The sequence below is a fragment of the Macaca nemestrina genome, chromosome 4, assembly GCF_043159975.1.
Source record: "Macaca nemestrina isolate mMacNem1 chromosome 4, mMacNem.hap1, whole genome shotgun sequence".
NCBI classification, from domain to species: Eukaryota; Metazoa; Chordata; class Mammalia; order Primates; family Cercopithecidae; genus Macaca; species Macaca nemestrina.
In genome coordinates this window covers 3875790-3945785 of record NC_092128.1, presented here as the reverse complement: position 1 = coordinate 3945785, position 69996 = coordinate 3875790, and the positions used below count along the sequence as shown (strand labels likewise).

Genomic DNA, 69996 nt, shown 5'->3' with positions numbered 1-69996 from the left:
TGTCCAAAGACGCCAGGAGGGAAAGGAGTGGGAAGCCAGGGGCCAGCCGCCCGCGTTCACGTGGGAGACCCGAGCCAGGCTGGAGCTGAGGCCTCCACTCACCACCCAGGGAGTGCTCCGCTCACTGCTGCCCCCTGCAGGGGCTGCGGGGTGTCCCTGCCGTCAAATCTCCCCACTTCATGGGCAAGAGCCTCGCCAGCTGCCAGTCACACACTTGTAAGGTTGCTCCTCCTGTTCTCCGGCTCTGCCTCTGCTCCTGCTTTGCCTGCTGCGTGGAGACCCAGCACATCTCTTGAGCTGTGTGGCTTCTCTAAGGTGGCATCCAAGAGTTCCCGAGTTTTCCAAGGAGAGATAAACAGAACTTTTTCCTCCATGACCAAGATGTCTTTCTCTCCACAACTCCGAATGTTCAATTCTTTTTATGCCAGGGAAGCAGTCTCAGTTTTACAGTTCAATTCTTTTTATGCCAGGGAAGCAGTCTCAGTTTTACACTTCTACTTAACACCTGACAATTTTCCTGTGACTATTAGAGTTCAGTAGTTGTAACTACCACTACTCAAGGAGATGTTCTGGCAACCAGAAAAGGCTGAGGAAGGACAGGTGACAGGTGGGGCCACAAACCTCAAGGCAGGAATGCGGAAGGAAGCACAGCACCTGGGACCCCTGCCTCGGAGATGCCCGTCCTGCCCACTGAGAGCACCGCCCACTTGCCCTAGCACTGAGCACGTTGCTGTCCTCAGGACAGCCTGTCTCCCTTCCCCTCTGACTGGGGTCCCCCTGCGGACCTGGCCTTCCTATGCCTAGAGCTGAACACTGTGCCTGACTGATAGATGCCAGCCAGTCTTGATCATGGTCACAAGTTCACACTCCGGGGCGGTCAGCCGGGCTCCAACTCCAGCTCTGGTGCTTCTAGACAGCTGGTGAACCTCTGTGCGCCTCTGTCTCCTCTCTCACAGAGGTAACAGTGCTCGCCTCGGTCAGGTGTTATGAGGATGAGGGGACAAGGACCAACCCTGTGTGATGCTGGGATGTGGCAGCACCCTGGAGGCAGCCCGAGAAAACTCCCTCCCACCAGCAGCCCAGAGGCCACAGCACTCCCAGGGTGCCCGGGGCCGGGCTCCCCATGTCCCATTGCCCTGCCTGGGGTGTCACCCTCACCTGGGTGATTGAGGGGCGACAGCACCACATCGTGCTCCAGGTGGAGGGAGCGGGAAATGAAAGCGGATGGCAAGCAGCTTCCTCCACGAGAACGAGTCCCGAGGGGAGGGCGTCTCTGCTCACCGCCCTGGCCGCCCCAGCTGCAGCCCCGCTGACACTTGTTGGCCAAGTTCCATTGCTGAAAGGAGTTAGGGGAGTCTGGACACCGAGGGACAGTTAGCAGACTCAGCCCCAGGGTGTAAAACCCAAAGCGGCTGTCATCTTGGAGGCAAGGTTTGCTTTGCGAATGAAGCAGAGATGAAGGCAACATGGAAGCCTCTGTTCGCTTCGTGCACACGATTCTGCACCCACAAGCAGCCACGGTGCTAGGGGTTTCCACATGGTGTCCACTTGATGCCCACAGAACTCCGGGGAGGCTGTGGGGTCACCCCGTTTTCTGGATGCTCCTCACCGTGGGGAGGGATTTGTCACGATCACACAGTCCAAGCATGTAAGAGAAGAGGTGCTTTCAGGACTGGCACCAGGCATCTCTCCTGCCCTCTCTCTCCCTTCGCGGAAGCCCCTCAAGCCCGTCGTGTGCATGTTGACTTTCGCCCTGTGCAGGCTGCTCTAGCTCCCGTTGCTGTGCTGCGTGTACCATGCGTGCCCTTGCAGCAACGAGTCACCGGCTCACCTCGCTTCCTTCCCGTGCAGATGCTTCGGGTAGCAGCCCAGAGCTCTTCACTGGACTGAAGGCACCTCTTCTCTTTAGAGAGATAACATTTTCGATGGTTAAGCCTAAAAATCAGGAAAGATTTTACTTTGTTATTGTTCTTTCTTAAGGCCTAATTTTTAAAAAGCCTGAGTGCTGGCTGCTGATGGCCTTGATGAGAAAGTGGCCGTCAATTAAACAGACATGGGGGAACCGAGGAATCCAGGTCAGCATGATTTCCTGATCTGCGGCAGTGACCGTGACCTGACTGGACTTGAGCTGGAACTTCAAATAACACCATTAGCTCCTAATCATATCAGAGGGGATCGAACATGGCTTCCCGCACCATCCCCTTTCAAAGATGCAAGTCACTGGGCACGTCTGTAAAATGCTGAAGGCTGCACTGTGTGAGCTGCACAAATTCAAAGATTTCTGACTTTGCCAGCCCAGTAACACTGCCAGGTGCCAGCTTGTGGCATTTCTGTCAGAAACCCAACTGGCATGAAAGTGGGTTTTTAATCCAGCCTGGAGTAGCCCCCTGCATTCAGAAATTCTTTGCATGACTACAGAAGTCTAAATCAGGACTCACTTTCCCCCGAGCTAGAGGAGGAGGAACGTGAAGCCTTGGAAAGAGTCGGCACCATTCTGGGAGTCAGATTAGTACACCCCAAGAAAGGGAGAGTGGCTGGGCCAGCTGCAACACAGCCCCCCACCCCTACCCATTCCTCCACTGCCCACCAAGCCCAGAGCAGCCTCCCTCAGCCAGAAGACAGCTCTGAGGATGGAAGACTGTTCAACTTGTGGCTTAAGCACATCATTAAAATCAAAGAGGAAAATTCTTTGAAGAGATGGGGTGGAGCTTAATTTAAGAGAAATAATAAAAACCATGACCAGGTTTTTCCGCATCTGTTTTTCCTCCCTCATTTCTCCAGAAGCCTGGGGAGCATGGATAGAATAATCCCCCAGTCATTTCATCATGGAACCTCCCTTTCATCAACCTTCGACTGGTCCACGTTGCCTGTGGAATAAAGTCCAAATGCCTTTGCTTGATTCTTCCTCACCCAGCAAATGCCTTTTAAAACTAATAACAGTGGCCACCTGTGTAGAGAGCAGAAGGAATGAGGCAGGTGTGGGACAGGAAACGAGGTTGCTCACGTGTCAGTCAGCCACTGCTGTGACAAGGCTGCATAACAAATGGCCCCAACGTGGAAATGGCTTCCTGCAGCAAACGTCTGTTTGTCTTGCTTTAGAGTCTCTGGGCAATGAGGAGCCCTGTGTCAGGCCGTTGGTCAAGTCTGTTCCACATGTTGCTGATTCTGGATCAGTGGGGTCTGGGAACGCTCTCCTGAGTGGATGGCAGAGATGCCAGAGAGCAAACCAGACTGTGGATCACACTTAGTGTCTCTGCTTAGATGTGATATTGTCACTCCTGTTCATGTTCCGTTGGCAGAACTCACCTGGCCAAGGCCAAGTCTCAGGGTAGGAAAGTGTACTCCGTCCACCACAGTGGGCACCCTGCAGAACCCCATGGCACAGGTCAGACAGGCACCAATCTGTAACAGGTGGTGAAGAATTGAGAGCTGTCTCTGGTTTACCACACATGCACTGAGTTTTTGGGGGCTGCCCTAGCAGATCTTAATACCATGGGCGGCTAAAACAAGAGCTTTCCTTCCTCATAGCTCTGGAGGCTGGAAGTCCAAGGCCAAGGTGTCAGCAGGGCTGGTTTCTCTTGACCCCCCCGCCCAACCCCCTGCTCCTCCCTTGGCTTGCAGTCAGCAATCTCTTTGCGTCCTCACAGGGCATCCCTGTGTGTGTGTCTGTGTCCTAATCCCCACTTCATATAAGCATACCAGCTATGTTAGACTAGGGCCCCCCCCATGTGACCTCATTTAACCTTCATGACCTCTATAAAGATCCCAGCTTCACATATAGTCAGGTTCTGAAGTCCTGGGGATCAGGATCCAACATACAAATTCAGGGAATTCAGCCCACAGCACACACCTTCTTATGTGCTTCCCCCAACCTGTAAGATGGCAGGTTATGTGCATAACAGAGGGAAGAGACGGTCCAGGTGCACAGTCTTTCTCTGTTGGGGGCTTATAACCCATGACGCCATCACATAGATGCCCAGAAGACCACTAGGATGTCCCATTGATCTTCATCATGAGAAAGGCAAGAGCAGTGCTGTCTCTGGTGGTGCCCACAGAGACGGGAGTAAATAGTGAGGATTTTGTAGCCATGGGAACAGGAGGTCCTCTCAGAAGAAATGACCTTTGTTCTGGACCTCAGAGGGAGAGCAAGGTTGTGGGGGTGGTAGGAGCAGGGAGAGGAGGATTTTTTTTTTTTTTCTTTTTTTGAGACAGAGTCTCGCTCTGTCGCCCAGGCTGGAGTGCAGTGGCGTGCTGTCGGCTCACTGCAAGCTCCAGAGGGGAGGATATTTTGACTGAAAGTCTTTGTGGTGTTGAGGTGTTGTGCGCCTGGCATGGTGGGTGAGGAGGGAGCCGGGCAGAGGGCCTGGAGGGCCAAGAGCATCCCAGGAGGCCATGTTCTTGAAAGGGATTGGAGGCACAGCAGAGAAATGCAGGATTTCACTAGTCACCACGCTGCAACCCAGGAGCAGATCTGGGAGAGAGAAAAGTAAGCCCAAACGGCCTCGCACAGGGTTAGAGACCAGGACCAGTACAGGACCGTGCAGGATGCTGACAGGGCCTGGCATGCAGGCTGGGGCCACTCTCCAATGAAGCTGCCAGGGTTCAAGTCCAAAGCCTCTCCCAGAGACAGAAGTGACCCAGGAGCCAGGGCAGGAGCCCACAGATGCTGCTGTGTACCTGGCAGGAGCCATGGGTGAGCCCAGCAGGGAGGGCTGGCGGCAGACCCTCACTGGCAACCCCTCGGTCCTCATCGGCTCCAGGAGGAGATGGGTTTTTAAGTCTTCAGATTAGAGGGTTTCACTCCCAGCGGCTGCGGAGGCTAGACAGAGGGGCTAAGTTGTGGGGAAACAGTAGATCTTTGACAAAGTGTCAGCTGGTGCTGCTGGCATGGGAACAAGGATGAGACCCAGGATTCCTGGCCCCACTGCAGCCTCCCACACCTCTCGCCTGGTTTCCCAGGCTCCCCTTGGCCCCAAATCCACCTCACCCACCCACCCTCCTCACACCCGTCAGCTCCAACCCCTTTCCTGAGCTGCCCCATGCCAGGAGCTGGGGCTGAGACTCCCGCTGAGCCTTAGCTATGGGACCAGGACAGGTGGCCAGATTCACAGCCCCCCAATTCTAACAGCCTCTGCGAGTCAGGTGGATTTGATGGAGGGTGGGGGTTGAGCCTGGGAGGAAGCTCAGTCCATGCAGGCAGTCCCCAGCCGCTGCCCACCCACCCCTCAGCGGCCCCCTCTCTTCTGCGGGCATCCCTGGGGGAGCCCCTTCCTAGGGACAGGTGCCCTCCTAAGCCCTGGTCACCAGCACCTCCCCGAAGGAAACAAAGGGGCGGGGAGCGACCCAGGGCTCTGGCCTCGCTGCTGGAGGTGGCCTGGAGGGACAGCCAGCTCCGGGCTCCAGGCAGGGGTCTGGCAGCCAGGGAGTGACAGTGCAGGCCTGCTTACTTGCATGCCACATCCTGCAGAAGACCTGCCACCGCCAACCCAGGAACAGAGAGGAAGGGACCCGCTCTGGTTTGAAGATGTCAGCACACAGCAGATCAAAAGTTTAGCCTGGAGGCTGCTGTCAGCCACTCAGATGCATAACTTTATACGGTTCCAGAGACCTGTGGTGCAGGAACTATGATGGGGAGAGGACAGCAGGAGGAGGGCCGTGGGGTGGGGAAGTTGGAGGTGGGCAGCCCTGCTGGGGCTGGGGATTGGGCTGGTGCAGTCCCAGGCTGGAGGTGGGTGACTCCGCCCTTTGATTTTCTGGGGCCTGTGGGTTCGGGTCCCACAGCTCGGGCAGCAGCATGGCCTCCAAACCATGGGCTCCCCAGCGGGGCCCATCTTCCTGAGAGTGGGGTGCCTGAGGGACTGCACCAGCATCCCCTTCAAAGCCTTCCCTGTCCCTTTTTTGCCCTCTCCCCAGCACAGCTCCCCCAGGGCAACTGCTCTCTTCTCCACTGGGCAGGGGAGGAAGCAGGCCTAGCACTAGCCCAGAGAGGTGCCAGGACCAGAGCCCATCCCAGGAGGTGCTGCCAGCTGGTCCTGTCCCCGCTCATGCTGTGGAGAGGGTTCCTGTGGGTCAGAAGTCAGTTGGCACAGGCCCCCGCCTTCATCCCCAAGTGGTACCCATCATCGTTACATGGCACCTGTGGCCCTACCACGGGGTCGAGGGCTGAGCTCAGGGTCAGCATTCCCGTCTGCCTGTCTCACGCCTGCCCAGGCCTGCTTGTGGTCTTGTGAGGAGGTGGCTCTGCAGGCTGTGGCCCTGGAAGGGGGATTCAAGCCCACCCGACCTGCTGAGGCAGCACAGGTGAGCATCCTGTGCCTGGGGTCACCTGCCCCGCTGCCCCGGCCCCAGCACCACCACCCGGGAGGAATTTGTGCGTGTCAGTTCCCGGCTTCTCTCCTATCAGGAGACAGCTGCATGAATTACTTTTTAAAGGAAAATATGAAGAATCAATTAAAAAGAGAATATCAAACGAGATTTTCTTGTTTAAAACAATGACAAAATCCCGCCAGAGTTAAACTGAGTTCGCGAGAACCGTGCTGGTATTTTCCTGGCTTTTCTGTGCTGCTGGCTTGGAAGCCTGACAGCAATTCTCCCGGTTTCGGAAATCTTTTTTCTCACCGTCCGTGGGGTGGTGTTTGCTAGACGTACAGAAGAGGGTAGAGCTAGATGGGAGGCTCAGCCGGTCCCTGGGAGAGCCACAGGCTGCCCCGAACCCCCACCTGTGTGCTGAGGCGTGGTCCCCTCGGCTCGCCCAGTACCAGCCAACTGGTTCCGGGACCCCAGACTTAGGCCTTGCCTGGTCACCCATGCTCAGAGGTGCCAATAGCTCTGGGCCTCTGTCTGCCTCAAGAGGCCCTTGGCTCAGAAACCCTCGGCAGCTCCCGCCCACAGCCTGTGGGGGCCTGTGCTACCCGGGCGGGGTGGCAACTGCCAGCGGCTCCGGCCTCCCGGCAGCTCCTTCCTCCTGACACATTCCCCGTCGGTTGGACTGTCTCCAGGAGTCCACACTCCAGCTCAGCTGGGCCGTGCGGTCCCCTCACCAGGGTGTTCTTTAAGGACCAGGGCTGCCAAGCAGGTGATGGGCAGAAGGCCCCACCTCCCCACTGTGAACCGTGTGTCTTGTGTGACCTTTCTGAGCCTTCATGTCCTCATCTAGGTGGTGGCATTCGTGAAGCCCACAGGAGGCCCCAGCAGGAAGGGGCTGTGGTTCTTGCCACCCCCACCATGACTGCTGCCTGGCCCCACCTCAACCCTGCCCGCCCCTCCGCTTGTCCGCACACAGTTTGGCTCCTCATTACAGCCCTCTCCACAGGCTTTGTTCCTGAACCATGTGGATCCTTCTTGTCTTCCCAAATCCACTGACCTCTCCGAGGGCAAGGATCAGGCATTCTTCTCAGTGTTTACTTGTGAAAGCACCTAGCAGAACTGGGGGCCTACAGACCTCAGAAATGGTTTGAAAGCAGAAAGTGCTACCACATGCAATTGAAATGGCCAGGCAATTATGCATGTAAAAATTCCTGGTTGTATACATGGAAAAATCAAAGATCAGAAGGAATGAATCAAATGCCTGACTGTACTATGACAGCACTGTTTCCTTTAACTTATTTCACAAACGCAGATAGAGCGCGTACCCCGTACCAAGCATGTTGCTGTGTGATTGATAAATATTAACGAAATTAATTTAATCTTTGAAACCATCCTATGAAGTGGGTGTTATTGTTGTCACCTTGGAAAGATGCAGAAACTGGGGTGTGGAGACATTAAGACGCTCAGTCAAGGCCACACAGCTCACGCTTGGTGGAGCTGGGTTCAAATCCAAGTGGTCTGGGCCCAGTGTTTATGGCTTTCAGGTGTATTTGCTCCAGGGATGGCTCTTCATGTCTTCCGTGTGCTGCGGTTATGAAAAGACCAGCCCCAGACCCAGAGCCAATGCCGCCAGGCGCTTTCTGAGAGGAGCAGCAGCGGTGTGAGTGTGGGGTGTGAGAGTGTAGGGTGTGAGAGTGTGAGGTGTGGGAGTGTGGGGTGTGAGTGTGGGGTGTGGGAGTGTGGGGTGTGAGAGTGTGGGGTGTGAGAGTGTGAGGTGTGGGAGTGTGGGGTGTGAGAGTGTGAGGTGTGGGAGTGTGGGATGTGAGAGTATGGGGTGCGAGTGTGAGGTGTGAGAGTGTGAGGTGTGAGAGTGTGAGGTGTGGGAGTGTGGGATGTGAGAGTGTGGGGTGTGAGTGTGAGGTGTGAGAGTGTGGGGTGTGAGAGTGTGAGGTGTGGGAGTGTGGGATGTGAGAGTGTGGGGTGTGAGTGTGGGGTGTGAGAGTGTGGGGTGTGAGAGTGTGAGGTGTGAGAGTGTGGGGTGTGAGAGTGTGGGGTGTGAGAGTGTGGGATGTGAGAGTGTGGGGTGTGAGTGTGGGGTGTGAGAGTGTGGGGTGTGAGAGTGTGAGGTGTGGGAGTGTGGGGTGTGAGAGTGTGGGGTGTGGGAGTTTGAGGTGTGGGAGTGTGGGGTGTGAGAGTGTGGGGTGTGGGAGTGTGGGGTGTGGGAGTGTGGGGTGTGAGAGTGTGAGGTGTGGGAGTGTGGGGTGTGAGAGTGTGAGGTGTGGGAGTGTGGGATGTGAGAGTATGGGGTGCGAGTGTGAGGTGTGAGAGTGTGAGGTGTGAGAGTGTGAGGTGTGGGAGTGTGGGGTGTGAGAGTGTGAGGTGTGGGAGTGTGGGGTGTGAGTGTGGGATGTGAGAGTGTGGGGTGTGAGTGTGGGGTGTGAGAGTGTGGGGTGTGAGAGTGTGGGGTGTGGGAGTGTGGGATGTGAGAGTGTGGGGTGTGAGTGTGGGGTGTGAGAGTGTGAGGTGTGGGAGTGTGGGATGTGAGAGTGTGGGGTGTGAGTGTGAGGTGTGAGAGTGTGGGGTGTGAGAGTGTGAGGTGTGGGAGTGTGGGATGTGAGAGTGTGGGGTGTGAGTGTGGGGTGTGAGAGTGTGGGGTGTGAGAGTGTGAGGTGTGAGAGTGTGGGGTGTGAGAGTGTGGGGTGTGAGAGTGTGGGATGTGAGAGTGTGGGGTGTGAGTGTGGGGTGTGAGAGTGTGGGGTGTGAGAGTGTGAGGTGTGGGAGTGTGGGGTGTGAGAGTGTGGGGTGTGGGAGTTTGAGGTGTGGGAGTGTGGGGTGTGAGAGTGTGGGGTGTGGGAGTGTGGGGTGTGGGAGTGTGGGGTGTGAGAGTGTGAGGTGTGGGAGTGTGGGGTGTGAGAGTGTGAGGTGTGGGAGTGTGGGATGTGAGAGTATGGGGTGCGAGTGTGAGGTGTGAGAGTGTGAGGTGTGAGAGTGTGAGGTGTGGGAGTGTGGGGTGTGAGAGTGTGAGGTGTGGGAGTGTGGGGTGTGAGTGTGGGATGTGAGAGTGTGGGGTGTGAGTGTGGGGTGTGAGAGTGTGGGGTGTGAGAGTGTGAGGTGTGGGAGTGTGGGATGTGAGAGTGTGGGGTGTGAGTGTGGGGTGTGAGAGTGTGGGGTGTGAGTGTGAGGTGTGAGAGTGTGGGGTGTGAGAGTGTGAGGTGTGGGAGTGTGGGATGTGAGAGTGTGGGGTGTGAGTGTGGGGTGTGAGAGTGTGGGGTGTGAGAGTGTGAGGTGTGAGAGTGTGGAGTGTGAGAGTGTGGGGTGTGAGAGTGTGAGGTGTGGGAGTGTGGGGTGTGAGAGTGTAGGGTGTGAGTGTGGGGTGTGAGAGTGTGGGGTGTGGGAGTGTGGGGTGTGGGAGTGTGGGGTGTGAGAGTGTGGGGTGTGAGAGTGTGGGGTGTGGGAGTTTGAGGTGTGGGGGTGTGGGGTGTGAGAGTGTGGGGTGTGGGAGTGTGGGGTGTGGGAGTGTGGGGTGTGAGAGTGTGGGGTGTGAGAGTGTGGGGTGTGGGAGTGTGAGGTGTGGGAGTGTGAGGTGTGGGAGTGTGGGGTGTGAGAGTGTGAGGTGTGGGAGTGTGGGGTGTGGGAGTGTGAGGTGTGGGAGTGTGGGGTGTGAGAGTGTGAGGTGTGGGAGTGTGGGGTGTGAGAGTGTGGGGTGTGAGAGTGTGGGATGTGAGAGTGTGAGGTGTGGGAGTGTGGGGTGTGAGAGTGTGGGGTGTGAGATGTGCGGTATAAGAGTGTGGGGTGTAAGAGTGTGGGGTGTGAGAGTGTGAGGTGTGGGAGTGTGGGGTGTGAGAGTGTGGGGTGTGAGAGTGTGGGGTGTGAGAGTGTGGGATGTGAGAGTGTGGGGTGTGAGAGTGTGGGGTGTGAGAGTGTGGGATGTGAGAGTGTGGGGTGTGAGAGTGTGGGATGTGAGAGTGTGGGGTGTAAGAGCATGGGGTGTGTGAGTGTGGGATATGAGAGTGTGGGGTGTGAGAGTGTGGGGTATGAGAGTGTGGGATGTGGGAGTGTGGGGTGTGAGAGTGTGGGATGTGAGAGTGTGGGGTGTGAGAGTGTGGGTTGTGAGAGTGTGAGGTGTGGGGACTTGGGGTGTAAGAGTGTGGGATGTGAGAGTGTGGGGTGTAAGAGCATGGGGTGTGTGAGTGTGGGATATGAGAGTGTGGGATGTGAGAGTGTGGGATGTGAGAGTGTGGGGTGTAAGAGCATGGGGTGTGTGAGTGTGGGATGTGAGAATGTGAGGTGTGAGAGTGTAAGATGTGGGAGTTTGGGGTGTGAGAGTGTGGGGTATGGGAGTGTGGAGTGTGGGAACTTGGGGTGTGAGAGTGTGAGATGTGGGACTGTAGCAGGCCACACTGGGCTGGAAAGATCTACAACAGCTCTTCCTTTCCTCCAGGGCTCTCTGCTTCTTCCCGCCCCAGCCACCTTCTCCTTGCCTGGCCCAGTGCCCCTCGGGACCTGACAGTTGTCAACCCCTTAGTGTAGATGTTCTTGACTTACTGTACCTGTTGGGAGTAAGGAAAAAGTTGCCTAAAGGAACGGGTGTCTAATAGTGAAGCTCCAGACACAGTGGCACCCACGGCAGGGAACTCCTTGGGGTGGGGAAGGAACCCCCACTGCCTTCACGCTAACCCACAGTGCTGCTCAAGGCTGTCAAAGCTTGTCTGTGGCGCAGCTGTCGGAGTCCTGGCCACAGTGGGGAAGGGAACTGACTGCCAAGGCCGGAGGGAAGCCGGCCTGCCGAGGGAAACAGCTGGGTCTAGGTCCAAGTCATAGGTAGGTGGGCGCGCAGGCTGACGTTCGTGACGTTGTGCCCTTGGCGTGTCGTGCTGACCTTCCACCGCAGACAGGAAGGGTGAAAAGAGCAGTCCCTTCAGAGAGAGGTACTGGGCAGTCACAGGGATGTGAGCTGCAGGGAGGGCAGCGGACACCCTGCAAGCCCTGCATGGCCAACGGGCAGTGCCCTGCAGCAAGGGGGCCACCGTGTCCCAGCCTCTGCTGCCACTTCTGTGCCATGACACACTGGTGCTGGCATGTCTCCTGAGGGATGCACCCTGTGGCACGCGGGGCGGGCTGTGGGCTCATGGGGCTGCCCCCTCCTAGCCTGGCCCCCTGCATCTGCAGAGCCCCTCCTCCTGAGGCTGTGCTTACCTGGCTGTCAGCTGGCTGGTGTTTGCTCAGTACCTCAGCCAGGGGCCAGGAGCTGCACAGGCAATCAGACTCCCAGGGTGCAGGGGTTTCATTTGAAAAGAATGAAACCCAAGAAGACTCGGTTGCTTGGAGCCATCAGGTCATAGCTCTGAGCGGCAGCCCCGGTGGTTCAGTGATTTTGAAATGGTTTCAGGATGGTGTGTTTGTGCTTGTGTGTGAGTGTGCTTGTGTGTGTACCTGTGCTTGTGTGTGAGTGTACTTGTGTGTGCTTGTGTGTGAGTGTATCTCTGTGTGTGAGTGTATCTGTGCCTGTGAGTGTGTCGGTGCTTGTGTGTGAGTGTGCTTTTGTGCTTGTCTGTGTTTGTGTGAATGTGTTTGTGAGGGTGTGTGCACACACATGTGAGACCACAGGTGTCTGTGTGTATAGAAGAGTGTGTTGTGTGAATGCATGCACGTGCTTACCCTTCGGGTCCCCCACCTACTTCCCTGCCTTGCCCACGGCTCATGCAGGGAGGGGGCGCAGGACGGGCCTGGTCCAGGCGCACAGGTAACCTTGGAGAGGAGCCACGCTCCAATGCCCAGGCTCCACTTCACGCACCCTTTGGGACTCCCTGAGGACCCTGCACCTGGGCCAGCCAACAGCCTGGTGACACGCGGATCCATGCTCCATGCTAAGGAGAGAGCCAAGGGTCAGCAGGAATGCACAGATGGCTGCGTCTGAAGTCACAGAGTCAAGCCACCCCTTCCTGCCCTGCATCACCTGGCTGATGACTTACCTGCACGGCACCATGCAGAGGAAATTGCTCAGATAGCATCTCTCCTGGAAGCAGGGCTGGAGAGATCTGAGGGGTAACCCACGCCTCTGCTCCCCTGTCCCAGAGGCAGGCTAGTCCTTGTTGTAAGTTGCATTGCCTTGGAGGAGATGACATTCCTCACCTGATGCCCTGCCTCTTGTAATTACCATGAATAGGAATGCAGCTCCCGCTTCTCCAGACCTGGCCAACTGGGGAATAGCTCCTGGCCAGAAGCCCTGTTGCATATTGTATCACGTTCCTAGTTTCCTGTGGCTGCTATAACAAATCACAAGCTTAGTGGCTTGAAACAGCACGCATGTATTACCTTACAGTCCTGGAGGCCAGAGTGCTGGCCCAGGTCTCACTGGGCTAACGTCAAGGTGTTGGTCAGGCTGGGTCCTTCTGGAGGCTCTAGGGGGGAACAGTTTCCTGCCTTTTCCAGCTTCTCGGGTTGCCCACATTCCTTGGCACATAGTCCTTTCCTCCATCTTCACAGGCAGCAAAGTTGCCTGTGTCTGGCCATCTTTCCTAGTCACACCTGCCCCTGGCCTTAGCTAGGAAAGACCCAGGACACTCTCTTGTCTCCAGGGCCTCAGTCTCATCTGCCACATAAGGGCCATGTAAGGCAACAGACCCACAGGTTCTAGGGATTTGATCTTGGACATCATGGAGAAGCCATTGTTCTGCCAACATCTAATAATAGAGACCCCCAAGTTTCCTCCCTCTTCTTTGGCCAGGAGTCCCCGAGGCTCCCTGCCTCCTCACTAACCACCATGACCTTGCTTCAGGGCCCATAATGTGCCTCTCCCTCACTGTGACCTTTGCCAGTCCCCGACCAACGCCTCCTCACCACTCTTACCTCCTTTTCCCAGGAAGAGGGGGTCCCTCCATGTCATCTGGGGGGTCTCTCTCCCCTCCTACTTTCCCACAGCCTCCCTCTGAGGAACTCAGTGAGCCTTCCTGAGAAGGCCTTCCAGAGACCCCTTGCAGAGCCCAGCCCTAATGTGCATCCCCTGCCTACCACCAAGGCCCCACAGGGCTCACCCACAGCAGACACTCACTGCAGATGTGGGGCTGCCTTAGTGCCTCCCCCTTATTTGACAGTCTTAAATATATGCCCTAAAACCCAACTGTCAGCCCCAAAGATGACCGCCACCCATCCAACACGTTGCTGGAGCCACAGATCGACCAAGGCCTGGCCCCTCCAGCCAACAGTGTGATTTGGGAAGTTACTCGGTCTCTCTGTGCCTCGGTTTTGTGATCTGGGAAATGGGGATGCTAATAATAGTACCAACCTCATAAGGCTGCTGTGAAGATTAACTGAAATAATATGAATATTCCACATAGCAACATGCTCAGTAAAAGTTAGCCATCATCATTACCATCGTCATGGCCATCATCATCACCATCATCTTCATTGCCATCATCTTCATCACCATCATCATCACCATCATCTTCACCATCATCTTCACAGTCATCCTCATCATCATTTTCATCACCATCACCATCATCGCCATCATCTTCATCACCATCATCACCATCATCTTCATTGCCATCATCTTCATCACCATCATCATCACCATCATCTTCATCACCATCATCTTCACAGTCATCCTCGTCATCATCTTCATCGCCATCACCATCACCATCATCGCCATCATCTTCATCACCATTATCATCACCATTGTTGCCATCATCTTCATCACCATCATCATCACCATCATCACCATCATCTTCATTGCCATCATCTTCATCACCATCATCATCACCATCATCTTCATCACCATCATCATCACCGTCATCTTCATCGTCATCATCATCATCTTCATCACCATCATTATCACCATCATCTTCACTGCCATCATCATCACCATCATCATTGTCATCATCTTCATAGCCATCATCGGTATTATTATGAGAATGCAGGTGGGCCCCTGCCAGGACTTGGCCACACAGAAATCAAAGGAGCCAAATGAGAAAGAGGAACCCTGGGTCTAAGTTGGATTCTGCCACCAACAAATGCTGGGGTCTGACTGTGTCACTTGTCCCTTGCAGATCCTCCTTGCCTGTCAAGTGGGGTGATGATTCCTGCCCATGTCACGTGATGGGGTGAGACTCACACATACTAAGCCTGCAACAAGGTCTGAGAATCCAGAAGTGCAACGTGAATGGCATGGAAGCGAGAGGTGTCTGGAGCAAGGCAGGGTGTTAGAGACAAGAGCAGGCCATCCCACCCCAGGGCCTCACAGCCCAGGCATCCCTGGGCATCCATCCTTGGATGCTTAGAATAGTCAAGAATGTTCTTACCTCATCCTGTCACGCCTGGAGACACAGAGGCACAGCAGGGTGAACTGCATGCCTCAGGCCACCCAGCTGCATGTGGAAGAGCTAGGTCTCCACATGCCAGAGGCAATTCTTGCCTCTCTATGCTGCACGTTGTTCCTGTGACAATAGTCAGATATCACCTCTGTAGACAGGGACAGCGTGTAGAGTTTGGCTCCATTCCATGCAGGAGGTGCTTGAGACCTGGAATGACCCAGGCCCTGCCCTGGCCCTGAAGAACCTCAGCATCACGTGGCAGACCTGGATGTGGTATCCTGGGACAGAAGGTGGCATCGGGTGTGCACACCCTGCCAGGGAGGACGTGGGAGTGCTGCTGTGCCCTGTGTCTGCAGGCACAGGAAAGCCCCCCCCCTCCCCGAGGGCACTTGATCAAGTCCGGAGACTTGCATCTACCTGGCAGAGAAGGTGAAAGGGAGAGGTGGTCTCCTGTGAAGTCACAGCTGCCGGGGACCAGTGCACCTGCCGCACAGTGTGTGGTGCAGGGGTGATGGGAGCCAGGCTGGGAGGGTTTGCCATTCCCTCTGAGGAGTTTGCAATCCATTCGGTGAGCCGTGGGAACCAGCTCACTTCCTAGAAGGCTTGCTAAGCCTTCTAAGGACAGGGGAGGGTGAGGAAGGACAGGGGAACAGGCTGAAGGGGACCCACTCTGGGCTGCTGTGGTGACAACAGGGGAGGAACCAGAGCAGCCACACCAGGCACCAAGGAGGAGGCGCACCCTGAGATGCAGTCACTGCAGGGAGTGGTTGCTGTTCCCGTCCATGACGTGGGGGTAACCCATGTGCCCCAGGCCCTGGCTCTGAGGCTGACGGGACGCCAGGCTGTGGGTCCCACCTGGCGTATAGTAGCTGGGCATCAATGGTGGCTGTGACTCTGATGATGATGAGGGTCTTTGGGGAAGGGAGGCGTTTGTTGTGGAAGGTTCCTCGTGGTGTAGCAGGACAAGCAGTAGACAAAACTCCTCAGACACTGGATTAAAGAAGGAAGAGGTTTTTTATTCAGCTGGGAGCGTTGGCAGACCCTCGTCTTAAGAGCCGAGCTCCCCGAGAAAGAAATACTTGGCCTTTTTAAAGGCTTACAACTTTAAGGGGTCCACGTGAAAGGGTCGTGATAAATCGAGCAAGTGTGGGAAACGTGACTGGGGGCTACCTGCATCAGCTAACAGAACAGAATGTTTTACAATGCTTTTTTCATACAGTGTCTGGAATTTACAGATAACACAAGTAGTTTAGGCCAGGGGTTGATGTTATTATTATTATTTTGTTTAACTCCTAGGACCAGGTGGTGGTACCAAGGTTGTCTATTTATCTTAGTTTTGTTTCTTTCTGTCTTGTGAACTAGGCAAGGTGGGAGGAGGAGGGCAGCAGGAGTAGTAGTGGTCTCCTTCCTTAGTGGCTGGTTGGGCAGTGGCCCTGGGGTCAGAGAGGCCGGTGGGCCCAGTGGACGAGCACAGGAAAGGCAGGGTACCAGGGCGGTGCGGGTGTTCCGGCCATCCTCTGGGGAGAGGCAGAGCACCAGCTCGGCAGGCAGAGAAGCTCTCACCTCTCAAAGCTGTTTCTCGTCTAGGCGAGGTTCTAAGGAAAGCAGCCCCCGGGCAGCAGGGGTGGCACTGACACCTCCCCGACTTCTTTCTCCAATGCTAGGAGTCCACCTGGGTGGGGAGCAAGTCCAGGGCAGGGGTCCCTAACTTTCCTTTGTGATGTTCAGTCATTCCGCAGATACTGGGCGAGTGCCTGCTATGAGCTGAGTGCCGTGCTAGGAGCTGGGAGTCGGGGAGGAGCAGGACCGACGGATGGAATCAATGAGTGCATGGAGGACCTGGCCTTGTACACTTCGGGAAGAACGCAATCTTCCATGTGTTCATCCATTCATTGGACAGACATTTACTGAGGCTTCCTCTATTCTGGGCACGGCAGTGAACAAAACGGACAAAAGTCTCTGCCCTTGGAGCTTCAATTCCAGTGATTAAAATGAGTAACAATAACCATTCTTCTTCTGGCGCTTTTTTTCAGAGCAACCACAAGGTCTTCATCTATGTCTGACTCATCAGTGGAGCAACCGAGACTCCATGAGCTACTTCATGAGCTCCGGGGAATAACCAGCACTCATGGGTGGAGTCTAAAATTAATATAAATGCTTAGAAATAAAAATACATGATTTTATCTCTCTTTTTCCCCTAAAATGTTGGTTTCGAAGGAAACCAAAACATGTTTGACTCTAAAACTTCTATTTTAGGGTTTAACATTGTTAACCCCAAAATCTGAGACAGGTCTCAGTCAATTTAGGAAGTTTATTTTGCCCAAGGATGTGTGTCTGTGACAGTCTCGGAGGTCTGACCACATGTGCCCTAGGTGGTCAGAACACAGCTTGGTATTTTACGTTTTAGGGAGACATGAGACATCAATCAACATAGGTAAGATGGACATTGGCTCAGTCTGGAAAGGCGGGGCCTTGGTGACATCAATCAACATATGTAACATGAACATTGGTTTGGTCCGGAAAGGTGGGGCCTCGGTGACATCAATCAACATATGCAAGATGAACATTGGCTTAGTCTGGAAAGTTGGGACCTCTGTCCAGAAAGGCGGGACAACTTGAAGCCAAGATGGGAAGCAGGAAGTGGGCTTCCAGGTCACAGGTAGATAAGAAACAAATGGTTGCATCCTTTTGAGTTTCTGATGAACCTCTCCAAAGGAGGCAACCAGAGATGTGTTTATCTCAGTGAGCAGAGGGTGACTTTGAATAGAGTGGGAGGCTAGTTGGCCCTAAGCAGTTCCCAGCTTGACTTTTCCCTTTAGCTTAGTGATTTTGGAGCCCCAAGATTTATTTTCCTTTCACAGCATGTGGTGGTTCTTTATTCTCATAAATGATTTCAAAACATTATGCACTTGGAGGATTTTATAATGCAAAATCGCGGTGTCCTATTAAAGTACAAAGAGGCAAAGCAGAGGCGGCAGACAGGACGTCAAAGAACCAGTGCGTGGCTGCGCTGGGCCCCGGGGCTTCCCACGCTGGTTACTGTCATCCTTCCGAATCACTGCACTTGAAGCCCAGCATGTTGCTGAGTTTTGCTCCAGAGGTGAGTAGACAAGTGTGTCCCCTACCACCACCCTCCGGACCAGGACTTAGAGGACTGGCCTAGGAGTATGGCCAGCATCAGACTCATTCCCCATGAGAGGTGAAATGAGAGACTCACTGACTCGCCAGGGGCGAAAGGCTTCAAGGCCAAGAGGGAGAAAGAATGTGTAGGAAGGTTTGAGGTTTGGAACTGGATTCCTCTTAAGACTGTGATTCTCAGATTCTCTACAGAACTACAAGAAAATGTCCTCCTTATTGAAAGACAAAATGTGGTATTATGATGAGCAAACCAACGTGTATATCATCATATATATAACACAGTGTCATGGTCCTATGGTAAACATCATAGGCTCACTCTGTACCTGCAAGAAGCATTAGCAAAAGAAACGGGAACATTTTCCTTCTTTTATAAATTTCCACTTCATATACCCAACTAAATGGTTTTTAAAGGTAGTTCTATAAGGAATTTTTGGAAAGTTACAGAAATTTGCAGCCTCAGTTTATTCCACTGTCCTGATACATCGTCCAAAATTGTTTTCTTTTTTTTTTTTCATTTCTCTTTTTTTCCTTTTTGATTCTCAGACAATCGCCATTTATTATTTCAGTGACAAAGTTAATGCATGCCGGCAGGAAGCAATACACAAAACGTGAAGATGAGTGGAGACCCTCCCCAGACCCCCCACCTCTGCCACCCCCACAAACACGCACTTCCAAGTGTATCCACGCTCATGCTATTATTTGTTCTTATAAAAATGGGGTCAATATATCAGCTTCTGAGAGCTGCCTAACAAAATATCACTGACCAGGTGGTATAGACAGCAGAAGTTTATTTTCTCCCTGCCCCAGAGGCTGGAGGTCTGAGATTAAGGTGTGGGCAGGGCTGGTTTCTCCTGGCTTGTGGACTCCTCCCGGCGTCCTTCCGTGGCCACCCCTCTGTGTGTCCGTGCGCTCACCTCTTCTCATAAGGATGGTCAGATTGGACCAGGGCCCCCCTGCCATGACCTCATTTTAGCAGACTGTGTGAGAAAACTGTTCCCCACATTCTCACCAGACAGGTGTATGGTTCTTTGTTCGTTTCTCAACTCTTTCTAAGGAAAATCTCAAATAATACACAAAAGTCCGGAGAATAGAACAACGAACCATACTCACCACCCAGCTGCGACCACCATCAGCTTTTACTAATAGTATTGCGTCTGTTTCCCTGGCCATTTTTTGGAATATATTTAGAACAAATCCCTGCCAAACATTATGGTATTTCACCAATAGACATCCATATGCATTTCTAATGCTCCAAGACTTTTTAGCAACTTAGGTGCTATCCCGTTAATTCCTCAATGTCAGAGAATGCCACGCAGCTTCTGCTAGTGCGTGTCTGGCTGTGGAGCACTTCAGTGGCCTTGGCTCCATCTCCCTCATCGCTAGCGTGGTGCGGCCACCTTCAGACCTTTGCTTTTGAGGTAGGAGGTGGGACGTGAGTCCAGAGGCGGGACTGTCTGCCCTGCTTGGAGGACCAAATTGAGGACTAGCTGAAACATGGTGGGGCAGAACACCAGTGTGCCATGTCAGTTTACCATTGTCATGGTGATACCCGGAATACCACCCCTTTCCATGGCAATAACCCGAAATCCAGAAGTTACACCCTTGTCCTAAAAATTCTGCATAAACCACCCCTTAATTTGCATATAATTAAAACCAGATCTAAAGATGACTGCAGACCTGCCGCTGAGCTGCTACCCTGAGCACAATGCCTATGGGGGAGCCCTGCTCTACCAACAGCAGTCCCTCCCTTGCCACCACTGTGCACGGCTGCTTCCACAAAAGCTGCTGTCAAGTTCTTCCCTCCTGGGCAAGCCCTGATTTTGGTGCTTGCCTGCCCTGAGTTGATTTCATCTGGATTTCCTCCCGTGTGAAATTAGCTGTGCAGATCCTTCCCTTGTTTTTTTCTATTGAATCATTTTCCTCTTATCAATACGTACTTTCTCTTTCTATATGAAGGATGGTTACAATAGTTTTATGCAGATTCAGAAGAGAAGGCTTCAGGCAAGTTTCTTCTCCGGCCCCTGCTCCCATCTCCCTCTGCCCTGCTTCTCCGGCCCCTGCTCCCATCTCCCTCTGCCCTGCTTCTCCGGCCCCTGCTGCCATCTCTCTCTGCCCTGCTTGGAGGCATCCAGCCTTCTTCACCACAGGGAACATGGAGCTCAAAAGATAGCACACACCTTAATGCTGTTGACAGCTGCCCCAGTGGCAAAGGGACATGTTTTCCCCACCTGCACCTTGTTTGGCCAGTTAGAGGGCTGTGTTCCTCAGAGTCAGGAAGCCCCGGGCCAGGTGGAGGAAAGAAACGGCACAGCCACCGCTGGCCTCCTCCTGCTCCTCCTGGATCTGGGAGACGGCGCCCAGTCAAGCCCTCCATGCCCTGCCCTTGAGTGGGATGTCTGACTGCTCTCACCACCTCTCCTTCTCCCCTTAACCCCAGGCCCAGTCCCTCTAGGCTCACTGCTTGTGGTTTTTCTGCTTAGGAATTGTTCCCTGGGTGTAGCCAGGCTTGTAGGGCCCCATCCTCCCCAGCCCTGCTCCCCATTGTTCAGGGGCAGCCCCCGCAACTCCTCCCACCTGTCGTGGCTCTTTGCTGCACCCTCCCTGGACCAGTCTTGGCATTCGCCGTTATCAGTTCTCTGTCTTCTTTGAAGCTGAGACAGAGTCTTGTCCCCTGCTTGCTTGCAGATGCTAAGATGGAGTTTAGAGTACAGTATATTGATCAGGGACCCATGCCTGGGAAAGGGGCAGAGAGAGAAGCCCAGCAAGATGCACCCTGGTCCAGCCTTGGCACCCCCAGGGAGCCCTGGGCTGTGGGGCCTGTTGGAGTTGCTGCATGGTGGGCGGGAAGGGCTGTGCATTCATACCCTCCACAGCTGGTCCCGGGTGTGGGCCACTTTGGGTAAAGTGACCATCTGCAGCTGAGGCAGCCTGAAGGAGGGACAGCTGGAGGTATCTGAGGCTGCTCTCCCAACGCTGGAGGTCAGCGTCTCCCCTGGAGGGGTCTGAAAGGGCATTTCCATGCCCAGCCCATACAGGAAGCTTATTGGAGCCTTGCATCTGGGAAGCACTACAGACTGCACCACAGATCGCGCTACAGACCAACACATGCGCAACCCTGCCAGGCTGCTCTCCCTCCCTGCCCAGCTGCTTTCTCTCCCTGCTGTGACCAGGCCATTTTGTTGCATTCTTTGTGCTCAGCTCTTTCCTTCTCTAGTTGATTCCTTTTCCAGGCAGTGGGCCTGGGAGTGAAGTCCCCTTGACCTTCGGGCTCCACGCAGGCACCTGGAGCCCCTGGGCTCTTCCCCTGCAGGGAACTGTTATCATCCTACACTTTGCCCTCCTCCCAAACTGCCCGTGGGAGATGCAGAGTGAACTCCTAGTCCTCAAAAAGGCTTAAAAATTGCTCTACATTTTATGTTTAACAAGTGGTTATGTTAAAAAATTCACAACTAATGACTTGAGGCTTTGTTCTTCTCCAGACTCCACCAGTGAGTCCCTGTGGAGCTGGGCACATCCCATGATTTATCTTGGTTTCAGTCTCCTCCTCCGTGAACTGAGAGGCCTTAGGGAGTCATTTATGGTGGAGGAGGGAGCGCTTCTCTTCCAGCGCAGGGAGTCCCCCATGGGACAGTCTCTGGTCTGTGCACCTGGTTGCTGAGGAGGGAGCAGGAGGGCTATGGAGGGTCTTCTCCAAGGCCCCAGAACCATGTGATGAGGGCTTCCTGCCACCAGCACCCAAGTCCTGCTCTGCAGCATGGCAGGCGGAACCCAGCCTGAAGCAGGGCTCCCAGTTGCTGGATATGAAATCTGTCCTCAAACGCTGCCAACTGGCTCATCCCCATGTCGGCGGAAGGCTGGGCCACAGCTCTGCATGCAGGGAGAGTGGGGGCGGGCGGGCCGCTACTCCCATATGGACCCATGGAGCAGGGCCTTCTGATCCCATTATCCTTGATCAGATCTGCATGAGAGGATCTCCCTCTGCCTGGAGAGAGGAACATACGAGGGCAGCCATGTTCCTGTTCCACACGGACCCATGGCCAAAACATATGCATACATACCACATACGCATACATAGACATTTGTGTTTACATATGCACCATGCTCACGCACCAATAGACATGCACATATACTTGCACATGCACACCCACACACACACATGCACACATGTGCATACACACAATGCAGCCATGTACACACATGCACGTGTGCTCACACATGCACAATACTCACACATCCATAGACATGCATTTACATATGAACACACACATGTGCACACACATACACACACACACACACCCAAAAGCTCTAAGCTCCAAGTAAGCAAAGCCCTGAAAGCATGGGGCACATTGCAGAGAACCCCGAATTCTCCTCCCCAGTTAAGTCTCCAGAGCCGCCAGGGAGGCGACGAGCCGGCGGGGAAGGACTTACTGCTTCTGGGTACCTTCGCTGGGCCTCTAAGAACTCAGCAAACCGGGACGGGGGATATACTGACAGGAATTTTATTATGTGTTTAAAGATACCTTTTTCCTGTCAGGCCTGTGGTTTAATAAATACCTAGGGCTTACCCTTAAACTCTCCAAGGCTCAGGGCTAAGGACTTCATGACAGGTTTGCCCCTCATCTGCGAAGTGGCCTGAATCCCAGCTGTGAGAGCTGATATCAAAGCTCAGTTGTTGGCTCCCAAGCAAGAAAGGAGCGTGGAGAAGTCGGCAAGAGAGATGAGGAGGGTTTGGGAGAATTAGCTGAGGAGACAGCAGCTGCACAGCAGGAAGACGTGCCGAGGGAAGGGCTTCAAACATAAATCTTTGAGGATGGAAAGTCCCTCTAGTTACAAAGCAAAGATGTGCAAAGCGTGGTTCTCTGTTTTCACCGAGGCAGCCTCTCGGGTCTCAGCACAACTGAGCAGGCTCAGTCACGGTCAGCTCAGGGATGAGTAGCTCCACGGACAGGCTTCCCGTGAGGCCAGGTGGCCATGGCGAAGGCTCCTGGCAAGGCTGCCTCCCCTGCCCACAGTGCAAATTTCCAAGCAAATTGCCGAGGGCCCTTGCCCTGATTTCATGATCGAACTCCTTGCAGGCGGAGAGCTGCCCTCCCCCGGCCTTCTGTACGTTCCTGGGGCACGTGAGGATCCCCAGCCTCCCTTCCCAGTGGCTCTTCCGATTCTCTTGCCAACAAAAGTGGTGTCTCATGATTTACACAGCTTTCCCATGGGTCTCACGATGGGTGATTGTATGTGTCACCTTGACTGGGCCACAGGGTACCCAGATATTTGGCTAAACATGGTCTGGGTGTTTCTATGAGGGTGTTTCAGATGAGATTAGCATTTGAATCATGGACTCAGAAAAGCAGATGGCCTCCCCAGTGCGGGTGGGCCTCGTCCAGTCCATTTGGGCCTGAATAGAACAAAAGACTGAGCAACAGAGAATTCACTCTCTGCCTGACTGCTTGAGCGGGGACATCGAGCTTCTCCTGCCTTCAGGTGGGGACATATGCCATCAGCGCTCCTGGTTCTCTGCCTTCAGGCTTGAACTGACCCACACCACGGCTTCCTGGGTCTCCAGTGTGCAGATGGCAGAATATGGACCTTCTAGACCCCTGAAATATATGAGCCAATTCCTTATAATAAACCACACACACCCACACACACACGCACACACACATTCTGTTGCTTCTGTGTCTCTGAAGAACCCTGAAAAATGCAGGTGTGCATTTCAGAACCCCTCTCTGAGGACATTCACAGACTCACCTGCGCCATTGCTGGCCGAGTCCACATCTCTCATACGGGGTCTTGCCCTCCTTGGTCCTCTGTCACTCGGGGTACCTGCCACCCCTCTGCCTTCTGCCCATGATCTTCACTTTCCAGCCAGCTCCTTGTCTCACTTCTGCTAATGGCCCTGCCCACGATCTTCACTTTCCAGCCAGCTCCTTGTCTCACTTCTGCTAATGGCCCTGCTGTCTTCTTGGGTTGAAACCATGGCATTCTCGGTACCTCTAAAAAGATCCCATCCATTATGGCTGGCTGAGCCTCTCAGCTGGACCTTCTCCAAAAAATGGCCAGAGAAACAGATCCTGCCTGCCATATCCGATGGAGTCACAGGTCATCACTGGCAGGACCGCTGGCTGGCATCAGACCTAGAAAGGGGAGGATGCAAACTAAGCCATTAAACCTGTCCTTCTTGCCAGGCTCATGAATGATCCCAGCAACACGTGTGCAGCGAGCACCTACTATGTGCAGCTCACGTATTTTCTGACTCTCTGGCTAATATTTCTCTTTTGCACAGAGAAGTTAGTTTTGGCTTCCAGCAGCTTTGTGGGACACCACCGCAAGAATGGAAGATACGTGGCCATTAGGGTTCTCACCTCTGGGACCAAAAGGATCTGGACTCACTAGTTGTATAAATGTAGTCAAGTAATTTAAACTCTTAAAGCTACACATGTCCCTGTCTGTAAATTGAGAATAATAGTAGAGTAGTTGTGAGGCTTAAATATTTTATGTAGAATGTGGTTGTTGTGCAGCACACAGGAAATGCTCAGTGCATGTCAACTGTTATTACTATCACTGTCCTGCATCCACAGAGGACTTGAGCGACTAACAAAAATTAAATCAAGATTGTCCCTATCGTGAGTACTTGCCTGTATTATCAAACTATACTTGAACTCACCTATTCATAAGGTTGAACCTGTCACTAGGGTTCCCTTGTGGGTTTTGGGGGGTGGAGTTCACCTGCATACCCTGGGCAGAGCTGTGAGTGCATTTATAGATTTGTAGTGTAGCTTCCTAAAATGGAAGGACTAGAGGCAACCTGAGCCACGATCATCTCCGTGTGAAGGGTGGTTGCTGAGGTCCACAGACGGCGCGGGGAGAGAAGGGGCCACATTTTCTTCAGGCTTCATGACTCAGTATGGAGCCACCAGCAGCGCTGCCCACGCTGTCTTGAGGAGCTGGGATCCGAGGCTGACACCCGACGCTGCCATGCTGGTTAGGGCTGGTTAGCACTGTTGGCAAACTGCCACCAGCCCAGCCCCCGAGCACACCCTCTCCCACTGCTTGGCGGGTGTCCCCACCCCCTACCCCCATCCCAGCAGCGTTAGGGGTACAGCCTGCCTGAGGCCAGCGTCCACTGGAGCAGCCTGTGCCGCGCAAACCCTGGAACGCTTTGCGTATCGCCCCTCCGGGGACCCTCAGAAAATGAGATGATGTGAGGGAGCACCGTGCTGCCCTTGGAGCTCCACGACCTCCTCACCTGAACACGAAACCCTTATTTTGAGGGAACATGAATCAACACTCCCAGAACAAGCGCAGGGAATACCGTGTGAAATAAAACTCCGGGGCTCCTGTTGGGAGAAGGAAAATATAAAAGAGAGGAAGTGAGCAGGGTGCGCCAGGAAACGTGTCAGAGGCGGCTGGGCTCCCAGATGTGTTAAGTGTGGACCCCGCAGGGTGCAGCAGGAGCCTGCAGGACTTCTCAGGGCCTTTCCTGCACTAGGAGACGGCAGAGACCTGCACGAGAACATGCTCTTCCGTGGGGCCTTTTGAGGCTCATTCACTGTATTTTTTGTCTCTGGGCATTTGCTGTATTTTTTGCGCATGCAGTTGGTGGCCTGTGATATCCCAGGCAGCACGCTCAGTTTGGGCACTGTCTAGTGTCCCCTGGCAGAGGGCCCTCCTGCCCTACGCACCCTCAACCTTGAAGCAACCTCGACTTTTGGAAACTGAGATGTCATACTGGGCACTCCTCCACATTGGAGACCATCCACAGCTCTGCCTGGTACTAAAGAGTGGGCTGCGTCCCTGCTACCTCTGTGAGCCTGGGAAAGCATCGTCCCAACCACCTGCCAGACAGCCCTGGCCCGCCCTCCCCGGTGCAGCCCCAGGCATTCCAACCCTGTCACAGAATGCTTCCCAAACTACCTGCACTGCGGCCTCCTCTCCACCACCCCACTCCTCTGTGCTCCAACAGAGCCCTGTGGGGACGAATGGCTGGAGAACACATTGCTATCAGGCCTGGGAAAGGCGCTAAGACCCGGGTCCACACTCCAGCTCTGGCAGGTGGAGGCAAGGGAGCGGGAAGAATATCACCCAGACTCGAGCTTGCCTCCCAGTGTGGCTTTCCATGGCCAAGTGACCCTGCACTGCTGACTGTGTCACTGTGAGCCTCAGTTTCCTCATCTGTAAAATGGAGCCATGGATTCTGAAGCCAGGATTGTGTGCAATGATGTATTCAGGAAGTGAACCCAGGAGACTGGTCAGAGTGTGGGAGAAGCAGAACAGGGAATCAGAGGGGGCCAGGCCGGGGGCACCACCGAGGGCGCCTCCAGCCACGGGGAGTCCTGGGGAAAATTGCCAAGAGTCACCCTTGGCGGAAGCAAAGGAGATGGGCAGCCACAGCTGGCACTGGCCATGCAGGGCCCTGGGGATGGGGGTGGAAACGGCCTGTCAGGCCTTCCCAGCTCCCCATGTCCGACGATGCCTGGCTCCAGTGGCCTGAGATGAGGTCTCTGGGGAGCTGCCCAGGTGCTGGGCTTGAGAAAGGAAAGTTCACAGAGGGTAGGGTTTAGAGAGCAGCAAGAAGCCCAGGGTTCAATCTGCGGAAGCGTGGCCATCCCGCACCACTGGGGCCAGCCCGCCTATTGCCAGGACTGTGGTGAGGGCCCGGGAAGCCGCCTGCTTCTAGCTGAGGGCCAGCACACAGGATGCCCCTGCCCCAGGAACTCCGTTCCCCTCCAGAACACCCTCGTTCATCACAGTCTGGCCTCGTCCACATCAGCAGGATCGGGCATGGGGTGGGCCTGGGCTTAAAAGCTCAGAAAACAGTTTTAATTCTGCAAGTCATCTGGCCTGCCCCCGTTTGCCCACCTGTCCATTACAGGTGCCACTAAAGATGAGACTTAAGCTGACCAGCCTCAGATGAGACTTCCAGCCAAGGTTTGGTCTTCATGAGTAGGAGGCCTGAGGCCTGTGCCAGTCCTTTGGGTACCGCAGCCACCAATTCACCATGTGCTCCTCCAGAGCGAACAGTCCTGGCTCCCTCTCTCCTGAGCCACACTCAGGGAAACCCGAAGAATGCCTTTCTCCTCTTGGCTTGGTTGTGGTTGTGGTTGTGGTTGTGGTTGTGGCTCCAGGACAATCTGGCTGCCATGCAAGCCCTGGGGAGGTTTCAGGGTAGGCACCATTGATGCGGGGTGTCTGAGGCCACCCACCTTAATAGCCATGCCTAGTCTGCAGGTGGACAGTGTGTGTGGATGGAGGTGGCCTCTGGACTTAGGGCCGGGAGTCACCAGTGATTCTGGCTGGGTCTGGCTATTTCAACCATCTTTGGGGTTCACTCCGGCCCCTGTCTGGGATGGTGAGATCCCAGCAATTATGCTAAATTGACCAAAACCACAAAACTGTGACTGTTGACTGGACAGATTTGCTATCCATTAGCTGACCTTGAGGATGTCTTTGCCCCGCTGAGGCTGCGGATGAGGGGCCTCAGGCACAGGATGGGAGAGCTGCCCTCGGGCCCCCCACAGCACTGAGGCTGCAGATGAGGGGCCACGGGCACAGCAGGGGAGAGCTGCCCACGGGACCCCACAACACTCCTTGGCAGGAGAAGAGGGTCAGCATGTAGAAGTGCACAGACACCTGATGAATCTAAGAGCAAATGAATCTCTTCTTCAGTATTGCTCCTTTGGAACCAATCCCGCCTAAACCCTGAGTCTATCCACCCAGCAGACACCAATGGGTCCCCTCCGGCCTGCCTCACACAGCTGCAGCACAGCGTGTGCTGTACCGTTACAGGCGGGTCAGCCTAGTGGCCCTGGACCTAGAGATTGTGTCCGCCCTTCTGCTGCAGGACCTCACCTTAACCAATTACATCTGCACCAGCCCTGCTTCCTGGTACGTTTCTGTTGTCTGAAGCTACCAAGCTGCAAACCTGGGCAAGGAGTGGAGCTTGGATAAGAATCGCCTGGGCAAGGAGTGGAGCTTGGAATAAGAACCGCCTGGGCAATCACTGTAAACTGCAGCTCCCGAGACCCCGCCAGAAACCCTGATTTAAGCTGCAGGCTGCAGGTGATCGTGATGACAGCCCGTTCGTTCTATGGAATGGAAGCATTCCAGCACTGTGCTAGGCAAAGATCATCCTATTTGTCTGTGGGATTGAGACCGTTATCCTTGCCTGTCAGCCCACAGTCCTCTCTCGCTTCTGACCACTGGTCACCTCTGGTTACAGCCCAAGCCCCCACCGCAGTCCAGAGCCACAGACACCCCGAACTCCTCTGAGATGGTCCTGAACATCTGCATGTCCCTGCTTCTCTGTCTGTGTATTTACAACGCCTGCTTGAGCCATATCACACCTAACCAGCAGGTGCCTCTGTGCCCAAAATGAAAAATTAATTAAGTTTAAGGCTTCAGGTTATGTAAAACAAATTAGGTCTCTGCTTCATCAATTTAAGTCCCCAAACCTTGCCACTAAGTTTACTTAGGCTGTGATATCGTTGAGTCAAATAACACAAACCTTAAAAAGCAGAAACCATGTGTGTGGAGTGATGACACAAACTCATCAACTTTAGGAACTAGGTCAAAAATAAGGTTTTACCCCCGCATGTGGGAGAACTCCGGCCCTTGAATTATTCATGCCAATGTGTGCTCTGCTGCTTTAAAAGAGACAATTGAGCGTTGGTTTGGAAGGTCATTAACACCCAGGAAAAATGCAAATGGTTTTTCCTCCTTGTTAATTGTCATAGTCTGAGAATCACCCCACATGGAAATGAAATGAAAGCAGGTTCCATCCCTGGTGGGGGAGACAGGGGCTCCCGCTACCGACAGGCTCCTCTTGGATGTCGACTGCAGAAAGTCCCCGTGGGCAGCTGTCTCTCCATGGAGACCCCGGCTTGCTGGGTGAGGAAGCAAATTGAGGTGCTATTTAAAGCGACCTCTAGTAAGTGACTAATGGGGAGTCTCTTTCTCGGGGAGGGTGGAATTGGGGTCAAAGCTCAATTAGCCTAGAAAACATCCCTTCTGCCTGACCACTGGTGAGAGCGATCCCTGGCAGAATCTGCAGCACAGGGAATTCATCCAAGCCCTGCGTTTTGGAAGCCCGTGGAGGTAGTGGGATTTGCCCAAGCTACTCAAATATCGAATGGCAGAGTTGAAACCAGAATCCCTTCTTCTCCTAAGCCCAGTGCACCTCTCTCCACACCTCCTGTCCCTGGAGAAGCCCAGATCTGAAGGTTCATGCAAAGCAACGCTCCATATCAGTAAGCACAGCTGGAGGAAAGCAGGCTTCCTCCCCACGTTGCAATCTGGAGGAGGCTCCAAATGGGAACCACAGTGCCGTTCACTGGGTCCCGTCAGGGTGGGACAGAGGGGTCATAGGTGTGCTGGGCTGGCCAAACAGTCTGGTGTGGTGCTGGTCTCCAGCTGAGAGCCCCCCTTTCCACCCCGGCTACAGCCTCCAGCACAGCCAGGAGGTCAAGGTGTTCCTCATTGACCCCGCCAGGCTCCAGGCGCCGCAACCGTGGGCAACATGGGGAAGACCCTTCCTCTCCTGTGTCTCACAGTCCCAAAAAACACAGGTAGTGGGTAAGGAAAACACTGCACGCTCACTGATGTGGGGTGAAGGGGTTAGAGAAAGCCTCAAATCGCTGGCTCCAGTTTTGCTTATCAACAACTCATTCTGTCTAGAATAGAGGTGATCAAGTCTTAGTGTCTGTAAAAATTACCCAAGAGGCTTGTTAAAAATGCAGACACTTTGGGAGGTCATGGCAGGTGTATCACTTGAGGCCAGGAGTTCGAGACCAGCCTGGCCAACATGGCAAAATCCTGTCTCTACTAAAAATACAAAAAAAAAAAAAAAAAATAGCTGGGCCTGGTGGCAGGTACCTATAATCCCAGCTACTCAGGAGGCTGAGGCAGGAGAATCACTTGAACCCAGGAGGTGGAGGTTGCAGTGATTGGAGATCACGCCACTACACTCCAGCCAGGGCGACAAGAGCGAAACTCCATCTCAAAAAAAAAAAAAAAAAAAAACAGACTCCTGAGTCATAGCCTGGACTCCGACGTGTAGCTGTGCCTTCAGTAAGCCCTGGGTGAGACACAGATTCTGCTTTTAAACAGCTCCCTGGTGACTCTGGCCATGTGGGAAGCTGCCATCTAGTGAGAATTCAGCCTGATATTGAGCCATACCAAGCGAGCTATCCGCTCCTGGCCACAATCCCACTGCAGTAACGAGTCCCGGATGGGGCATTCCCAGAACCTTCCTTCGGGATCCCCACAGGCCTGCTGTGCCAGACGGAATAATGGCCCCCAAGGATGTCCTCATCCCACTCCCCCGCCCCTGTGAATATGTCACCTCACCTGGCAAAAAGGACTTTGCAGACAGAACTCAGTCGGAAGGTCACGCTGGGTTAACCAGATGGGCTGCGGTGATCTCCAGGGCCTCTGTAGGAGGAAAGCAGAGCATCCAGGCCAGAGCAGGAAGTGTGATGCCGGAACAGAGGTCAGAACACCGGCTCTGAACACTGGGAGGGGCCCCAAACTGGGGGCACAGGTGGCCTCAGCTGCTGGAAGGGGCAGGAACTGGAGACTACCCTGGAGTCCCCAGAGGAAACTCAGCCCTGCTGACGCCTTGATTTTGGCCCGTGAGACCCATGCTGGGCTTCTCACCTATGGGACCTGGAAGGATGATGTGTGTGGTTTCAAGTCCTGGCTTTGTGGTGATTTTTTTTTTTTTACTGCGGTTCGTTGCAGCCGCCACAGGAATCTCCAGCGCCTCCCAGTGAGCACACTTGTGGAGGCTCCTTCCCCACCCACTGCTGACCCGGCCTCACTGTGCTCCACTCTGTCTCCAAGGAGCTTCCTGGCTTCACTTCACCAACAACCAAGAGAGGGCTCGGGGTGTCAGTCTCGGCACCGTGGAGCCTGGGGTGTGGCCGCTGCTGCCTGTGGCCTTCCAGCAAGTCCTGTCGCCCTGCGGGACGAAAGCCTCAGGGACGTGCACTCCTCAGTCCACTCAGAGCTCCGCCCAGGAGCACCATGGGATAGGGACCAGCTTGGAGGTCAGGCTGCTCCGTTGTCTTAATGAATCCACCCCCAGGAAATACTGAAGTTCTTCTTGGATCAAGAGGTTAAAGTCCATACGACAACCCTCCCCTCAGCAGCTCCCCGCCCATCCTTCCAAGTCCAGATTTATGCGATTGCGGTTACAGCGTGGGGAGCAGGGGCTCTGCATGGGGTGGGGGCACTAACTGGGCCTTCTCCAAGACGACGTCAGGTCTGCTGAGCTGCAGCCCCAGTTACAGCAGCAGCCCCGGGGCCGAGCACGTGTCCCCACTAGCCACACTCCCCGCAGCCTAATCCCACACGACAGGCCAGGCTCCTGGGTAAGGTCAGGGCCAAACTTGCCATGCCAGCCACCCTCCCCGTGGTCTAATCCCACACAACCGGCCAGGTTCTTAACTTTGGTAAGGTCAGGGCCAACTTTGCCCCGCCAGCCACAGCCGCCACGGCCTAATCCCACACGGCAGGCCAGGTTCTTAAGTAAGTTCAGGGCCAACCTTGACCCCAACTCCTGCCTTGCGGATCATATAGCCCCCACACCTGTCACAGGACCGTGCGCCCACAGGGCAAAGGTATTTATGGAATGAACTGTGTGGGAGGAGTTTGCTGACTCTCCGCACTCTCTGGGGACTGCGTGTGGCTCCCCCGTCATCTGACCTTCCCATCCCCATGTACCGAGGGGCTCGCCACGGCATGGCTCCGCAGAGCTACCCTGGTTCCTGCACTTGAGGGGAGCCCCGTCATCCCAATTGGCCCCATTAGACATGGGAGGAGAGAAGAACGAGCGGGTGAGAAGACGACTTCCTAAACCCCAGCAGCTGCAGGAAATTCAACACTCCCTGGCAGGCACCTTCCTCCACAGGAGCGGGAACCAGTGTGGCACCAGAAGGAGATGTGGTCCTTGTTTGTAGGATGAAGCGCTGAGGCCCAGGGTGGAGAGGCGGTTCACACTTCACCCCACGCCTTTTCCCATCTGGCCTCACCCCGGTCATCCTCGCTCATGCTGCAGCCTGTGGGGTCCGGGAGCTGAGGTGCCAGGCCAGGCTACAGACTCTACGCTTGGTCCTGCTTTGAGAAGCACACAGGAAATGCCTGCACGGAGCCACCATAAATAAGACAAGGTCCTTTCCCGGTAGGACTCACAAACCAGGACAACGGGACGAGGAAACAGAAAAGGGACAGTGCAGGGGACCCGGGCTGCTTGGATTAGTAGAGACTGCTCACAAAGGCTTTGTGGAGAGGGAGACGTTGCCACGAAGTCTTGCCCTGAGCACTCAGGGATCTCCTTGGAGGGTTTTGGCAGCAGGAGTGTGTTCCCGGCCAGCCCCATCACCCGCAGGCACTCCGTGTGGGTCAGTGCACCATCCTTGGAGGTTTGTTGAGGGAGAAGCTAATGGAAGCGGGGGGAACTGATGAGGCCAGCGGTTTTCTCACTTAAATGGAAAGTCCTGTGTGTGGGACCCAGGCATCCCAGTAGCATTCTAAAGTCTCCCCAGCATGCAGCCGCTGTGTGGCAGCCAGCGTGAGGGCCACACTAGAGGAGCTTTAAGGTTCTATTATGTGGGAGTCAGCCTCGGTAGACGACAATCAGGGGTCCAGGAGCATCTGGTGTAGAATGAATATATAGGTCAAAGGAGCTCCCACCACATGGAAGGTACGTGAGAGGGTGTGAGCTGGGTCAGAAACCTCTTTTCTGAGGCTTCTCTCCAGTCTGGTGTCCCCAGAAGCAGAGGCACCCAGGGATGAGCAAGACCAGCAGAGACTGGAGAGCAGGAAGGAAGAGGAGCTGTGGTGAGAGGGCGGACCCGACGCCACTCTGTGACCATGTGGGTCATACGGGGACCATACAGGGAGGGTCTTTGTCCACATGTGGTGGAGCCTCTGTCCATGGCATTCTCCAGGGATGACTCTCCAAGGCAGGCTCCCAGCCCTGCCTCAGCGCTCAGAGCCTACCTAGTCCTGGTCCAAAGGGTCAAAGAGACATTGAATGCACAGGCACCATGAAAGAAAGAAAGAAGGAAGCAAAGAGGGAAGGAAGGAGGGGAAGAATGAGGGAGAGGGGGAGGGAGGGAGAAAGAAGGAGAGAAGGAAGGGAGGGAGTTAAAATTTCACAAGGGATCTCTCTGGGTAAAAGCTATGCCAGAGCCAAGCATCTACAAACACGTAAATGGCCCCATTTTCCTGACAGCTGTTCAGGAGATCCTTAACAGCCCTGATGGTCTACATTAGTGGACGAGTCACAGAGCTCATGAAGAGGCGGTTTGACTATAGTTCTGCCATCATCTGGTCTCCTGATGAGACTACAGCACTGCATGGCCGTCTGAGGCTCCTGGGCTCTGAGGGACTGGGTAAGCTTACTCCATCTGGTGTCTGGTGGTTCCCAGACCCAGCTGCATGTCAGATCACCTTGGGAACTTGCTCTCCCCCATATGTTTTGGGTAGGAGGACTTGCTTTTTTTGAAGTAGAACAATCCTACAGAAAAGTGCACAATGTGAGTGTGCTGTGTGGTGAGTTTTCACAAACTAAGCACACCCACGTAGCCAGCACCGCCTCCAAAAGTAACCACGGTGGCTTCCAACATCATGGTCTAGTTTTGTCTGTTTTTTACCGTTATATACACAGAGTCACGCACTGTGCACCACATTGTGCCTGATGCTTCTTCTTCGCATTTACAAGTCTCGTCCATGTTGCATGTTGGATGTTTTAAGTCATGCAGTGGCTCATTTGCTGTGGCACCTGTGCCACGCGAGGTAAGGTAGTAATGTGGAGAAACTAGACACAGGGGTCCAGGGGTCCAGGAGCACTCTGCACTGTCTTCACAACTTTTCTGGTTATTTAAAACTATTATAAAATCAAAAGTTTTTTTTTTTTTTTTTAATCAGAGGGAGAAGATTGAGAGGCGAGAGAGGAGACTTCAATTGGGCATAGAAACCTTTTCTTTAGGGGTGGAGGGAAGGTGCATCTAAATAAGTTCTTTTATCCATGAGCCTTTCTCTAGTGTTGCAGTGGGAAAATATGATACTCCAGACAGGCCACTACAAGGAACGTAGCCAAGTAATATGGTATTATGCTTCCAGAAATGAATGTACTTTTGGAGTGTTATTAATGGTGCCGTCAATGACACTATGCATAAATCAGATCATGTACTCTCTCTATATATACACACACAGTGACATAGTTTGGATCTGTGTCCCCACCCAAATCTCATGTTGAATTGTAATCAGCAGGGTTGGAGGTGGGGTCCTGTGGGAGGAGTTTGGATTGATGTTGGAGGTGGGATCCGGTGGGAGGTGTTTGGATTGATGTTGGAGGTGGGGTCTGGTGGGAGGAGTTTGGATTGACGTTGGAGGTGGGGCCCGGTGGGAGGTGTTTGGATTCATGTTGGAGGTGGGATCTGGTGGCAGGTGTTTGGATTGATGTTGGAGGTGGGGTCCGGTGGGAGGTGTTTGGATTGATGTGGGAGGTGGGGTGTGGTGGGAGGTGTTTGGATTGATGTTGGAGGTGGGGTGTGGTGGGAGGTGTTTGGATTGATGTTGGAGGTGGGGTCTGGTGGGAGGAGTTTGGATTGAGGTTGGAGGTGGGGCCCGGTGGGAGGTGTTTGGATTCATGTTGGAGGTGGGATCTGGTGGCAGGTGTTTGGATTGATGTTGGAGGTGGGGTCCGGTGGGAGGTGTTTGGATTGATGTTGGAGGTGGGATCTGGTGGGAGGTGTTTGGATTGATGTTGGAGGTGGGGCATGGTTTGGATTGATGTTGGAGGTGGGGTGTGGTGGGAGGTGTTTGGATTGATGTTGGAGGTGGGGCCTGGTTTGGATTGATGTTGGAGGTGGGGTGTGGTGGAAGGTGTTTAGATTGATGTTGGAGGTGGGATCTGGTGGGAGGTGTTTGGATTGATGTTGGAGGTGGGGTGTGGTGGGAGGTGTTTGGATTGATGTTGGAGGTGGGATCTGGTGGGAGGTGTTTGGATTGATGTTGGAGGTGGGGTCTGGTGGGCGGTGTTTGGATTGATGTTGGAGGTGGGATCTGGTGGGAGGTGTTTGGATTGATGTTGGAGGTGGGGCCCGGTGGGAGGTGTTTGGATTGATGTTGGAGGTGGGGCCCGGTGGCAGGTGTTTGGATTGATGTTGGAGGTGGGATCTGGTGGGAGGTGTTTGGATTGATGTTGGAGGTGGGGCATGGTTTGCATTGATGTTGGAGGTGGGGTGTGGTGGGAGGTGTTTGGATTGATGTTGGAGGTGGGGCCTGGTTTGGATTGATGTTGGAGGTGGGGTGTGGTGGGAGGTGTTTAGATTGATGTTGGAGGTGGGATCTGGTGGGAGGTGTTTGGATTGATGTTGGAGGTGGGGTGTGGTGGGAGGTGTTTGGATTGATGTTGGAGGTGGGATCTGGTGGGAGGTGTTTGGATTGATGTTGGAGGTGGGGTCTGGTGGGCGGTGTTTGGATTGATGTTGGAGGTGGGGCCCGGTGGGAGGTGTTTGGATTCATGTTCGAGGTGGGATCTGTTGGCAGGTGTTTGGATTGATGTTGGAGGTGGGGTGCGGTGGGAGGTGTTTGGATTGATGTTGGAGGTGGGGTCCGGTGGGAGGTGTTTGGATTGATGTTGGAGGTGGGGCCTGGTTTGGATTGATGTTGGAGGTGGGGTGTGGTGGGAGGTGTTTGGATTGATGTTGGAGGTGGGATCTGGTGGGAGGTGTTTGGATTGATGTTGGAGGTGGGGCCCAGTGGGAGGTGTTTGGATTGATGTTGGAGGTGGGGTCCGGTGGGAGGTGTTTGGATTGATGTTGGAGGTGGGGCCTGGTTTGGATTGATGTTGGAGGTGGGGTGTGGTGGGAGGTGTTTGGATTGATGTTGGAGGTGGGATCTGGTGGGAGGTGTTTGGATTGATGTTGGAGGTGGGGCCCGGTGGCAGGTGTTTGGATTGATGTTGGAGGTGGGGTCCCGTGGGAGGTGTTTGGATTGATGTTGGAGGTGGGGCATGGTTTGGATTGATGTTGGAGGTGGGGTGTGGTGGGAGGTGTTTGGATTGATGTTGGAGGTGGGGCCTGGTTTGGATTGATGTTGGAGGTGGGGTGTGGTGGGAGGTGTTTAGATTGATGTTGGAGGTGGGATCTGGTGGGAGGTGTTTGGATTGATGTTGGAGGTGGGGTGTGGTGGGAGGTGTTTGGATTGATGTTGGAGGTGGGATCTGGTGGGAGGTGTTTGGATTGATGTTGGAGGTGGGGTCTGGTGGGCAGTGTTTGGATTGATGTTGGAGGTGGGGCCCGGTGAGGGGTGTTTGGATTGATGTTGGAGGTGGGGTCCCGTGGGAGGTGTTTGGATTGATGTTGGAGGTGGGGTCTGGTGGGAGGTGTTTGGATTGATGTTGGAGGTGGGGCCCGATGGGAGGAGTTTGGATTGATTATGGAGGTGGGGCCTGGTGGGAGGTGTTTGGATTGATGTTGGAGGTGGGGTGTGGTGGGAGGTGTTTGGATTGATGTTGGAGGTGGGGTCCGGTGGGAGGAGTTTGGATTGATGTTGGAGGTGGGACCTGGTGGGAGGTGTTTGGATTGATATTGGAGGTGGGGCCCGGTGGGAGGTGTTTGGATTGATGTTGGAGGTGGGGTCTGGTGGGAGGTGTTTGGATTGATGTTGGAGGTGGGGTGTGGTGGGAGGTGTTTGGATTGATGTTGGAGGTGGGGTCTGGTGGGAGGTGTTTGGATTGATGTTGGAGGTGGGGCCTGGTGGCAGGTGTTTGGATTGATGTTGGAGGTGGGATCTGGTGGGAGGTGTTTGGATTGATGTTGGAGGTGGGGCCTGGTGGCAGGTGTTTGGATTGATGTTGGAGGTGGGGTCCGGTGGGAGGAGTTTGGATTGATGTTGGAGGTGGGGTCTGGTGGGAGGTGTTTGGATTGATGTTGGAGGTGGGGTGTGGTGGGAGGAGTTTGGATTGATGTTGGAGGTGGGGTCCGGTGGGAGGTGTTTGGATTGATGTTGGAGGTGGGGCCTGGTGGGAGGAGTTTGGATTGATGTTGGAGGTGAGGTGTGGTGGGAGGTGTTTGGATTGATGTTGGAGGTGGGGTCTGGTGGGAGGTGTTTGGATTGATGTGGGAGGTGGGGTCTGATGTTTGGATTGATGTTGGAGGTGGGGTCTGGTGGGAGGTGTTTGGATTGATGTTGGAGGTGGGGTGTGGTGGGAGGTGTTTGGATTGATGTTGGAGGTGGGGCTTGGTGGGAGGTGTTTGGATTGATGTTGGAGGTGGGGTCTGGTGGGAGGAGTTTGGATTGATGTTGGAGGTGGGGCTTGGTGGGAGGTGTTTGGATTATGGGGATGGATCCCTTATGAATGGCTAATATTCAGCATATTAGACTCCAAATGACTGACATTTCAAACATTTAGAACCACTGTCAAAAGAAGCACCTGCAGAGGACCCTCAGACAACGCAGTGCAGGCCTGGCTGGCACCAAGCAGTGGCTCAGCAGGACTGTTTGGGTGGCCAGTGTTTCTCCTGGTTTGTTGTTCATGTTCTGGCTTTATTTTGCTATATGGGAATCATAACTATTTTGTTGCAGATTTACAATATTTTTTTCTTTTATGGTGTTCAGGTCTTGTGTCTTGTAGAGAAATGGGAAATAGAAAATTTCCCTACGTCAATGTTAGTGTTTTGTCTATTTTCCCCATGCTTATTTCTAGACATTTTGTGTTTTATTTTGACATTTAAATCTGCAATTCATCTGGAATTTATCTGTAAGAAGTAAGGTAAAAGATCCAGCTTTTTTTTTTTCAGGGAGTGACCAAAGGTAGTTATTTAAACACTATTTATTGAATAACTCATCTTTTCCCCCTGCTGATTCAAATTGTCACTTCTATCATAAACCAAAATCCTATAATTATCTGTGCCAATGTCTAGACTCAATATTTTATTCCATTGACCTTTGTGTCTATTCAAAGTCAACTACAGGAGCTTTACAATATGTTTAATATCTGGGGCTACTCTTTGCTTGGTACTCTTCCTTTGCAGCTGTTTTCTGGCAGTTCTTGGATGTTTATTTTCCACAAGAAAGTCAACGGCGACCTTTCTAATTTAAAAAGTATCTTGGTATTTTTGGAAGGAGCTTAAACATGATCTCTTCCTATATGAGAAGCAGGTGTATCTCTGCACTGATTGAAGCATCCTCATCTATCCCCCATCCCGATGTAAATAATAATGGCTGTAGCTGTGGCACATGCCTGTAGTCCCAGCTACTCAGAAGGCTGAGGTGGGAGGATTGCTTGAGCCCAGGAGGCCGAGGCTGCAGTGAGCTAGGACTGCACCACTGCACTCCAGCTTGGGCAACAGAGCAAGACTCTAAAATACTGCTAGTACTGATGGTGATGATGACCATGAAGAACTATAACACAGGTTCTCCTATGTTCAAGGGCACCATCGATTCTGCAAATCCATAGATTCTGCCCCTCTGTCTCTCTCACCAACTTCCCCAAACCCCAGCCTGGCCCTCAGAAAAATCAGTATTGACTTAGCTATTCTTCTCCAAGGTCTTAGAGGGGCTGTCAGGAAGCAGGAATCATGGACCCCTAGCAACCAAGTTAGACCCACCTGTCCCAGGCCAAATGCAGAGAAATCATTCAGAGGCATTCAAGATGAACGCAAAGCGTGTTTCCGAGGAAGCTGTTCACATGATCAACGCAGGCCCTGCCGCCATCAGTCACGCAAGGCAGCTCCTGCACAGGCTAGCTTCTCAGTGCCATCTGTATTTCTCCAGACTGCGTTTTCCCTGCCCTCCCTCCCAGCTTGTCTGCCTCAATTTCAAGACCCCTGTCCTCTCCTGCTTGCTGCCTTCTGGATATCCTCCAGGCTGTCAGGGTCCCTCCCTCCCTGTCCCCCTTAACACAAGAGGCTCAGAGCACGTGCAGCTTCCTGTTCGGATGTGGTCTGAGCAGTGGACATGAAAATATCACCTCCATGGTCCAAGCACTGATTTCCTTATTGTCTTCACTCCTCTCTGAATTCCACCAACGTCCTGCCCACCTGAGCTACCTCTGTCCCCCTCCCCATGTCCTAGCCTCCCCCATGGAACTGAACACCCCAGGGTCGTGCTGGGCTTTAGTCTGGCCTGAACCTGAACAAGGGCTGCCTGGGACCTTGGTAGACCTCCCATCACTGGCCAGGGGCAGGATGAAAATGCAGAAATGGGCCAAGAAAGAAGATCATGGAGGACCCTCCTGGCCACCTCATTCTTTCACGACCCCTTCTCCAATAATAACTGTTTGTGTATTCCACCTGGTCACCTGCTCCCACCGCCGCTCTGTAAAGCAACCACCTCCAAAACCTCAGCTCCACTCCAGCTCCCTCACAGCTCCTGCTTAGGCTCAAAGCTGTGGCTGGGCAGCCCCCTCCCTCACCCTCTGGGATGCTCCAGTCCGTTCACCTGCCCCCTTGGGGCTTCCCCCACACAGACTCTCCCACCATCACTGGGATCTTGGAAACACCCTTCCCTGGCTAGCTTCTCTCCTCCGTCATTCTCACCGGACAGAACCCCTGCTCCTGCTCCCTGCCTGCACCCCTTCTCACTGCTTCTGCCATCCCACCATCCTCTCTTACCAGGACTCGCCACTGACTCCCTCCTTCCACTCCTGTCCACCTATGTTCAGTACAGCAGCCAAAATGATCTTCCTGTAAGCAAATCAGCTCCCTTGGATAAATCTTCCAGGCACTTCCATCCACCACCCTGGAATTCAAGCTCTACCAGTGCCTGCAGGGCCCCCTTTCCCTGCTCCCAGAATACCTCCCATCATACCTCCCGGCACGCCGTCCCCCTCACTCCACCCCACTCCCTTCGGCCTTTTTATTTTCCACGACGGCCCAGGCTGGTTCCCTCTGAGCCCTCTGTACCTGCCGTTTTCTGGCTGGAATGAAGCCTTTCAGTGTTCCTTCAAGTCTCAGTCCTTCCCATCCTCTGGGCCGTCCCCAAATGTCTCCACCTTAGGGAGGGTTTTCCTGACCACCCAACCTACAGGGCCCTCACCCAGCACTCTTGACCATGCCACACTGCCCTATTTGCCTTTTCTTAAGCTTTTGGCAGCACGAACCTGTCTTGTCAATGTGTTTGTCTGTTTGATTGATGGCTGGACTACGGGGGGCTAGAAAGAGCCCAGCTCCCTGGTGCAATCCCAGAGCCCACATCCCAACCCTGTGCTGGCTTCCTTTTGATCAGAGGAGAACTCTTAATAACTGAGGGGACTGTTTCAGGGATTTCTGTCACTAGCAGGTGGACACCGTTCCTAATGATGCAGGGGCAGGTGAGTTCCAAAATTGGGGCTTGGCCCGAGACGGTCCTTGGCTTCACACAGATAAGAATTCAAGGACGAGCCAGTGGTGTTGGACAGTAGCTTTTATGGATGTGGCAGTGCACAGCAGCGGCAGAGCAGGGCTACGTCATAGGGAGTGCACCCAGAGCAGCAGCTCAGAGGCAGGGCTGCACTCACATTTATTTATACCAAATTTTACTTATATGCAAATTGAGGGGCAATTTATGCAGAAATTTCTAGGAAAAGGATGGTAACTTCCAGGTCATTGGGTTATCGCCATGGAAAGGGGTGGTAACTTCCAGGTTTTACCACGGCAATGGTAAACTGGCATGGCACACTGGCGGAGGTGGCTTATGGAAAGCTGCTTCTGCCCTGTCCCTTTTAGCTAGTCCTCAGTTGGGTCCAGTGTATGAGCCCCACCTCTGGAGTTGAGTCTAGCTTCCTCCTTCACTAACAGAGGTGACTCAGAGCACCCACACATTTCCAGAGCTCTGAAGCTTTCATGGATTCTCAAAAGATGGGAAACTGCTTCAGAAGCGGAGCAGGAAGTTTTAGAGCATCTTACTGTGGGCTCCGCTCCAAGGAAAGTAGGACGTGAAATGACTCCAGGGGTCCTGAAGTCAAGCCTTAAACAAGGAAAAGAAGGGGACATGGTAACAGGTGAGCATTCAGACCTGGAGTCCAGAGACGAGGACAGCAGACTCCAGGGGACTGCAAGGACTGCAGCTTCCAAGGAGCCCAGAACCAGTGCTGGCCCCACCTGCCTGCACCTTCTAAGTTAAGTAACTGCTCTAGGCAAACAGCGAATGCATCTCCACATCCCAGGGCTGTGTGGTGACACCTGACGCCAGGTGAGGAAGGCTGAGACAGGAGAAGGGTGAGGAAGAAGCTAACAAGGTGCTGGGTCAGCTGTGACAACCACATCCACAGGGACTTAGATTCCTGCAGCAAGTGCCATCTGGGAATCATTTATCCTTCCAGTGGGCTGGGGGAGGGGTGGTTCCCATCCATTCCTCAGATACACTACTAAGTGTAAGCCTGAGACTTGCCTATGGTGAGGCAAACACAATGAAAGATCTGCAATTAAAGGTCCAGGCCTCAGTTTCCCTATTGGGATCATTGCAGGTGGCATTCTGGACCCTCCCTCAGGGGCTGCCCTCCCTCTCCAGTCATTAGGTTGGCTTTGCCCCTGACCCACAGTCCGAGTCTTCTCTTTTCTGCCTCCCATGGGGGATCCAGGCTTCAGGAAAGGCTGACGACATTCCTGTAATGCCCCAGAGGACTGACGGTGGGTTGGAGGAGCCTCAGGTTTGCAAATTAAATGCTTCCTTTTTTATTCCTTTCACCCTCTGAGCTGAACATCGGTCTCTTCCATGCAAGTGACTGTGTCTTTCTCTGACAAAGGAGAACCAGGAGAAACTGGGTTTATGCAGCATAGGGGCAGAGAGCTGGTGAAAGGAAGGCTAATCCACTCCAAGTTATGCCCCCGACTCCCAGGGCAGTCCCACCAGGGCCTTTCCCACCTCAGGGCCTCTCCGTCCCTCCAGGAAAGAAGGATACCCCCTGCCAGTCAAGGGCAGCGCTGGAGGGGTTTTCCAAGCTCCCTAAATTCACAAGCCCTTGGCTGTCTCCTCTTCAAGATCAGCCTGATTACGTCAGTCCTCTGGGCTAAGCTATTAACTTCTCCTTGTGAGGATGTGACCGAGGCATGGGTGAGGTGAGTTTATCAAGCGATCTGATCTTGGCTGAGATTCATTTCTTAGATCAGATGAGGAAGGGCAGCCTGGGCCACAGGACAAGTGAGCCAGATAAGGAGACTGTGGAGGGGGGTGAGGGCGCTGTAGTGGTGTTCCAGGAGGTCTAGGTACTGGAGGGGTAAAGAATGGCTCTAAATATGGACTTGACACCTTCTCATTTTGTCTGGAGTAGCATGACCAGCCGTGGCCACAGGACAGGCTCGCCAGGAGATAAAAGAGAATGTGCTGTTGTGTCTCTGCCCTCAGGCCAAAGCGGGGACTTTGTTTCCCATCACATACCCACAGTCAGTTAGGAGGAACTGCCAGCTTGGCTGTGGAAAACACAGTTGAAGAACAAAAAGCACACAAAACACTACCCATGCTCAGTGATCTCGCCTGGGGAGGGGGAGGTGTCAGGTCACTCTTTGGCGAGGAGCCTCATGCAGGGAGTCCCTTAGGTGGCCCTGCCTGGGCACTCCAGCTGTGGGAGCCCAGGGGACCCAGCACCGTCTGTCAACTGCACCCGGCCCCAGGAGTCAGGACGTGACAAGGGACAGTGCCCAGGACTTGGCATGTCTCCATCACGGGTTTCTGTAAATAAATCTCCTCTGATGTTAAAAAACAAGCCGGAGCACATGGCTGCCAACATATATCCCGAGAAAAGTTAACCCCCCTTAGGTGGGTGGGAGCACAGCAAATCCTGTTCCCACTGAACCCTCCTCTGAAGCTCGGGCCCCAAATGCTCAAAACAAACACTGACTCTGCCAAACGCCCGCAGGACCCATGGGCCTGCAGCCAGCACCGTGGGCCTGCAGCTGGCACTGTGGGTTTTTTCTCTGGCCCTCGTGACCTAGCAGGAGCAGCAGCGTCTGTCTGATGGACAGTGTTCCTGGTCACGAAGGGCCACTCAGTCCAGGTGAAACTTGGGCTCCAACCGACTGCTCCCTCCTGAAGGAGGCCGGTTGTCCGAAGGCCCCCACCTGGGGTGTGGATTGCTCTAGGATTGAGGAAACCTCTGCAAGAAACAAACGGCAGATGCCTCCCTTGATCTCTGCTCCCACTTCTCTCCCCAAAGCGAACCCTTCCAGGGCCCTGCGGGCGTGAAGATTCTCAGCAAGTGGCAGCCAACTGCAGTTGTCTCCAGGAAGGTGCAGTGATGGGACCCAGGGGTGGAGCAGCAGCCACGTCAGGTGACTTATTCCTCGGGTGAGCTTGGTTCTGTGGAGAGGCCAGGGCATCACATTTGAGGCTTTGTAACCACACAGGGAGCCTGGGGTCACTTCCTTCCACCCCTGCTGAGTACTTGTTCTGATCTCTCCCAAAACAGGGCCAGCACCGCCCAGCCCCTGTGTTGTCCCCGCCAGCAGTACCCTCGTTTGACGATGGCAGGTGCATTTGAAGGAGTGACCAGTTTGCAGGGAACTGCACCAACCTTCTAAAGCACAGCACCAGACGTTTCCAGACCTTCCTGGGGTCCCATCATCTGGGGAATCTGTTAAAATGAAGGTTTCCAAGTCTCATGCCCAGGGAGTCAGGCCCCGTAGTTCTGGGGTAGGGCCCGGGAACCTGCTTTTTTTTTTTTTTTTTTTTTTTTTTGAGACGGAGTCTGGCTCTGTCGCCCAGGCTGGAGTTTCTCCGCTCACCGCAAGCTCCGCCTCCTGGGTTCACGCCATTCTCCTGCCTCAGCCTCCCGAGTAGCTGGGACCACAGGTGCCCGCCATCATGCCCGGCCAATTTTTTTTTTTGTTTTTTAGTAGAGACGGGGTTTCACCGTGTCAGCCAGGATGGTCTCGATCTCCTGACCTCGTGATCCGCCCATCTCGGCCTCCCAAAGTGCTGGGATTACAGGCGTGAGCCACCGCACCCAGCGGGAACCTGCATTTTAATATCCTTACTTTAGATCTGATTTGAGCCTAAACGATGAGTTTTCTGTGTCGACTTAGCAGGACTCTGGTACCCAGTGATTCATCTAACACTCATCTAGGTGTTGCTGGGAGGGGACATTGTATATGTGATTCCATCTACACTCAGTTGACTTTAAGTAACAGAGATCCCCTCTGTGATGTGGTGGCCTCGTCCAATGAGCTGACAGCCTGAGGAGCAGAAACTGAGGGTTCCCAGAGAAGAAGAGAGTCAGCCTCGGGGTGGCAGCTCAGCTCTCCATGCTGGCCTGCTGCAGGCACTTTGGATTTACTAGCCCCATAACCGCATGAGCCAATCATTTTAAATACACTTCTTCATATACTCTTGTAGCTCTTCTATCTGCCGTTTCTCTGGAGAGCCCCTGCGGATAAACACCCCTTGGGGCTGTGATGAGGTTGAGTGACTGGCTCCACGCAGACAGTGCCAAGCTGGGCCCAGGCCACAGCGATCACCCACAGATGTGCCTGGTGGTTACTCCAGGCCACAGTGATCACCCACAGATGTGCCTGGTGGTTACTGCTGGGTGCGGGAGACAAGCAGTGACAAGTCGCACTCCCTGTCCTGGGAGGTTTCACCCTCCGACGCCGTACACTCCAGGAACCGCCCGGGTGTCTGCAGGGCTCCTGCAAATGCCCAGGGTGACCATCTCCCTCCAGAGGCGCCCACAGACTTTGAGTCCTGAGGGGTGGATGAGTGAACGGGAAGAGTAAGAGGAAAGCCAGGGCAGTGAGGAGGCTCGGGAGACTGCCAGGCCAGGCCGGGCTTGCTGGGGAGCACAGCATGCGGCCCCCTCCCTGCCCCGGCCCCCCACCTTGGCGTCCTGTGCATACCCCAGCCTCACCCTCCTGAAACTCCTCCCCACCGCCTCCCCCTAGCACTGCCCCTCCATCCTCCTGGCCCTGCCCCAGTCCCGAATGTGGCAGGAGTTGCTGCTGTCCCAGAGAACCATGCCCCTGGTTGTCCACTCTTGATGTCTCAGGGGACTGAGCCTCAGGCCATCGGCCCCACCTCAGCCTCTGTCCTCCCTCCCTCAGCCTTCTTCCCCACTGGCCTCCCTTGTCTTCAAGTGCCATCTTGACCTTGTGCCCTCAGCCTTCTCCCTTCCTTCCCTCCTCCATGAGGCCCTTTGGGAGGGGAGGAGGCTTCCCTCTCCTCACCTTCTTACCTGATAGGGTTTGGCTCTGTGTTCCCACTCAATTCTCCTCCAATTGTAATCCCCACATGTCAGGGGAGGGACCTGGTGGAAGGTGATCGGATCACAGTGATTTCCACTATGGTGTGCTTGTGATCGTGAGTTTTCATGAGATCTGGCTGTTTGATAAGTGTCTCTGTCTCTCCTGCTGCCATGTATGACGTGCCTTGCTTCCCCTTCGCCTTCCACCATGATTGTAAGTGGCCTTAGGCCTTCCCAGACATGCAGAACTGTGAGTCAATTAAAGCTCTTTCCTTTGTAAACTACCTAGTCTCAGGTAGTTATTTATAGCCGTGTGAAAATGGATCAATACATTACCCCACCTCCTTCTGGTTTCCAGTGCCTAAGCCGGTAGCATGTGGGACTCCCGCAATGCTGACCCCGCTCCTTCCCCCTCCCCAGACCCTTCCTCAGCCCTCCACCACCCTCCCTGCTCTGCTTCTCAGGCTCCCCTCCCTCCATCTAGCACATCAGTGGGGAAGTCCCCTCCCACCCCCAACTCCTGCTGCACCTGGGAAGGGACAGGACAGGACCCAAGCAGAAGAGCGAGCCCCACAAGGCCCCGTCCTGTGCAGGAGGCGTCTGCAGCATGGAACCATTGGAACCACACCCTTCACTCCCCAAATGTGTGGCTCATAAAGAACATGGACACCTGGGCACTGATGCTTTTACAAAACCAATAGACTGTGTTAATTGTAATAGACAAATAAATCAAAGTGATTTCTAATAAAATAATACATAAAAATAAGTGTGTAACAAAGTAACAAATACTTCCACATGTAATTGCCCAGGCACGTCTGCACCAGATGATGTAATCACCAGAGAAAGGGACAGCTGGGCTTTCCTAGCCCTCCAATCCCCAGTGGTCCTGTTGTTAGAGATGGGGTTGTCCGAAAGAAGAACCTTTGCTGAAGTTCTAGGAAAGCCCAGCACAGTAATTCCAGGATTCTCCATTGCTTGCATTCATAGCCTAGATCAAAACCACACAAACAGTGCTTTGTAACTGTGACACAGAGAATCTGGTTCCCAGCTCAGAGCATCGTCACCAGCACCCTTCATTCAGAGTCCAGCGAGACATTCCTCGAGGCAGCAACGGGCCTCACTGCACGGCTGTCCCACACATGGCTGGGAAGGGGCCCCTACCCACTAAACGCCAGTAGCATGCCCCCCACCATCGTGGCAATAAGAAGGTCCCTGCAGGATGTGAAGAGGCTCCCTGAATTCAACCTCTGGGCTCATAACCTGGGCTCAAATCCATGTCCTACCACTTCCTTGCCCTGCAAATTGGACAAGTTACATGACCTATTATGTCTCAGCCTCGTTAGCTGAGACAGGGACATACTAATAATCCATCTCTCATGGGGTGTGGAAGGAGTAAGTGAGCAAGGAATACTCTCTGTAAGGGGTTTGGGACTGCGTCTGGCCCATGATGCCTGTTGTGCCATCAGTAAATGTTGGAAATTATCGTCACCATCTCCACCACCTGCACTGTCATTGTTCTCATTCAGGGGTCCCTATCTCACCATGGACTGCTTAGCCAGGAAGCTTCCCTCTACCCTCCCAGGGCTCTGCCACTGCTGAGGCTCACCACTGTGGCTTCTCCTCACCTTCCCTGTCAGCTGAGACCCCTCCCCTGGGTCCCATGCCTCTATGCATGCCCCTTCCTCTCCTTCTCAGTTGCCTACAGGCTCTTCTTCCTACAACAATGGGATGTTCTCCATCTGTGCTGCCCAGGGCCGTACTCTTTGGCCACAGAACGTGCTTCATGAGAATTGGGAGCCGATCTGACGATTTTACTAAGTTTAATAAGTTAAAATACAAACAGTTGCATGGAGCTAATGGCAGTGCCATCAGACAGGGCAGTTCTAAAACTGATCTTTCCTCCATGCTACTTACCTCTCTGCCATTGGAAAACTCTGGGTGGCTTTCTTCTGCCTTTAGGAGAAATAGCAATACAAATAGTGAAGCAGGCCGGGCGCGGTGGCTCATGCCTGTAATCCCAGCACTTTGGGAGGCTGAAGTGGGTGGATTGCCTGAGGTGAGGAGTTTGAGACTAGCCTGGCCAACATGGTGAAACCCCATCTTCACTAAAAATACAAAAAAAAAAAAAAAATAGCTGGGTGGTGGACGCCTGTAATCCCAGCTACTCGGGAGGCTGAGGCAGGAGAATTGCTTGAACCCAGGAGGCGGAGGTTGAAGTGAGTCCAGATCATGCTATTGCACTCCAGCCTGGGTGACAAGACCGAGACTCCGTCTCGGAAAAAAAAAAAAAAAGTGAGGTTTCCTCTAGCACTTGTCGTGTGCTAGGCATTGTCTATGCGCCTTCTGCATACGGCACATTTAACTCCCCTACAGCCCTGTGAGGGAAGTGCTATGCTCTCTCAATTCACATGTGAGGAAGAAGGAATACAGAGTTTCAGGAACGTGCCACGAAAAGGCCAAGGTCCTTAGCAGGACTTATGAGCCTGCTGGAATCCAGACACTGCCTACCTTCCCGTTAGGGGCTGGCCAAAGAGATAAGTTGGAGTTTTAATCCCCAATACCTGTGAATGTGACCTTATTTAGAAATAGGATCTTTCCACATGTAATCAAGGTTAGATGAGCTTATTCTGGTGAGCTCTAATGCGATGCGACTTGTGACCTCATAAGAAGACACAGACACACAGAGGAGGCCACTCAGTGATGACAGCGGGCAGGGGGGGACACTGGAGCCATGCAGCTGCGAGCCCAGGACCTCCCAGGACTGATGGAGCCACCAAAAGCTGGAATGGACAAGGCAGGATCCTCCCTCAGAGCCTTTGGAGACAGCAGAACCCTGCTGAGTCCTTGATCTTGGCCTTCCAGCCTCCAGACTGTGAGAGAATAAATGCCTGTTATTTCAGCCACCCAGGGTGTAGTACTTTGTTATGGCAGCCATTCACTCCCTGAAGCCACCCACCTCACCCTCACCTCACAAAGCAAGGCAGTCAAGCCCTGTGCTGGCTCCTGACAGTGCACCTCACAGCCCTGTTCCCTGCAAAATTCTTCTTCCCCTCGTTCCCTTCTCTGATGAGCTCAGACCCGTTCTAGGCTAGCAAAACCAACAGAAAGAAAATGTGAGCCACAATGCAATTTTAAGCTTTTTTTTTTTTTTTTTTTTTGAGACGGAGTCTCGCTCTGTCGCCCAGGCTGGAGTGCAGTGGCCGGATCTCAGCTCACTGCAAGCTCCGCCTCCCGGGTTCCCGCCATTCTCCTGCCTCAGCCTCCCGAGTAGCTGGGACTACAGGCGCCCGCCACCTCGCCCGGCTAGTTTTTTGTATTTTTTTAGTAGAGACGGGGTTTCACCGTGTCAGCCAGGATGGTCTCGATCTCCTGACCTCGTGATCCACCCGTCTCGGCCTCCCAAAGTGCTGGGATTACAGGCTTGAGCCACCGCGCCCCGCCAATTTTAAGCTTTTTATCAGCCACATGAACACCAGAGACAGATGCAATTAATTTACGTAATATTTTAGTTGACCTGATATATCCAAAATATTATCATTTCAAAAGTAATCAATATACAAATTAACAAGACACTTTACCTCCTTTTTTTTAAATTTTGGTACTAAGTCTTCCAATTCCAGCATGCATTTTATACCTCTAGCATCTCTCAACTTGGGCATTGCATTTCCATGGCAAATACTTGACCTGCATTTAGGGTTTATTAAGCTTGCAGGTAAAAAAGTAGATTCACACGCCCAAGTTATTTCAGACATCTTTGGGGATTTCCCAGGAGCTGAATTGAAAATCTGTTTGTAAATTTATATTTACATTAATTAATATTGAAAATTCCACTCTTCAGCCACACTGGGCACATCTTCAGTGCTCAGCACACCTATGGCTGGGGGCCATGCGTCCCCAACCCCTCCCAAGTGTTCACAGAGGGATAGATGGGTACAGAAAATGTGGTGAATAAGTGTTGCCTACATACACACAGTGGAATAGTAGACTTAGAAAGGAATGAAAGTCCAACACAGGCTCCAATGCAGCTGAACCTTGAGCATATTATGCTGAGTGAAACAAGCCAAACACAAAAAGACAAATACTATAATACAAGATGCCACTCACATGAGGCTCCAAGAATCACCAAATTCAGAGAAGCAGAAAGTAGAAGGTGGTTGTTTTCTAAGTAATATTCACCCTCCAGATATCAAATTTGCCAAGACAAAAATTTCTGTTTCAGTCTTAGATATAATTATTTTCAATGTAGAAGAAGCCCTGGTAGAACTTGGGTCCTCATAAGTGATATTGGAAAAATTAAAGTCCAAAAGCTGGAACGTTTCTTGGGAGTTCAGGAATCCAAAGTGGTCCTTCAGGAATGAGGAAGTGGGGATGGCTAATGGGTACAAAAAAGTCATTAGAAAGAATGAATAAGATCTACTCTTTGATAGCACAAAGGGTGACTACAGTCAATAATAATTTCGTTGTACATTTAAGAATAACTAAAAGGGTGTAACTGGATTGTTGGCAACACAGAGGATAAGCGCTTAAAGGAATAGATACTCTTATCTTCCATGATGTGATTACTGCACGTGATCCTGTATCAAAACATGACATCCCACAAATATATACACCTACTATGTACCCATAAATATTAAAAACTAAATTAAAACAGAAGGTGCATCCCAGGGAGGACAGGGAAGCTGAGAGGCACCAGTAGGTGCTATAGCCCTAGAGAGACAAGGCCCAGAGTCCAGAATGATCAGAGATTCCGGTGGAATATCAGAAGACCATGCAGAGTGGTCCCGCATGGCCACAGTTCAGAGTGTGTGGAGGACACAAGGTTGGAGAAGAGGGAAGGAATCCCAGGGCCTGGCAGGAAAGGCCTTGGATGACTTGGTGTTAGGAGGGCCACGTGGTTGAGGTCAGCGGGTGGGGAGGGGAAGGGAGATGACAGAGTGGAAGTTCAACAGGCCCCGGGTGCTCCGTTCCCAGCTCCTTCACCCGCCATCTGCTCCCCGAGGTACCCTTGTGGAGTGGAGATCAGGAGATAGGCCCACAACCCCTGGTCTACAACTCCAAAATCCAAATGCTTTCAAAATGGGAGGGTATCTTCCTACCTCCTTGGATGGCAGAACCTGACTTGAACAGACATGGGCCCCTTGTGACTGTTACCTGCTTGTTCGGCTTTTCCTGTCTTCACCACAGAACTATTAATGTGTTAGACAGGGCCCTACTCACACCCCATGGGGTTAGGTGGCACCTGATATGTGCACCACCCGGCCTCTCCAAAATCAAAGAAATCCTGAAACGTGTCTGTGGCCAATAGCTTTGGATGAGAAACTATGGACGTCTAGTATCCACCATACATGATTGTGTAGGAAAAGTCATCCATTCATTTATGAAATCTCATTTAGTGCAGATCCTGGGGGTCCCTAAGACAACCTCCAGAATTTTTACAGTTACACTGTGAGTCATTATGTAGCTTTGTTGCCTGTGGACATCAGCACTGATAGCGGATGGCATGCTCTTCACAGCCAGACACTCACAGGTTTTTTGTTTTTTGTGTTTTGTTTTTCAAATGCCAGTTTCACTTAAGAATGTTCTTGAAGAAGCAGTAAAAAGAATTAGTTTTATTAAAGGTCAGCTCTGGAGCACATGTCTTTTCAGTATTCTGGGTGAAGAAATGGGGAGCTGTCATACAGGAGAACAGCAGCCCCCAAGGAAAAGGACGGGCGGGCTACAGCCATGAGCTAACTGAGCCGGCTTTTTCACAGAGCCCCATTTTACATGGAATAGCATCCAATAGACAAATCACGGTTATTGAGACTTAGGTCTTTGGCAGATACTTTCTCAAAAATAAATGAAACGAGCCTGTCATGTTGAGGAAAGTAGTATTTGCCACTAATGGTAAAATGTGAGTTTTCAAGTGAAAATTAAAATTCTTGAAAACTTGTATCCAACACCATGAGCCGGACAACCTCTCAAATTTAAAGAGCTTTCCAATGAGATTAGTGGTGATATTAACAAATGTGATTTTGTGATATTGTTTAAGGAAATAGTTCGACATTTGGAAGACCTGCATAACTCAGTGAACCAATATTTTCCAAATGACCAATATACAGTGGTATGAAATATTTTGCAGGCTGAGGCAGGTGGATTACTTGAGGTCAAGAGTTTGAAACCAGCCTGGCCAACATGGTGAAACCCCATCTCTACCAAAAATTCAAAAAATTAACTGGGTGTGGTGGCGTGCACCTGTAATCCCAGCTACTGGGAAGGCTGAGGCAGGAGAATCGCTTGAACCCAGGAAGCAAGGTTGCAGTGAACTGTGATTGCACCATTGCACTCTAGTGTGGGCGACAGAGAGAGATTCTGTCAAAAAGAAGAGAAGAGAAAGGAAAGGAAAGGAAAGGAAAGGAAAGGAAAGGAAAGGAAAGGAAAGGAAAGGAAAAGAAAGGGAAGGAAAGGAAAAGAAAGGGAAGGAAAGGAAAAGAAAGGGAAGGGAAGGGAAAGAAAGGAAAGGAAAGGAAAGCAAAGGAAAGGAAAGGAAAGGAAAAGGGGAAGGGAGGGAAGAAGGAAGGAAGGAAGGAAGGAAGGAAGGAAGGAAGGAAGGAAGGAAGGAAGGAAGGAAATATTTTGTGGCCAAAAGAGCCATTCAAAGTGCAAGATAGATCAATGGATTTTAATGTAATAGAGTATGAAATGTTCATTGACATGGTTTCAGATTCCACATTGCAACCAACCTTTAAGAAACCACCATTTGTTGAATTTTGGGGTAATATCAAGGAAAAATATCCACAATTATCTGCCAAGGCTGAAAAATACTCCTCCAGTTTTCAACTACGTATCTGTGACAGACTGCACTTTCTTCATATACCTGAACCAAAATAACGGGCGGCACAAGGAAAAATGAGAATCCAACTATCTTCTATTAATTAAGCCAGATATTAAAGAGCGGTACAAAAATGTAGACCACTCTTCAGACTATTTTTTTTGCTTGGGGGAATAGAATAAATGTTCATTAAAATATGTTAAGTAAACATGAAGTGGGTTTTTATTATCATTGTAAATGAATCAATTAATCAATATATTTAAAACATTACCATTTCAATCTCTAATACTGTGCAAATCACTGGATAGACGTCTAAATCTATCTGTTGCTATATACAAAAGCTCTTTCGGGGGCTCAGTAATTTCTAAGAGCATAAAGCAGTCCTGTGACCAGAAAGTCTGAGAGCACTGGCTTCATGTTACTGTATGCCAGTCCCTTTAGCAGGACTGGGGGTAGAGCCAGGAAGATGACAAGGCCCTGCCCTCCGGAAGGTACTTTCTAGATAAGAGACCAATAAAAAACGTACCAACACCTTTACAACTGCAAGTAGCCGTAAGTGCTGTGGAGAACACAACTGGATTAGGGAGTCATTTTAGATCGTATGACCTTTCTCTGGGGGACAGTCTGTGCCCAAAGATGCACAGAAAGAATGTACCAGATGAATAAAGAGCCAGGACCAAAGGAAAAGAGCTCCCCTGAGGTGGCCATGGCTTGGAGGCTCAAGAACTGGCAAAACTAGACTTAGAACCTCAGGTAAGGGAAGTGGTGGGTGGATTTTATGGTGCCTTGGAGGACATTGTAAGAATGTGTCTAATTCTCAGTGCACGTGGAAACCACTGGTTTTGACCAAGGATAGGTCTGAGCTGAAGCTTACTCTGTTGTATGGAGAACAGTGAACCACAGGGCACACGTGTGAGGTGGAGAGCTGGTTAAGAGGCCATGCAACCCTGCAGGCGCAGGGGAAAGGGCTTGGGGGCTAGTGGAGGCCGGAGGAGTTTGGGGGAGCTGTGGAACAGATGTGGAGGCAGAGCCAACAGGCCTTGCTAATTGACAGGGGGTGACTCCAGAGAGAAAATGAAGGATCAGGGATGTCTCCTGCGCGGTGGCCAGCTGGGTGACTGGGAGAAACTGGGAAGGCGCAGATCAGGGGAGCAGGGGTAGCCGGCTCAGGGGTGCTCTGAAGTGAACACGTGAAATTGAAGATGCCCGTCGGCCTTCCAGTGGAGGCGTCCAAGAGACAGCTGGAGCTGGAAGGAAATGGTGACAGTCGTAAGCACGGTAGAGGTGGCGGTGGCGGTGGTGGTGGTTACAGCTGGACCCCTTTGGGCTGGTGGGAAGTGGGGAGGTGAAGGGGCAGGGGGCAGGGGGCAGGGGGAGGTGGAGAAGGAAACCTCAGTCTCACATTTTCACCCTATTCTTGGCTGCCATATTTTCAGGAAGTCCCTCTTGAGGCTGGGACAGAGGATGGGGGACAGTACAGTACCCCTGAGAGAGTTTATTCACGGAGGCCTGCGGTGGGAGCCAGGGTGCGGCGGAGAGGGCTTCCCACCTCTTCCCCAGCAAGCGGGAGAGAGGCGCGGGGCTGAGGCTGCGCTGCCCCCGCGGAGCTTGCCGCCCGGGTGGACCCGCCCTGTTCCAGAGTGGAGGGGCGCAGGCCGGGTTGGTTGTAGTCGGGTGCGGAGCAGACACGCCACCTCGAGCCGTGGTCACTGGGGATGCATGCCCCTCTTCCCTCCGGGGCCCCTAGAACCTGCTCTCTTCCGCTCCCGGCCGCTCGCCGGCGTTCTTCATTTGGACTTCACCGGTGCTTCATGGGACGCAACCCCTACCCTAGAGTTCGGTTTTGCAAAAGAGGTCCGGACCCCTCGCTACAGATCCCCTCCCTGGGCCACGGAAGATGAGAGGGGTCACCCAGCCGAGCCGTAATCCTGCGTAACCCCTGACCTCTCTCCTTCCCTGCCCCCACGGCACCCCATCGTCCCCTCCGCCTCTCCGAGGTCCTCCAGAAAACAGCGCAGAAATGTGCAGATGCTTAGGAGACGTGAAGATGCTGGAGAGGCTTAGGAGGCGACGGTTACGCTAGGAGAATTGCTTCCAGGTGCGCTTCTGGAACGCACGGAGATCCCCCGGCGGGGAAGGGGCAGGGACTCGCGTCGCTTAGTGTCTGCTCATCGATTTCCCTCTGAAGAGGGGGCCCAGGGCCTCTGCTGCGGGAGCGGGGAGTCTGTGTGGGTCCCTCCCGGGCACACGTGGGTGTCTGCTCCTTCCTCCCCTCCCCTCCCTTCGCACGCAGAACCTCAGGGAGGCAGCCGAAGACTTGAATTTTGAAAGAGGAACTGGCGGCGCGGGAGCTGTGAATGAGACAGCTACTTAGGAAGTGAGTCCAACCAGCCCGGGAGGCGGTGGAGACCCGCGCCCGGAAGTAACCGGATTAGGTCTCAGGATGTGATCGCCCCCCGGGTCCCGGGGGAGACGCCAAGGACGCGCGAGCGGAGGGCGCGAAGACAACCGGGAGTCAGAGTCACGTATCACTTGGGCTGGGAACGCCTCTGGGCGTTTCGGCGGGGTGGCGGTGGGGGTTAGGGGAGGCCCCTGCGAACCGTGCGGCCCGGGGAGAGCCCACCCATCGCTGAGTCCCGACACCGGCTTTGAAGTTGCTGCAGTGGCTGGGCCCCTCCCCCGTCCGGCCCCGCGCAGCGCGGAGCCGCAGAGTCCAGGCCGTGCCCCAGCTTCGTCGCTAAGCGCTTATTGCAGCGGCTCATTGGACCACGTCGGTGGGGCGATCGCAGCCTCTGATCTGTGAGCTGCAAAGAGCTCCGAGGTTCATTCACAAATCTGCGCTCCAGGCCGTCCCTCCACGCACCCGAGCCGAGTCCCGGGGCCCGGAGAGCCCAGGGTGTTGGGCGCTGCGGAGGAGGCCCAGCTTCTGTCCCTCCCTTCACCTCCCAGCCTGCGAGGGACTTGGGGGAACGGGGAGCAAGTTTTCGCTCCAGAAGAAACGTTCGGAACCAAGGAGTCTGCCTCCTGGATCCCGGTGCCTGTTGGATCCAGGCTTCCCCGGGCCTTCCTTGTCGAAGGGTCCCGACAGGGCCCGAGTCCCCTCCATCCCTAGGAGACAGGAGCTCGGCCAGGGCGCATCACCGGGTCCTGCTCCGAGCCAGAGGACGCAGTGTAGACACCCACCCCCACACCGCCCCTCCAAAGAGCTCCCTCTCCCCTCCCGGCGTCGCTGGGCACAGGGCCGGTCTCTGGGAATCCCCAGTAAAACCATGCTCGCCCAGAGGTTCGCGGCTTCCTCAGAGGGCGCTAGGGAGAGAGAAGGGACCTGATTTCCTTGACCTTCGGAGGAAAAGTGCTCGGGGCCTCCTAGGGATACAGCCCTGGAAGCTCCCCACATCTTAGCTCAGGCCGTGTCTAGGTGGGGAGGAGAGTTAGGAGAGAGGGAGAGGGGCTCTGCCCCCTGCAGAGGCCTCTAATTCTGGAGGAAAAAGACTGGGACACACCCAAGTGAGTGAGCCAAGGCCCGCGCCCCACGCACCTCCACCCACCCCTGGCGGCACACAGCCAGCTCCTGCCGGGCGTGGGCACTCGATCAAGGGAGCAAGCGGAAGGAAAATCCAGCTAGGGGCTCCCTCACCGATACAACTGCCCCGCAGTCCAGCTTCTGGATTCCCGGGAGATGTGGAGAGCCCGGGGCCGGCTCCCGCTCCTCAGAGCAGATGGGACTGCCGTAGGTGCCTGGAATGCGCCTGCACCCTGTCCCTCGGACACGCGGGGGACCCGTGTTCCGCGATCCCCCCTTCTCACCCTAGTCTGCCCCTACCTGCACCCCACCGGCGAGTCAGCCAGCGCGAGGCGCCTCCTTCCCCGGGGAGGGAGCTCCCCTCCGCGCAGACCCGCATTGCCCTTCTTTTCACTCGGTTTTGTTTTCCAGGAGTAGTTTCTGCAGAAAGGAGATTCTCCTACGGGCAGAAGGGCTACCAGCCTGCAGTCAGCTCAGCCTCGGACCCTGGGAGTTGCTCACCACTCTGCGGATCTTGATCCGAAATCCTTTCTGGCCGGCGACTGCGGAGAGTGTCCTCGTAGCGAGGTTTTCAATCGAAGGAGCCTGGGCTCCACATTTCGTCTTCAAGCCTGAGCTTTCAGGGCTGTTTTGCACGAGGTGCAGCTGAACTTGTGTCTGCAAACAAGACAGAAAACCCTAAGTGCCGCCCAACCTTCCTCGCCCAACCTTCCTCGTTTGAGGAACCCGCACTTTGCCCTGGGAGCACGCCCAGCGCCTTAGTACCAAACTTTCTGGCCGGGGCTGAGAGTCCCCTTCCCCCTAGGCGCGGCCCCCTAACATCTGTAACCCAAAGGTTGCGCAGCGGCCAAAATTAGTCCTGGCAGTACGAACAGAGAACAAACAGCAGGCAGTGAATGAGAACAGCTCGCATTTCTCCTTCCTGGTAGATGGGGAGGTGTAAATCCCAAGGAATTCTAGGGCATTCGCTCCATACGTGGGAAACCTTAGCGCGTATCCCGTTTCTTTCTCCTAGCCTGTGTTAATGCCCCAAATGGTGTCGAGTTGCTCAACTTTGCCGTCATCACAGAGGCTGTTGTGTCTTAGGGGATTAACTGATGTGAGACACACAAAACCCTGCAACTCCATAACATAAACTACAACACAGCCTTTCTAAACTCACTCTATTTGAGTGAGTTTCTAGAGGAAAAGAGGATTTTTTTAGAGGAGAAACAGAGCACTTCCATAATGTGCCTTAACTGAGAAATCTTGTTCTACTGCTTTCCTTTAAGTGGAGCCAGAAGTGCTGGGATGAGAGGGAAAGGATGGGAGTGTGTCCAAAGGTGGACAGCAGGTCCCCATCCCTGGTGGGAGTGAGACTGCACAGCATCCCCGGGAAAGGTGGTTTGGGCCTTGGACAAGACTAGAGGCAAGAGTCCATGATGCAGGGGTGACACAGTGCCCCTCCGCGTGTGAGTCCACGAAGGTCACTACTGAGGCTTTGTGCTTGTAAAAGGTCGCCACGCTTCACACAAGCTTCTATACTCAACACAGGGATTGATTGGGTACAGGGATCCCCACATACCATACATGTAAGCACGTATGTCAATTAAAGATGCTCGTGCTAAAGAAATGGCCAACTTTGTTGAACTCAGAGGAACTGATCATTTAAGTAGAGGAAATGTTTGAATTTAATTCGCAATTTAGTTGCCTTTTTATATAAAACTATATATCTTTATATAGTTATATTTGATCAATGAAAAATCAATTCATGACTTTAGCTTAAACATATGTTTTCAAAAATACATTTCCCCCAACTTATATAAATTAATTGAGTTCTCCCGCTTAAGCATGATTCAGTTGTGATAGTTAAGAGTGGGGGTGATTGTTTAGATATTTTCTTTCTCATGTGAAATCTAGACTAATGAATTATCATCTAACAAGCTCTAGGTAGTTTGGCTGGGCTGGATCCAGATAGTTTGAGTTAAATCTAGATTGTACTTGCCTAATATTCTGTAAATCTCTAACTACGGAAATCCTATTTCCAAAAATGCTGGGAAGTCACTGTATAGGAGTTTAAGCTACACTAGCCTCTCTGTGATTACCTGTAGCCTTTGGGGAAAGAAGAGAAGAGAAGAAAACGTCAGGCTCTGGGAGGTGGGACTGGTGTTTCAGGGGTTTCTTTTGAACATCTTGTTTTCTTTCCAAAGGTCAAAAGGAAGATGGTGGATACATACTAGAATTTCCTCCATCTGTGAATGGTTGCAAGGCTGGAGAAGGTGGCTAATGTATTTCAAGGCTCATTATCCTTTTCTGTGTTTTCATTCCTGTTTGGTATGCTTAGCTAGCTCAAGCCATGGGTGCCATTCTTCAAATTCCTTTGCCAAACTAATTTTACTTATTTGACTGGATTATTTGAGAGGTGCCACTTTCTTCTGGGTTGCTGTGATTTTGAGGGGGCATTTTCATAAGAATCCAGGCATTAGGTGGTGAAACAGTCTGTGCTCCCAAACCTGCCCCTCCCAGGGTTCCCGGAAGACTCCAGAGTGCAGGCCTGTTTGGGGAGTCTCAGGTGTGCCTTGAGTGGAAGTGGGCCCACCTTCCACAGGAGTCCAAATTTTATTAAGAACAGCAGTCAAACAGGATAAGAGAGCAGGCAGGGAGCTGCCAAGGAAAGGTGATTCCTGGGAAGACGGAAGACAGGTCACCCAGAATGAGGCTCCCCTGGCGCTGGAGAGCCGAAATGGGGAGCGGGTACAGAGGACCTGGTTTAGGTGTGGGGGTTGCTAGCACAAGTAGAGCCATCCTTCAGATTCTCCTTCAGAAGTGACTGCTTTCCAGAGAAACCAGGTGAGGGACAGTTTCTGCATCTTTAGACGCCAGCTCTGGAGATCTGCCCACCGGCCCCCAGCTGCCCCCCTCCCCGGGCGAGCCTCGGCTAAGTATCAAGCAGGACAGAAGAGTGGTCCCCAGTGGGCGCCTGGCCCACTCTGCTTCCCCAACGCCCAGGGAGCTTTGGCTCAGCACAGGCGCTTCTCCAGCGATCCGGGCAGAACCAGGACGTGCAATGCGCCCGCCCACCCCCTCCCCGGCCGAGCTTCTGTCGGCGCCAACCCACCCACCAGGCTCTGCCCGCGCCACGCGCGCCCCTGGCGGGCCTGAAGCGGGGAAAGGCGAAGAGAGGGGCATGCGAGGGCCTGTGCACCCCAGTTCCTACGACGCTCCCGGCCCTTTCCAGGCCCGCCGCTGCCGCATTTAACCCCTCCCTTCCGGGGGTTATTCGGAAGAAGTCCCAGACCCTAGACCCAGCCTCCCAGAACCGGTCCCTGAGCTCGCCCGGTGGGCCTGTAGGCGGGTCCTCCTTTGCTCAGAGGTGAGCGCAGACACGCAACGTCTGCGCCGGTTGGCCCCGCCCGCCCCACCCCTGCTCCCCGCGTCCCTTCGTTTCGGCCTTTGTCTGCGGGCAGGCCGGGTCGGAGCGTCAGCACCAGGAGCCGAGGGTGGCTCTCTGCTCGCCCGGGGGAAGGTGTTTCTCTCCTGTCGGCCCCAATTCCCCGCCCGGCGCCTGGGGCCTGGCCCTGCGGGGCTCGGCTCCTGGCCGGGGGCGCAGAGCTGGCCCGGCCTGCTTTGGCTGGGGTGGAGATCTCGCTCTCAGGGATTGTTGGGCGTCTCTGCCCCGCGAGTAACTAGACCGCCGCGAACGAATGGCTCTCATTGAGTCCATTTTTCCAAGTGTCACCACGTCAACCTAGAGAAGCGAGGCGAGTGAGGGGATGCAGAGGGTCCGGAAAAGTCTCCCTTCTCTGGCCTCGTTTTCGGATAAAAACGGGAGCCTAGCTCGGCAGCCGGGCGCCCGGTGTCTCCGGGGCGCTTCACCGAGGTTTTGTTTGCAAAACTAGCGTCCCTGTCCTGAGGCGCACGGCATCTGGAATCTGCTTTCCTGCTCGCCCTCTCTGAGGCCCCTCTTTGTGCAGCGAGCCTGGGAAATATGGAGGACCGTCCTCCGCAAGCGGGTGTTGCGGGCGCTCTCCGATTCCCGGGTGAGGCTAGAAGGAAAACGGGGTTCCTGGGCCAAAGCCTCACTTTCCTTCCCGGGAGAAACAAATGTCCGGTGAGGGCTAGTCTGATCCGTATAGAAAGGCCGACCTTGAGGGCGGCGGTCGTTCGGGGGAGAAAGCGGAGGCGCTGGGCTCGCGGGCGCGCTGCAGCCGGGGCTGGCATAGCGGAGGAGAGACACGCCACTGCCCCGCATCACCAGAAAACGCGAGGCGCCGTCCCAGCTGCAGCAGGGTCTCACGCGCGCTTCTCGAAGCTTCCTGAAACACCTTGCGGAGAGTTCCGTGTGTATGGAACTTAGCACCGCCCAGCCCCTGGGCAGCTCAACTTTCTGCAGCCCCATCCCAGCTTCCTCGGCCCTTTGAACGGTGACCCCTCTCAACGCTTTCCCAGAGTTGTTTCGTGTTTGGGTCCACTTTGGGGGCCAGGTACCCTTTAGTTATCTCTCTCTTCATTTATTTATCTTTCTCCTTTTCCTCCCTCCACCTCTCACCCTCCTCCTTTCCACAACAGCGACCCACGAATTCCTCTTCTTCCTCCAGCCAACCCCACGGCCCAGCCTGCAGACCCTGCGCGGCCAGGTCTCCGCCCACCGGCCCGCCAGGCGCCCCGGAGGTGACGCTCTGTTCCCAGAGTCTCTGTTGCAGCCACGAATTGGGGTCTGCGTCGCAGGAAAGCACAGGGCTGAAGCCCAGCGTCTTGGGGCCATTTATACCGAGGCAGTCAGAGGCAAAGAGTCCTATGAATTCAGAAAATACTTCTCAGGAAGCCGCCTAATTGGCTTTCATGGGACAGGAGGAGCCATTAACCTGGGATGGTTTTGCAGGAAGCAAAACAGCTCAGAGCCGCTCCTCCCCCAACACCATGTTCAGGAGACCCAAAGTCACTGGACCCTCCCTTTCCTGACTGGTGATCATCAGGGTTTCCAGAGTTGCGGAAAATTCTCCCCCCAGAAAACCAAGTAAGTGTCAATAAGACGTCCCACAAACTCTCACCAGCCCTATTTTCCTGGGGGCAGGTAGACTGTGGAGTTTGATTTTTTTGAGACTCGGGGAGGACCCCTGGCAGGGTGTGTGCCTAGTCAGAACATTTGGTAAGGACTCCTCCAATGAAGAAAAAGTGGAGGAATCCAGCCCCAGCGAGAACAGGCTTCCCCACCCTGCCCTAGACACACAGGACAGATGGCACACTCTGACCAGAGTCACCTCCAGTGACCAGGAGGCCAGCCCAGCACCTCCTCCCCCACCACTCCCCTCCTGGCTGGGGGTAATTTTCCTGGGAGCAGGCTGTGGGAACTGTTGTTTCTCATCTCAGCCCCGCCAGCACTCTGAAGCCTGCAGACTAAGGACAGCACCTGGGATGGACCCCGGGAAGGGAGCTTCGCGAGGCCAGGGCGCAACCTTCAGGCCTCCAGGGGGCCTGGCAGGCCACACTGCCTCGGAGATGCTTGCCCTGACTCCCCAAGTTCACTCAGGGCCTGGCAGCTCCCCGCTGGCTGCCTGTGCCGGGGTCTGGGCTGCTGAGCATCCTGCAGCTGCCCAAGGCCAATCAGCCCTAGGGTGTCCATGCCAGGCTGCGGCCTCCCCACCTCCCCTGCCCTGAGGGTACTTATGGCAAGCAAACGCTCCCACACCCCCAGAGCTGCCCTATCGGATGTTTCCAGGAATTCACACATTTCCATAAAAATGCATTTTAGATGATGGACAGGTGAGCCTGGGGTAACAACGGGTGTTTGGTGGGTAGAGAAGAGCAAATGGGAAGGAGCCCAAGGGAGAGGGGGAAGAGAAGAGGAAACAGAACTTCCATTTGGACATTCTGACAACAGCTGGAAGGAAAGTCTAGAAAAGATGAAGAGAGAGGCGGGGAGAAACCAACTGGGGCTCCCACCCTTGCCATTGGATTCCTAATACTCCTTTCAAATGGGCCCTGCTGTCCTGCAAAATTAGTTTAAAGGATTTTAAAACAAAGAAAATGAGATGACCGGTCTGGGAGCTCCTCAACCAGAGTAAAGAAGTTAGAGGGGGGCGGGCGACTTGGTTTTGAAGTCTTAGCTGAACCGTCAGCCCTCCCCTCCTTGGCAAAAAGGATTCCCTTAGAACCTCCGAGGCTCCTGGATTTCTGCCTTCGCAAACGGAGCCGCACACTGCATTCCCCGCTCTTCCGGATTGCTATGCATGTTTCATGAGGGTCGCTGTCCCCGGGTGGAATGCGGCCGTATGCACGCGCCTCCCTGCACACGCACACGCACACACACGCACACACACGCACACTTACAATAAGTGTCTGCAGGAGGAGTGTCCTGCGCGCCAGCTCTGCGTTTAAGACAGGAAGCTGCCGGGTTACCGAGTCAAATGGGAGTGACACTATTCCTCTCCATCAGCAAGGAAAGCGGACCACAAAAGTCCCTTTGTATCTCGGCAGCTCATTTAATATTATTTATGCATTTTGTGCAAGGAATTGTGGGATTTCATCCCACGGTAAACAATATGGAAATGTTAAAAATAGCGATCTTCCTGTGCGTGCCCACCTACACGCCCCGGGGTGACCTGGCGGGGCTGTCGCGGGGTGACTCAGATCCCTGAACCGCGAAGCGACAGGGAAAGCGCAGGCGAGTGCAGGAGACGCGGTCGGGGGTCTCTCCGGGTTCCCGGGCTCCCGCACCCGGAGCGGGGGACGCGGCCGCTTTAAGGGGGGGAGGGGCGGCGGGCGGCTCCTGTCACCCAGCGGCGGCCGGAGCATCACGTGGGCGCGCGGCGCCGCGGCCATTGGCCCGAGGCACGTGTCCAGGAGACCGGCCTGCGACGTCACTCGAGGGGGCTCTGTTAAAAATAAGAACAAAAATCCAGAGTGAAAGTGTCTCAGGTTGCGCCGAGTGGCCTGGAAATTTCCGAGCCCGCGCGGAGGCCGAGGCGGCGAGGGCGGCGGACGGCCGGGGAGCGCGGGCGGCCCAGCCCGGCCCGGCCCGGCCCTGGCCTCGCGTCTCTCACCCATGCGACTCGGGCTGTGGAGCTCCGCGGGGCTCGGCGGGGGCGCGGCCGCACGCCGGTGGGGCGCCCCGGCCCGCAGCGGGGCGGCGGCCGCGCGGAGGGGGCCTCCATGTGCGTGCGGGAGGTGGCGGGCGCGCTGACCGCGGGCGCCCCGCACCCTCGAGGGCCGGCTGGGGCGCGCGGGCGGGGACGGCCGGGCGGCGGCGGCGGCCGGTGCCGGCCCGGGCGGGCGTGAGCGCCGGAGAGTGCGCTGCCTGCATGCGCGCAGCTCTCGTCCCGGGCGGCCCAGGCGGCGGCGCCGGAGCCCGAGGCGGCCGGACGCGGAGAGGAGCGCTGAGCCCGGGAGGCGGCCCGCGTCCCCGCCGGACCACTGCGACTGTCTAGAGCCTGGCCGCGCGGCGAAGTCGAGGACTTGGCTCTGTTGAATCTCCCGGCGTCTGGGCGAGCCGCGCGGCTCTTGGTGTTTCTAACCCAGTTCGTGGATTCAAACGTGGCTCCCCGCCGAGCGCGGCCGGCGACTTGTAGGACCCCAGCCCTGGCCGCGGCCGCCGCGCAAGCCCTCGGAAGACTCGGCGGGGTGGGGGCGCGGGGGTCTGCGTGTGCACCGCGGGAGGGCCGAAGGCTGATTTGGAAGGGCGTCCCCGGAGAACCAGTCTGGGATTTACTGTGAACAGCATGGAGGAGAATGACCCCAAGCCCGGCGAAGCGGCGGCGGCGGTGGAGGGACAGCGGCAGCCGGAATCCAGCCCCGGCGGCGGCTCGGGCGGCAGCGGCGGCGGTAGCAGCCCGGGCGAAGCGGACACCGGGCGCCGGCGGGCTCTGATGCTGCCCGCGGTCCTGCAGGCGCCCGGCAACCACCAGCACCCGCACCGCATCACCAACTTCTTCATCGACAACATCCTGCGGCCCGAGTTCGGCCGGCGAAAGGACGCGGGGACCTGCTGTGCGGGTGCGGGAGGAGGAAGGGGCGGCGGAGCCGGCGGCGAAGGCGGCGCGAGCGGTGCAGAGGGAGGCGGCGGCGCCGGCGGCTCGGAGCAGCTCTTGGGGTCCGGCTCCCAAGAGCCCCGGCAGAACCCGCCGTGCGCGCCCGGCTCGGGCGGGCCGCTCCCAGCCGCCGGCAGCGACTCTCCGGGTGACGGGGAAGGCGGCTCCAAGACGCTCTCGCTGCATGGTGGCGCCAAGAAAGGCAACGACCCCGGCGGCCCCCTGGACGGGGCGCTCAAGGCCCGCGGCTTGGGCGGCGGCGACCTGTCGGTGAGCTCGGACTCGGACAGCTCGCAAGCCGGCGCCAACCTGGGCGCGCAGCCCATGCTCTGGCCGGCGTGGGTCTACTGTACGCGCTACTCGGACCGGCCTTCTTCAGGTGAGCCCGCGGGGACCACGCGTCCCAGCTCGCCGTGGGGAGGTCCGCGGAGCTGGGGGGCGGTGCTGGCGCGGGAACTTACCGGGAGGAAAACATCTCGAACCTCCCCCGCACACACGCACAAAGACTCACGCGACATTGTGTGAAGCTGACGCCTGCCGGGGCAGCGGCCAGCCGTCCAGCGGCAGGACTGATTCGCTAGGGAGCAGACTTCTTAGCACCGTAGAAGGGACCTCCTTTCTTTCTCTGTCTCTCTCTCTCTCCTTACTCTCTCTCTGTCTCCCGTCTCTCTCTTCCACCCCGCCTTAGGGCGTCTGTTCCCAGCCCGTAACCCATGTCTCCCCCACTGTAGGTTTTTTGGTGGGAACGGGGTGGCTGGAAGATGGGCCCGGAAGTGCACACTCTCAATCCCTTCCCTGCGATCTTTCAACTCAGGCCAGGCCCGGGATGCATGCCCCAGCCCACCCCAGACTCGTCCTACCGTTCGGTTATCCCGGCTGTGCTCGGGGAAGAAAAGGCGAGGCCCTTTGCTGCTCTGCCTTCTGCCCCTCGGGCCTGCGCTGACCGGTGGGACGCAGGAGGACACACACAGGGAAGGAGGAAAATAAAGGCGCCCTTTTCCCTTGGCTCCACTTTATTTGCCAACGGCAGCCCCCAGTGGTGGGGCTCAGCCCCCTTCCTGCACACAGCGAGGACAAGGGAGGCAGCCGTCCTTCCCTGCACCTGCCATCCCCAAATAGGAAGGACCTTCTCTCCAGGTTTCCTGGGGGCTGCTGATAGGAAAGAGGCAGCATTCGCAGGGGCCGTGCAGAGATGCTGGCTGTGTTTTTTCATAGATCTGGGATTTTAAAAAACTAAGTCCATGTCCTTGTAGAAATCATCAACTGCATTCCATGCGGGTCTGCGGCTGGGAACCGCCATTAGGAGTGGGCTGTTTGACCCCAAGCTGGCAGCGGATCCCCGCTGCCCCCAAACCCTCAACTATTTTGCGGGGGTCATTGGTCCAGATCATCGCAGGAGTGAGCCAGCCCTTCGGCCGCCATCCCGCAGAAATATGCGTGCATATTTCTGATGAAATTCAGATTTCTCCAGCTAGATCTGAAATTTGCTCCATTGTTCTCGTCTTCCTCCTTTGTTAATATTTAATTAACATACAGGCTCACAATGCCGGGCGAGGAGCCTCGGCCGGGCTTTGTGAGGCGCCGGAGTTCGCCGAGCCAGCCCCCAACGGCCCAGGAGCTGGGCAGCACCGCCTGGCCCAGCCCAGTCCAAGTCGCCTATCTTCATGGGCTTTAAAATATCCCTGCAAGATAATGTTTCTGTTCTTTGGCTTCTCCGAAAGAAAGGGCAGAGAGAGTTTTCTTGGGGAGGTTTGATTCTGTTTCTGAGACTCCTAAGTATTTGTCTTTTGAAAGAAAATCAACAACAAAAAAAGGGAACTAAAAATTTTTATTTTAGGGAAATTTCTTTCTATAAAATGGTGTCTTTTTGAGGGTTGATTCATGGGTGCATTAACAAGAGCCCCAGGACCGGAAGAGTTTGGGGGTAGGGCACACACTTCTCTGGGGAAGGGAGTGGTTGGAGACCCAGACAGAGGCGGGCTCGGGGAGCAGGAGGCTGAAGCCTCTCCTGGAGCCGTGTGCCCCATCCCCCAACACCATTCCGGAGAACCAACTCCATCCCCAAATCTGCACCTACCCCCGCCAAAGCCAGGCCCACTGGTGTGGAGCCCTGGGCTTACAGCAAGACTCTCACTGAGTGTGTGTGTGCACTGGGGTGGGTGCTCTCATGGGTGGTCAGCCTGCCTGTGGGTTGCTTTAAAAGCTACCCTTGGTGCCCTCCTGGTGGTGCCCACAGATCCTCTTTCTCCAGGCCCGGCTCCTGGGGAGAGCACAAGGCTCAGTTAGCCGTGAGGGAGTGCTTGGTGTTCACCCTGAGCCTCCAGTTGGTCTCCCACCTCTTGCTGGGCACAGCCCCAGCACCCTAGTTGACTCTCCTGACCTGGGCAGGGTGCAGTCCCAGGGCCTCCAATGAGATCCACATTCCTCTTCTCTTCAGGGTGCCCGGCAGCTCTCTGGCCCTGAAGGGTGGGGGGCCCGGCCTTCTCCAGCTGCAGGGACCTGTGATGAAGCTGGGGCCAGATGCTCCCTAAAGCCCATTCATATACCGTACAAATTGAAACCCAGAGGCGAGGTCACCACTCCCTGCCCATGGCCTTGCTCCCTTCTTCCCCCACAGGGAACACCAGGGGGTTGAGCCTCTTAACACCAAAAAGAAACTGATTACACTTCCCTCCTTCTGCTCTCCTCCCTCTGCTCTTTCCCCACGGATAGTAGGTCCTAGGAGCCTTAGATCAACCCTTCCCAAAACCTGGGGTAGGTCCATCGGGAGGAGGCCAGGGCAGCTTCAGAAGTCTGAATCCCAGTGGGGAGGCACAGTGGGGAGGGTCAGAAGTGTGGACCTGGCCAAGGTCAGCTGGGCCACCCTGTTGTCCCCAGTGAAGAAGTCCCATGTCTGGGGAAAGGGAGGTGCAGTCAACACCCTTGCAGACCCAGGTCTCTCCTGGACAGGAAACCTGGGAGATTTCCAGTGGGTGATGAAGGACTCACAGTAGCTCGGTGCCCCTCCCGACCCAAGAGGGAAGTGCATGCACCCACTCTTCCTTATAAGAATGAACTTGGGCCCACAGAGCCCTTGGCTGGGAGTCATAGAGGAGCTTGGGTGGAGGCAGACACTCTGGGCCCCTCCTGTCCTCAGGGCCCACCTGCCCCTGATTCCCACAGCCCCTGGCACCCTGTGGGGTATCCCCATGAGGGTCCCCATCACAACCCTCAGGGTGCCTCCTGCTTCTGTGACCACCCTGCAGCCTTTCCCAGGCTTCCCTCCAACCCTCTCTCCCAGCACCTACCCCCATCCCTGTTCTCGAACAGAGCCTCAGAAAGGGCTAGGAAAAACCAGGCCAGAAAGTTCAGGGAGTTTTGCTTACATCCAGGAGTTTTACTTTTATCTAGAGGTCCCTCGTTTGTCGTCTGTGGTCAGCCTGTTGACTAGGCCTGCCCCATAGCCCCATTTACATCACACCCCGTCCTCCCTCACCAAGTGGTGGAGGTCCACGCTGAGCCGATGCCCAGCCCGAAGTCCAGCCCCACATCTGGCCATTCAGCCTCCAGTGGCCTTGGACAAGTCACTTCCTCTCTTGGGGTCCCAGAATCCTTACCCGGTGCCTACTGGGTGGCACACGTCTGGGTAACCTGACTTCTCTCTGTCCACCACATCTACCCAGGTCCCAGGTCTCGAAAACCAAAGAAGAAGAACCCGAACAAAGAGGACAAGCGGCCGCGCACGGCCTTTACCGCGGAGCAGCTGCAGAGGCTCAAGGCCGAGTTCCAGACCAACAGGTACCTGACAGAGCAGCGGCGCCAGAGCCTGGCGCAGGAGCTCAGCCTCAACGAGTCACAGATCAAGATTTGGTTCCAGAACAAGCGCGCCAAGATCAAGAAGGCCACGGGCAACAAGAACACGCTGGCCGTGCACCTCATGGCACAGGGCTTGTACAACCACTCCACCACGGCCAAGGAGGGCAAGTCGGACAGCGAGTAAGGCGGGGGGCATGGAGGCCAGGTCTCAGTCCGCGCTAAACAATGCAATAATTTAAAATCATAAAGGGCCAGTGTATAAAGATTATACCAGCATTAATAGTGAAAATATCGTGTATTAGCTAAGGTTCTGCAATATTCTATGTATATATAATTTACAAGTGGTATAAAATCCAAAATATCTGACTATAAAATATTTTTGTTTTTTGTGTTTATGAGATTATGCTAATTTTATGGGTTTTTTTTCTTTTTTTGCGAAGGGGGCTGCTTAGGGTTTCATCTTTTTTTAATCCCCTAAGCTACATTATATGACATTGGACACTTTTTTATTATTTCAAAAGAAGAAAAAATTAAAACAACTTGCTGAAGTCCAAAGATTTTTTATTGCTGCATTTCACACAACTGTGAACCGAATAAATAGCTCCTATTTGGTCTATGACTTCTGCCACTTTGTTTGTGTTGGCTTGGTGAGGACACCAGGAGGGGCCCACACCTCAAGCCTGGGCCAGCCACCTCAAGACCTTGGGGAGCTTAGGGGACCTGGTGGGGGAGAGGGGACTTCCAGGGTCCTTGGGCCAGTTCTGGGATTTGGCCCTGGGAAGCAGCCGAGCATATCCCAGGCCTGCCCTGGGAAGTCGGCTCCATGCTCACCAGCAGCCGCCCAGGCCCACAGCCTCACCCAGCTCCCTCTCCTCACCCTCCTGCCATCTAACTCCCTCTCCTCCTTCTCCTCATCCACCTTTCTCCTCCTCCTTCCTCCTCTTTCCTCTTGCTCCTCCTTTCTTCTTCTTTTTCTTCTTCTTCTCCTCCTCCTCCTCCCTCCTCCTCATTCCTTCCTCCTCCTCCTCTTTTCTCCTCCTCCTCCTCACCAAGGCCCAACCATGTGCGTACATCGTCTGTGTCTGTGGTCTGTGTCGCTGTCCCCAGTCCCACTGCAGCCCTGCCACAGGCCTAACCCTCATGCCCTGGGCACTGCCTCCATGCAGAAGCGCTTCGACGTTCTGGGACTAAAGGCCTGGGGCATGTGGCCTAAAGCCCACGAGCGGTGGGGCGACCCTCCTTTTGGCTTGGCCCCAGGAATTTCCTGTGGCTCCATCAGCCACCCTGGGTGCCAGCCAGGGTCCCAGAAATGAGGCCATGGCTCGCTGTTTCTGGGCACGCAGATGGCTCTGTAGAGGGAGATGGCATCATCTTCCTTTCCTTTTTCTTCCCTGTTTTTTTTTTTTTTTTCATTTTTTCCTTTATTTTTTTCTTTTCTTGGAGTGGCTGCTTCTGCCATAGAGAACATTCTTCCAAGATAAATATGTGTGTTTACACATATGTCTGTACGCATGTGAACACACACACACACCAGGCGTGTTTGAGTCTACAGTTCTGGAACATGGCTATCTTGTCTTTCAAAAGAACTCAGAATCCTCCAGGATCTAGAGGAAGGAAGAAAATGTGTAAATAATCATTTCTTATCACCTTTTGTCTTTTCTTGTTTTCTAAAGTATACATTTTATTTTTGAAGGTGTGGTACAGTGTAAATTAAATATATTCCATATATTTCCCACCAAGTACCTATATATATATAAACAAACACATTATATATAACTCCACACTGTCTTCTGTTTAGTGTATGGGGAAAGACCAGTCCAACTGTCCATCTGTGGCTGGGACAGCACAGGGGGTGTGCCCATGGCTGAGCTGGGAGTCCCAGTGGTCTCCCTGAGGACTGAGGGTGAACTTCTCTCTTTGCCTTAAACCTCTTCATTTCATTGCAGTAATAGTTTTACTTTGTACATAATAGCGTAAACCTTTTTAAAAAGGAAACTATAAAAACAAAAGTTGTAATTTAAAAGTCTGTGAATAACCATCTGCTGCTTAGGAAACTCAATGAAATGACATGCCTTTTTAGCAGAAAGCAAAGTTGGTTTCTGTTTTTGTTTTCTTTTGTTGTTCTAGTTTATAAAACGTGCATTTTACAGTTCCCGTATCAAATATTTATAATCTTATGAGAAATGAATGAATGTTTCTATTTACAACTGTGGTTATCAAAATTGTGAACACCCCCCGCATTTTTGTGTGTTTAAATTCTTGAAGGTTACATTAAATAAAACAAAACCTCTTTATTATAAAATACTGAAGGTCCCAGGTGGAATGATGAGTTTTCTAAGCATGTCTGAGTGCAGAGGAACTGCCTAGGCATCCTCCCCCGTACTCAGGCACTCATGGCCTTCGCCCCACCTCAGAGCAGGTGCCAGGTGCCTACCTTTGTATCGAGAGGTGATTATTATTTTTTTTTAAATGAGACAGTTTGGATATGTCACATATGAGCACAGAATAACCAAAATAATTTAAGTACACATTTTGTTACCACGAGGAAGTGTTCAAAACTACGGTGCTATTCCAGTGACTACATTTCTTTAAATTTTGCAAAGTTCAACAGGTCTCCCTCCGGCTGGGTGCTCACTGGCCCTGCCACCCCTGCTGGGCCGAGGTGCTTCCCCCTGGGGACAGGAACTTTTTACTCCACTGAGACAAAGAGAGTTTCCTTTTCAAAGTGTCTTTTTTGTTTACCTTTTGTTGTTTCCCCCCAAAAACAAAAGACTTTGTACAACTTCCTAAGCAGGCCTGGGGGAGGGAGCAGCTTCGCCTGTGGAGTCCCCCTCACCAGGAAGTGTTAGGGATCTTTGAACCAGTGATCTACGCGTTGAATTGCTGTATTTCCAAACTTTCATGGTTAAAAAAAAATTTTTTTTTTTTCTTCTTCTCCCTGTAAA

General features: G+C 54.0%; 1 protein-coding gene and 1 long non-coding RNA gene across 2 annotated transcripts; one reads left to right on the top strand and one right to left on the bottom strand.

Moving 5' to 3' along the window:
- Positions 1-51521: 51521 nt before the first annotated feature.
- On the bottom strand, positions 51522-61684 carry LOC105474959 (uncharacterized). Its single transcript, XR_983039.3, has 3 exons — positions 61560-61684; positions 55551-55907; positions 51522-52974 (listed from the first exon to the last, which is right to left on the bottom strand). It is a non-coding gene; the product is annotated as an uncharacterized lncRNA (long non-coding RNA).
- Positions 61685-62596: 912 nt separating this feature from the next.
- On the top strand, positions 62597-67444 carry LOC105474960 (engrailed homeobox 2). The gene is made up of 2 exons (XM_011729901.2): positions 62597-63635; positions 66919-67444. The coding sequence occupies exons 1-2, from the start codon at positions 62948-62950 to the stop codon at positions 67233-67235; spliced, it is 1005 nt and encodes a 334-aa protein (XP_011728203.1). The 5' UTR covers positions 62597-62947; the 3' UTR covers positions 67236-67444.
- Positions 67445-69996: the final 2552 nt, after the last annotated feature.

Bases quoted from the DNA above. Each gene is read 5' to 3' on its own strand.
- LOC105474960 (XM_011729901.2), top strand. From the start codon at position 62,948: ATGGAGGAGAATGACCCCAAGCCCGGCGAAGCGGCGGCGGCGGTGGAG. The intron at 63,636-66,918 runs GTGAGCCCGCGG...ACATCTACCCAG, and splicing joins CTCGGACCGGCCTTCTTCAG to GTCCCAGGTCTCGAAAACCA.